This window comes from Heterodontus francisci, chromosome 2 (assembly GCF_036365525.1).
Source record: "Heterodontus francisci isolate sHetFra1 chromosome 2, sHetFra1.hap1, whole genome shotgun sequence".
Lineage (NCBI taxonomy): Eukaryota > Metazoa > Chordata > Chondrichthyes > Heterodontiformes > Heterodontidae > Heterodontus > Heterodontus francisci.
Genome location: NC_090372.1, coordinates 122,183,367 through 122,255,455, shown reverse-complemented (window position 1 = coordinate 122,255,455; position 72,089 = coordinate 122,183,367).

The following is a 72,089-nucleotide window of genomic DNA, read 5'->3' as shown; positions in this document are numbered from 1 at the left end:
TTTTTGGGGCCTATATCACAAAACTAACTTTATTCCCAACCCGAACTTCCCCTCCAATCTCATAACATTTGCCCTTCAATCCCTTCCCACCATCCCCACAGCCAATACAAAGTGTTTTTCCCACTCCCTCACCTCCCGTCCTGATAATTTCACTCCTCATCCCTCCCCACCAGTGTCACACCTCAGAACTCCGAATGCAGTTCCAAAGGTATGAAAGTTCCAGCCGGCGGCCGGAATATCGGCTTGGGACGGCTGCCGGGACAAGGTGAGTTCATCTGCATTCATTAATCTTTATTAACATAGTGAAATGAAGGCCCCACCGCTCGGTGGTGGGGGGCCGCACCAAGGAGGCCTCACCGCTGCCGGAAAAATGCGGTGCGGCCCTCTCGGCGTCGGGTGTCATGGCAGGCCTCTCTCGGAAGAATTTTCTGGGACCCCCGCCATGAACCCCGATGCCGGAGAGCTAGTAAACTTCAGCCCTTTATGTCCTCTTCACAACTTACTCTCCTACTTATCTTTGTGTCATCAGCAAATTTAGCAAACATACATTCTGTCCTTTCATCCAAGTTATTGATATAGATTAGAAATAGTTGAGGCTCCAGCACTGATCCCTGTGGCACTCCACTAGTTACAGCTTGCCAACCTGAAAACAACCCATTTATGCTTACTGTCTGTTTTCTGTTAGATAACCAATCCTCTATCCATGCCAATATGTTACCCCCTATACCATGGGGTCTTATTTTGTTTAGCAAACTTTGATGTAGCAACTTGTCAAATGCCTTCTGGAAATCCAAGTACACCACATCCACAGGCTCCCCTTTATCCACGTTGCTTGTTACTTCCTCAAAGAACTCTGATAAACTCCCTTTCACAAAACCATGTTGACTCTGCCTGATTGCATTGAGATCTTCTAAATGACCTGTTATAACCTCCTTAATAATAGATTCCAGCATTTCCCCTGTGACAGATGTTAAGATAACTGGCCAAAACAAGAAATGCTGGATTCACTCAGCAGGTCTGGCAGCATCTGTGGAAAGAGAAGCAGAGTTAACGTTTCGGGTCAGTGACCCTTCTTCGGAACTCAGATAACTGGAAGATATCTGGCCTGTAGTTTCCTGCTTTCTGTCTTCCTCCTTTCTTGAATATTGGAGTTACATTTGCTGTCTTCCAATCTGATGGGAACTTTCCAGAATCCAGGGAATTTTGGAAAATTAAAACCAATGCATCCACTATCTCAGCAGTCACTTCTTTTAAGACCCTGTGGTGAAGTCCATCAGAACCTGGGAACCTCTCAGCTTTTAGTTCTAATAATTTTCTTAGTACCCTTTCCCTGGTGATGGCACTTCTCTTGATTCACAATTATTTCTGGGATATTATTTGTATCCTCTACAGTTGAGCTGAAACAGGCACAATGTGCGTACATGTTCTTTCTGTCTGCAAACAACAGCGCCCTGTGTATTGATATATGTAGCTTCCAGTATGTGCAAAAGCGCCACACTGTAAGCCCAACTGACAATCTTAAATTGGTCACGTCAGCATATGTTTTTTACTGTTTGAAAGATCGTGAATGAAAACCTGAAATTGACTGCTGAGGAATTTGAAGATTACGCTGCATCTAATCATGCTTGCACAATGACAGCAGGATATTTAAGAACAGTTCTCTAGCATCTTGAAAAGCTGGCAAAAGCTTTTTAAAATAGCTTTGTGCTGTTTGAAAAAATGGAAAAAAACACAGAATAAATAGGTCCAAAAAATCAGTGGGGTTAGTATCCTAATTGCTGGAACATACAGACCAAGAACCTCTGGGATTAGGAAGAGGTTCCAATTTAATTTTCTAGATTAGTGGATAAACTACTCGGGGTGGATGTCAGACACCCATCAATTTGGGGAGGCTGTAAATTATGGCAGAGGTTGCCCACTCCGTGGTAGTGCTGTCCCCTCTGTCTCCCCAGAAACATGCGCTAGTGACAGATAACCCTTACAGTTTCAGCTAAGTCCCAGGTTGGCCTCACTTCCGTCTCTGGCCAGACTGGCTGACAGTGGGCTCCAAGGCTAGAATCAAGTCAAATCCTGGTCCCAAATGTCCCCTCACCCCAACCATACCCCTTCTGATGTGAGTGACCCTATTTGGAAAGTCAAGGGAGTGCACTAGGGGACTTTGCCTTTTTGGTCCTTAATATTTAGATGCATGACCATTTGGGGGCTGCAATAACTCTTAGTGACCAGATAGCAGCTCATTGAAAGCAAAACTATTCTCTCTTTACCAATCCACATAGAGGAAGCACATAATTTTACTTTGTACAACCACAGAGTACTGGAGATGCTGGAAATTTGAACAGAAACAGCTAGAAAATGCTCTGCACGTCAGGCAGCACCTGTGGAGAGTTAATGACCTGGATTTTAGCTCAGAGCGATGTTCCATCTGGCGGTGTGGGGTGGGGGGGAGAGGGTGCGGGGGTTGTTCTGAGGTCAGAAAACCATGCTTCCGAGTTTCCCAAACGACATCTTTAAATTTTTTTCTGTACATTTCCCATCCACAGCCAGCATGATTGAAAGGCTAAAGGGCTGTCAATCCAACAGCACAATGCCACAGCCAAACTGGCCTGAGGGCAGATATACTGTAGTGTTTATTTATTGTTCATTTGATATGTAGTGTATTGTTCATTTGAGGCCACCATACATGCTTGATGTAGCATGCACAGTCTGTCACTTGAGGGAGTCGATAATAAAGTTTCAGTTTACAGCAGCAATCCAGAAGATAGTGCCCTGTGTTTCTTCCAGATATTTACAATAGCAGATCTACAATGTGAGATCTTACAGGAGGTCGGTTTAGTCCCCGCCACCTTCCTGACTCCGCCAAAATTAAGTCTGGGATGGGAAGGCCTGTGAATGGCTTTCACAACACCACCAATTGAGGCCCTTAACTGGGCAATTAATGTCCAATTAAGGGCCTCATTCCGCTGCTGCTGCAATTAGCCATGTAGCGGGCAGCATTGTTGCCGCATGGGAAGCCTGGCATGAAAAGTCGTGTGGGCTGCTTCCCAGCTCGGAGGGGGATTTGGGGGGGGGGGTGGGTGTGGGGTCCTAATTAAAAAGCATTTACTGCATGAATGAGTGACCCAGCATCAGGAAGGGGGTGGCCTGCTGAGAGCCACAACCATGCCCTTGCGAATGACTGCCCTATACCCCCTCTCCCCCATGGTCTCCCAACCCCGTGAGACCCCTCCCACCATGACCTACCTGTGGCCTGGGTACAACAAGGCTCCTAGGCCTCGGGTAGGTGCTCCACCAGCAGCAGCCACTGCCTCCAAGGTGGCGCTGCTCAGTGGAACAGCTACCGACCCCTGATTGGTCTTCAGGTCTCCGAGGGAGAGACTTCCACCACTGGGGTCCTTGATCCCCTGGAAGGCCTGCCACTGTCCATATAAGTGCCTAATTGGCACTGGATTTGGTGGACATACCACAGAAGAAGCAAGACATACCTCAGCGTCGCTCTTACCAGACATCAAGACCCCCGTCGCCAGCACAAAATCCTGGCCCAGGAGTCAACATAGGTCAGTGAGCACAGAGGTGATGGGTGGATCGCACTTGTTGATGTTGGAACGCAGGTAGCAGAGTTTTAGATGGGCTTCAGTTTATGAAAGGCCGGCCAAGAGTCCATTGGAATATTCAGGTCTGGCGGTAATAGAGGCTTCGATAAGGGATTCAACAGGTCGAGGCAGAGTTGTACTATATTATAGCCTGGTTCAGCCTCAAACAGTTGCAGGGCGAGTAATAGAGCCAGTGGCCAGGGAACAGAGTTTTTGATGGGGACTGAAGGCAATGGCTTTGACGTTCCCAATATTTAGCTGGAGGAAATTAACGCTCAACCAATTTTGGATAAGCAGTGTAACACTTTAGAGATAGTGAAAGGTGTAAGTAGGCTTGGGGAGCTGGAATATACTTTAATTTGATCAATTTCACACTGTATCCTCTGTAATAACTAACAAGGACAAAGAGGCCATTTTAATACTAACACATGACCAAAGAAGCCACTTTATGTCTTGTATTAATGACTGTATTAATCAAATTAATGCATTAAGCAGTAACCCGTCAAGAAACAATGATTACAAAGCAATGGACCTTGACTGAGTTGTAGTTAATGAATTAATAATCATGCTAGAAAGAGCGGGCTTCAATTTAAAAGTTTATTAAGATTAAAACTAAGTCTTAAGCTGGTAAGAAAGTTCAGCGTCAGTAGAATTTTGTAACTTTCTCTAATACAATTTCACCAGAAAAAATATTGTGACTCTGATAACATTCAATAGTTTGGCTAACAAAGAATCAATTTCTATACAAATTCATACTGTCCAAGGAAATAACTGCTGTAATGAATAGTATTCTTCATAGTCTTATTTTGTAAATATTGCCAAATGTTTTATCGATTAAGCCCCAATTAGAGTAGGGTAGTAACTGACATCACAGGGCCTGGACCAGCCATCAGGCAAATCACATGGTGGTCTGATGGCCAAAAAGAGATAAAAACCAGGGTCCACAATGCTTCATCATCGCAGAAACAGTAGAGGTCCTCAGAGGTAGAAGCTCAGACCAACAGACAAGTTCTCTACCTGATGAGGGACCAAGATTGAAAAGAGAGGACCAGCGTCACCTTGCAGTATTCATCCAGGAAGCACACTTGAGAAAGCTGTAAAGTTACATTCCCAAGTTTGTTCAGTATATTCTACTTCCAATGCTAAGTATTATTTTACTTTCAATAAACTTTCCAAGTTTATTAATCAAATATCCTGTTGTCTTAATTGGTTAATTCTTGCCTGAATTAAGTAGGATTTGGATCTGCAAGGGACTCTCATTGGCGACCGTGGCTAGGACTAGACTTAACAGGACTACTCGATTCAAAAGAAGGATCTTAATGTATGTTGTCAGGACAACAATCGCACAAGGAGGAGTCGTACATTCACTAAGAACATACAATAACTATGATCTTAATATCCTCTCAGTATGAGAAACGGTTGGACAAAATGTTCAACCTCGATCTCATTCAGATGCTCCAGATGGAATGTTTGACAAAAGGAGAATGAGAGGACAGAGTGGGGTCTCAGGTGCATGGAGGAGCAGGGGAGGAGGAGGGCAGCGTCCAGGGTGTGTAGAGGCTGATTTTGACAATGAGGCTGGCTGTGTATAAAACTGATGATCATGAGAGGCATGAAAGGAGGGAGGATCGCTGGTGACGTCAGAGTCCTATGTGTCCACATCAGGGTACTGGCTGGCAGAAGGTATAGTCACAGTCACAGGGGGTAACTGTATATGGTGGGGGGGAAGGTCGAGACTTAGGGATGGGTATTTGTGGTCACCATAGGGAGGGAATTGGGAATCTGTAACTATATCAAGGTGGATTCTTGGAGATTCAAGGGTGAGAGTTGGCAGTTGGATGGTGATGGGAGGAGGGACGAGGGGAGGGATAACATGTATAAATTGATGAGCTGGTCCACGGTAATGGGGAAAAGATGAAGGTTAAGTTGGGTGGGTCAAGGGTGATGGGAGTATGCTGGAAGGTATTCGGAGGAATTTGGAAGGTGGGCAAACTTGCCTGGTCTCACAGATGCAACATTTTCTGGAAGAAGAATGCAAACCACGTGTCCAATCAAGGAATGCAAGTTGATGGGAAGGAAACAAATGATGGTAGGTGGTATCTCCTGCTGCATACAAATATAAGGCACATAACAGTGAACATACACACAATTTGTGCAAACAATTGCAGTGGGAGAGACTAAGGAGGGATCTTGGCGAGCAATGGAAGATGCCTCAACAGGAGCAGCAGGCAGCACAAGAGGGTGAGGCTGCTCATAATGAAGCCATCCAGGAAAGGCATTATTGAAGATGGGCGCTGGTGTGTCATCACATCCTCAGGACAAGGGGCTGAATTTTACAGACCACCCCCGATGTCAGGGGTCATGGCAAGGGGGTGGGGGTGGGGGGGGGGCTGGAAAATGCCTCCGGGAGAGGCCCGCCACTGACCATCTGTAAAGAAGCAAAACATTACTGAGAGTGGATCAAATTTTGCAAGAAATAAAAACATTTTAATGCATCGTTGCATTCGTTAACATTTTTACATCACCCATGCCATATTCATGCTCAAACCTCTTTCAATTTTCTTTTTCTCCCATTATGTCTAGGTGCTACCCCGACATTAGCAGCTGAGGTGGAGGCAGTCTGCTCAGTGCGCTTCCCCGTTGCTGTGGATGACCATGGCGGGTGTCTTCTGGAGGAACGGGGCCCTAATGGCTCCATCCAACTGGGGGTCTTTTCAGTGGTGCTTGAGTATTCTGTTTGTGCTCGCAGTTGGTGAGGGGGGGAGGGGGGGGGGGGGGGGGGGGGAGAGGATGAGACGCTGCTTTATCTGGGGTTGTCCTGAGATGAAGGCTCTGCGGTAGCTGGCACATGCTCCTCCTCCACCTGGGTGCATGATGGCACCTGCCTGTCTCCCTGAGGGAAGGAGCACATGTAGGGAGGTCCAGGTTGCTCATCTCCCTCTTGCTTAGACTCTGCTGCATGGAGCCCACAGCAACAGCGATGGAGTGCAGGTCGGATTGCATATGGCTCAAGTGATCAACCAAGCTCGCCATGGAGCTTGCCAAACTCTCGACTGCGGAAACCATAAGCTGAAATACCTGGGTCATGGCAGACATCATGGCTTGCATAGACTCCTCCTTGGCACACGCAAAGCCACACATGACCTCAAGCATCTCCAACATATTTTCCACATGACTTTGCTGCATATCCAGCAGATTTCTCATAGCAACAAACAGAGGATCATCATGAGCGTGGGGCTGAGCAGGGGACTCGGCTGGAACATACTCTTTCTGCTGCTGGGATGTGTCCTGTGACCCATATTCTAATCTTAACCCCCCCCACCACCCCGCGGACTGTGTGGATGTATCTGTACCAGGGGAGGTGAAAGAAGAGGCAGGTGATGGTGCACCCTCTGGGGCAATAGCTTCTTCTTGCTTCCCAGAGGAGGATTCTTGGTCCACGCGGCATTCTGCAACTCGAGTGTGGGCACCTACAGTAGAGACACAAACAGAGGCACTTTAAACTTGTGCTTCATATGAATTCACACAATCTCCTTCAGTTTCCACATATGGCTGCAAGAGCAGAGATGACACTTCATCCTTACACCTTGTGGCTCCTGCCTCACCATTTCCACTCGCCCTGCTTCCCTCCTCTCTCATGATCGCAGAGGCCTCCTCCTCAGCTGTGGTCAGCAGCCTGATGTCAGGGACCCCTCCTCCCATCTTAGTATCCTCGTGATGTTAGTGGCTTCATTTCTCCTGCAACAGACAGTGCAGATTTAATGACATGGCAGATGATGCATCAGAACCATTGTATATATGCATCAACATCACTCATTCTGCATTGGCTTTTTCATGACACATCCAATCACATAAATATGCCAATCTTCATCATTTAGTAAATGGCACAAAGGTTGCTCACACATTCGACTGCATTCCTTGCGTACTCTCTGCCTTAAAGACACAGAACTATGGAAGAAATCAATGGAGCAGCCTCACCAGGACCACTTACCCTCGCTGATCTGAGCAAGTCATTAATTCGCTTGCAGCACTGCACCGATGTTCTTCCAGTTGCCCCATAGTTCGAGACCTCCTCCACTACCTCCATCCAGCTCGCTTTGGTGAGGTAAGAAGGTCTTCACACTCTATCTTCAGGGAAGAGGTCCTCCTGCTTTTCCCTGACGGCCGAGGAGAACCTGCAGGGAGGCATCACTGAACCGTGGGGTGGGACGCTGCCTGCTGGCTGCCAATGATTTACTTTGGCTGTAGGGAAAATAAATGATGTGATGTTGGTGGTAAGTTTCACAAAATAAGGGAGGAAAAAACATTTTGATTTCAGTGAAAGCTTCAACTAAGCTATTCTGAACATACTTACATGAAAAGAAGGCTCCTTGAGGCTGCAAGCACAGAATGTTTTATATCTGTGGCGATCATGGTGCTTGAGGTAGTGACGGTGGGCTCCACCAATGAAAGGCAGTCCCTGCTGCATGACCCCATGTGTTCCCCGTGCCCGTCACCGCATTGCTAATTTAAATACAAAATTGTGTGAAAAATGGGATTTGCGGCAGGGGTGGAAGTTACGTCAAGTTGGGAACACTACGGCACTCATAAGATCCCACCTATTGCTTCCGCTGGTCGAGGAATCTAAAACACGGGGGCACAGTCTCAGGATAAGGAGCTGATCATTTAGGACTGAGATGAGGAGAAATTACTTCACTCAAAGGGTCGTGAATTTTTGGAATTCTCTACTCCAGAGGGTTGTGGATGCTTCATGTTGAATACATTTAAGGCTGGGGTAGATAGACATTTTGGTCTCTTAGGAGATCAAGGGATATAGCGAGCAGGCAGGAAAGTGGCGTTAGAGCCATAGAAAAATTATTGCACGGAAGGAGGCCATTCAGTCCATCATGTCCATGCTGGCTGAAAAAACTAGCCGCCCAATCTAATCCCACCTACCAGCACTTGGACCATAGCCTTGCAGGTTACAGCACTTTAGCTGCCTTTAAAGGTACCTTTAAAAGAACTGAGAGTTTCTGCTTCCACCACCCTTCCTGGCAGTGAATTCCAGACACCAACCACCCCCTGGGTGAAAAAAGTTTTTCCTCATGTCCCTTCTAATCCTTCTACCAATCACCTTAAATCCGGATATCCAGGCTCTTGATTTGGCAGTACCACCCTTTATCTTTTGGGGACATGCCTACACTGTGTCTGTAGTATCTCGCTTTTGAATGCCTCCCACTGCTTTGCCACTGATTTTCCTTCAAGTATCCAGTCTACATTTACCAGGTCTCCTCTCAGTTTCGTAAAATTTGCCTTCCCCCAATTTAGAACTTTTACTCCTGTTTTATCTTTGTTCTTTTCCATGATTATGCTAAAACTAACTGTATTATGGTCACACTCTCCAAAATGGTCACCCACTGTTACTTCATCCACTTGCCCAGCTTCATTTCCCAAGACTAAATCTAGAACTGCACCCCCTCTTGTTGGGCTTGTTATGTGCTGGCTAAAAAAGTTCTCTTCAATGCAGTTCAAGAGTTGAAGCTGAGGATCAGCCATGAACGTATTGAATGGTTGCGCAGGCTTGATGGGCCATATTGTCTATTCCTGCTCCTATTTCTTGTGTTCTTGTCTTCTTGTGGTTTGCCTTGTAACAGAAGTCTGGCAGAAATCCAATTTGAACTTTTTAAAACAATCAAAAAATCAAATTAAAGACTGTTTCAAGTAATGCTAAATAACAAACATCAGAAACTGAAATTTAGTGTATGGGAGAAAGAAGGATAAATAAAGGAGACATGGGAAAATTCTGTCCCATTTTTCTGCTGTAACAAGTTGAAGGTTTTGTTTAACTGTGAAAGCTAACTTTTTCTTCAGTTTTGTTTCTTGTCTATAGTTTTATCACAGTTATTTGAAAAGGTGCTTGAAGGACAACAGGAGAATTACATAAATTATCTTTTCTTAGAATATGTGCTATTTAATTAATAAGTGTCAGTTTGAATGAAATTGGGAGTATTAAGGTTAACTGATCTGTTAAGGTGTGAAAACTAGAATTTCATTCGTGGCCATGGTGACATTCTAGTTATCATGTCGATGTGTATGTGGGAGTCTTTAATTCCGGACATTAGGCTCGCTCATATAACATTGGCAGTTTTGAATTTTAAATGTTTATTGCTGTAAATTGGAATTTGGAATTGTCCTGGCTATATCAAAAACATATCCTTTGGTTAGAAACCTGTTACAAAAAGATGTTAACAAGTTTGGAAACAATCTGAAGTTAATCTAAAATGCTGCCTCCCCTGATAGAAATGTTTTCCTTTGAAGTTCATAATGTTACGAATGATTTTTGTCGTTTTCAATCCTTAAGGAATGAATTTGGGCAAAGTTGAAAAAAAAAAAGAATAGAAAAAAAAGCAGTTTAAAATGGAATTTGGTTTGGAGTTTGGTTCTATTCAATTGGGAAAGTTTTTTTTTAAAGTTACATAAAGTGACACATCTGGGAATGTTTTGCTCCACCCCTTTAAACAAGGAGAGATGTTAACCCTTTGTGCTGACTGCTGTTTATTTTCCTTTACTTCACCACACAACTTTTGTATTGCTGAGCGTAAATTAATATACCGGACATTATTAAGTTTAAATTTCTAAATTGGCAGATATGGTTACCCAAATTAACCCATTGAGCACTGGGGAAGAGCCACAATGGATTCTTTCTGGGTTTTTTTTTTTTAAAACAGGCGTCGATGGTTCCCAAGGCCACAAGAGTGCTGATGCCAAAGCAAGAGATCAAGGAGGCTTTTGTTTTAAAGAATTGAAGAACATATCTGCAGACATCAAATTTGGGCTAACGGCTTTACTAACGACTCTGGACCCCATGAAGTCTCATGGCATCAGATCTAACATGGACAAGAAAACCTCCTGCTGATTACCACCTACCGCCCTCCCTCAGCTGATGAGTCAGTACTCCTCCATGTTGAACAGCACTTGAAGGAAGCACTGAGGGTGGCAAGGGCACAGAATGTACTCTGGGTGGGGGACTTCAATGTCCATCACCAAGAGTGGCTCGGTAGCACCACTACTGACCGGGCTGGCCGAGTCCTAAAGGACATATCTGCGAGACTGGGTATGCGGCAGTTGGTGAGGGAACCAACAAGAGGGGAAAACACATTTGAAAAATGTGAGGTAACGCATTTTGGAAGGTCTAATGCAGGTGGGAAGTATACAGTAAATGGCAGAACCCTTAGGAGTATTGACAGGCAGAGAGATCTGGGCGTACAGGTCCACAGGTCACTGAAAGTGGCAACGCAGGTGGATACAGTAGTCAAGAAGACATACGGCATGCTTGCCTTCATTGGTCGAGGCATAGAGTATAAAAATTGGCAAGTCATGCTGCAGCTGTACAGAACTTTAGTTACCCCACACTTAGAATATTGCTTGCAATTCTGGTCGCCACACTACCAGAAGGACGTGGAGGCTTTGGAGAGGGTACAGAAGAGGTTTACCAGGATGTTGCCTGGTCTGGAGGGCATTAGCTATGAGGAGAGGTTGGATAAACTCGGATTGTTTTCACTGGAACGACGGAGGTGGAGGGGCGACATGATAGAGGTTTACAAAGTTATGAGCGGCATGGACAGAGTGGATAGTCAGAAGCTTTTTCCCAGGGTGGAAGAGTCATTTGCTAGAGGACATAGGTTTAAGGTGAGAGGGGCAAAGTTTAGAGGCAAGTTCTTTACACAGAGGGTGGCGAGTGCCTGGAAGTTGCTACCGGGGGAGGTGGTGGAAGCAGGTATGATAGCGACGTTTAAGAGGCATCTTGACAAAGACATGAATAGGATGGGAATAGAGGGATACGGTCCCCGGAGGTGCAGAAGGTTTTAGTTTAGGCAGGCATCAAGATCGGCACAGGCTTGGAGGGCCGAATGGCCTGTTCCTGTGCTGTACTGTTAATTGTTCTTAGTTCTTTGACCTCGTCCTCACCAATCTACCTGCTGCAGATGCATCTGTCCATGACCGTATCGGTAGGAGGTACAGTTGTTGTGGAGATGAAGACCCGCCTTCACATTGAGGATACCCTCTTTCGTGTTGTGTGGCACTACCACCGTGCTAAATGGGATAGATTTTGAACAGATCTATCAATGAAAAACTAGGCATCCATGAGGCGCTGTGGGCCATCAGCAGCAGCAGAATTGTACTCAACCATAATTTGTAACCTCATGGCCCGACATATCCCCCACTCTACCATTACCATCAAGCCAGGAGACCAACCCTGGTTCAATGAAGAGTGCAGGAGGGCATGCCAGGAGCAGCACCAGCCATACCTCAAAATGAGGTGTCAACCTGGTGAAGCTACAACACAGGACTATCTGCACACCAAACTGCGTAAGCAGCATGCGATGGACAGAGCTAAGCGATCCCATAACCAACAAATCAGATCTAAGCTCTGCAGTCCTGCCACATCCAGCTGTGAATGGTGGTGGACAATTAAACAACTAACTGGAGGAGGTGGCTCCACAAATATCCCCATCCTCAATGATGGGGGAGCCCTGCACATCAGTGCAAAAGATAAGGCTGAAGTATTTGCAACAATCTTCAGCCAGAAGTGCCGAGTTGATGATCTATCTCGCCCTCCTTATGAAGTCCCCAGCATCACAGATGCCAGATTTCAACCAATTTGATTCACTCCACGTGATATCAAGAAACAACTGAAGACACTGAATACTGCAAAAGCTATGGGCCCTGACAATATTCCAGCAATAGTACTGAAGACCTCTGCTCCAGAACTTGCCGCGCCCCTAGCCAAGCTGTTCCAGTACAGCGACAACACTGGCATCTACCCTGCAATGTGGAAAATTGCTCAGGTATGTCCTGTACAGAAAAAGCACGACATGTCCAACCCGGCCAATTACCGCCCCATCAGCCTACTCTCAAGCATCAGTAAAGTGATGGAAGGTGTCATCAACAGTGCCATCAAGCGGCACTTGCTTAGCAATAACCTGCTCAGTGACGCTCTGTTTGGATTCCGCCAGGGCCACTTAGCTCCTGACCTCATTACAGCCTTGGTTCAAACATGGACAAAAGAGCTGAACTCAAGAGGTGAGGTGAGAGTGACTGCCCTTGACATCAAGGCAGCATTTGACTGAGTATGGCATCAAGGAACACTAGCAAAACTGAGGTCAGTGGGAATCAGGGGGAAAACACTCCGCTGGCTGGAGTCATACCTAGTGCAAAGGAAGATGGTTGTGGTTGTTGGAGGTCAATCATCTGAGCTCCAGGACATCACTGCAGGAGTTCCTCAGGGTAGTGTCCGAGGTCCAACCATCTTCAGCTGCTTCATCAATGACCTTCCTTCAATCATAAGGTCAGAAGTGGGGATGTTCGCTGATGATTGCACAATGTTTAGCACCATTCGTGACTCCTCAGATACTGAAGCAGTGTAGAAATGCAGCAAGACCTGGACAATATCCAGGCTTGGGCTGATAAGTGACAAGTAACATTCACACCACACAAGTGCCAGGCAATGACCATCTTCGACGAGAGAATCTAATCATCTCCCCTTGACATTCAATGGCATTACCATCGCTGAATCCCCCACTATCAACATCCTGGGGGCTACCATTGACCAGAAACTGAACTGGAGTAGCCATATAAATACCATGGTTACAAGAGCAGGTCAGAGGCTAGGAATCCTGTGGCGAGTAACTCATCTCCTGACTCCCCAAAGCCTGCCCACCATCTACAAGGCATAAGTCAGGATTGTGTAGGAATACTCTCCGCTTGCCTGGATGGGTGCAGCTCCAACAACACTCAAGAAGCTCGACACCATCCAGGACAAAGCAGCCCGCTTGATTGGCACCCTATCTCCAAACATTCACTCCCTCCACCACCCACGCACAGTGGGCAGCAGTGTGTTCCATCTACAAGATGCACTGCAGCAATGCACCATGGCTCCTTAGACAGCACCTTCCAAACCCGCGACCTCTACCAACTAGAAGGACAAGGGCAGCAAATGCATGGGAACACCACCACCTACAAGTTCCCCTCCAAGTCACACATCATCCTGACCTGGAACTATATCGCCGTTCCTTCACTGTCACTGGGTCAAAATCCTGGAACTCCCTTCCTAATCGCACTGTGGGTGTACCTATCCAACATGGACTGCAGCGGTTCAAGAAGGCAGCTCACCACCACCTTCTCAAGGGCAATTAGGGATGGGCAATAAATGCTGGCCTGGCCAGCGACATCCACATCCCATGAATGAATAAAAAAAAACCTTTTCAAAGACTTTTGCTATTTGTTATCTTCCAAGACAAAGTGCACGAGAATAAGGTTCTTTTGGGGCAAAATAAATTAAGCATTAACAAAGCCAGACACCCCAACAACACTGTTATTTGAATTTGGTGACGCAAAAAGTCCAGCATAATTTAGCAAGTTACTTTGAAGAAACTAAAATGTCATCAAAGATAAAGAACAAACAACCAAACAGCAGGTCTGGCAGCATCTACGGAGAGAGAAACAGAGTTAACGTTTCAGGTCTGTGACCTTTCATCAGAACTGGCAAAGGTTAGAAATGTAATAGACTTTGAGCAAGTGAAAGGGAAGGGGGCGGGCAAGACAAACAAAGGGGAAGGTGTGTGATAGGGCAGAGGGCAGGAGAGATTAAATGACAAAGATATCATGGAATAAAAGGCAAAGGGTGTAGTAATAGCCTTAGTAAAAGACAAAGCATTAGCCCAGAGAGAATGTTAATGACAGAATAATGAACAGCTGTGTCCAAAAGCAAAAACATGAAAACCAATTTAAGACTGGTACATCGTAAAAGGCAATCACTAGGCGGTCATTGTCTGAAGTTGTTGAAATCAATCTTGAGTCCAGAGCGCTGTAAAGTGCCTAATTGGAAGATGAGGTGCTGTTCTTCGAGCTTGCATTGGGCTTCACTGGAACACTGCAACAGGCCAAGGACAGAAATCTGGGCATGAAAGCAGGGTGTTGAATTAAAATGGCAAACAACCGGAAGCCTGGGCTCATGCTTGTGGACTGAGCGGAAGTGTTCTGAAAAGTGGTCACCCAACCTGCATGTGGTCTCCCCAGTTTAGAGGAAACCGCTTTGTAAGCCGTGAATACAGTGGTAGGGAAATTATTAGAGAGGATTCTTCGGGACAGGATTTACTCCCATTTGGAAACAAATGGACTTATTAGCAAGAGGCAGCATGGTTTTGTGAATGGGAGGTCGTGTCTCACTAGCTTGATAGGGTTTTTTGAGGAAGTGACGAAGATGATTGATGAAGGAAGGGCAGTGGATGTTATCTATATGGACATCAGTGAAGCCTTTGACGAGGTCCCTCATGGCAGACTGGTACAAAAGGTGAAGTCACATGGGATCAGAGGGGAGCTGGCAAGATGGATACAGAACTAGCTCGGTCATAGAAGACAGAGGGTAGCAGTGGAAGGGTGCTTTTCTGAATGGAGGGCTGTGACTAGTGGTGTTCCGCAGGGATCAGTGCTGGGACCTTTGCTGTTTGTAGTATATATAAATGATTTGGAGGAAAATGTAGCTGGTCTGATTAGTAAGTTTGCGGACGACACAAAGGTTGGTGGAGTTGCGGATGATGATGAGGATTGTCAGAGGATACAGCGGGATATAGATCAGTTGGAGACTTGGGCGGAGAAATGGCAGATGGAGTTTAATCCGGACAAATGTGAGGTAATGCATTTTGGAAGGTCTAATGCAGGTGGGAGGTATACAGTAAATGGCAGAACCCTTGGGAGTATTGACAGGCAGAGAGATCTGGGCGTACAGGTCCACAGGTCACTGAAAGTGGCCACGCAGGTGGATAAGGTCGTCAAGAAGGCATAGGGCATGCTTGCCTTCATCGGTCGGGGTATAGAATATAAAAATTGGCAAGTCATGCTGCAGCTGTACAGAACTTTAGTTACCCCACACTTAGAATCTTGTGTGCAATTCTGGTCGCCACACTACCAGAAGGACGTGGAGGCTTTGGAGAGGGTACAGAAGAGGTTTACCAGGATGTTGCCTGGTCTGGAGGGCATTAGCTATGAGGAGAGGTTGGATAAACTCAGATTGTTTTCACTGGAACGACGGAGGTGGAGGGGCGACATGATAGAGCTTTACAAAGTTATGAGCGGTGTAGACAGAGTGGATAGTCAGAAGCTTTTTCCCAGGGTGGAAGAGTCAGTTACTAGGGGGCATAGGTTTAAGGTGAGAGGGGCAAAATATAGAGGGGATGTGCGAGGCAAGTTCTTTACACAGACGGTGATGAGTGCCTGGAACTTGTTGCTGGGGAGGTGGTGGAAGCAGGTACCATAGAGACGTTTAAGAGGCATCTTGACAAATACATGAATAGGATGGGAATAGAGGGATACGGTCCCCGGAAATGCAGAAGGTTTTAGTTTAGGCAGGCATCAAGATTGGCGCAGGCTTGGAGGGCCGAATGGCCTGTTCCTGTGCTGTTCTGTTCTTTGTTCTTTGTACAGTAAAGTCTAAATTGAAAGAAGTACTAGTATATTGCTGCTTCACCCAGAAAGAGTGTTTGGCTAATGAGGAGGTTAATATTCATTATAAGCCCACCGTCTCCCACAGCTACCTCAACTATGGTTCGTCACACTCTGCCTCCTGTAAGGACTCCATTCCATTCTCCCAGTCTGTCCATCTCCATCACATCTGCTCTGGCATTGCTACCATCCACATCAACACTTCTGATCTGTCTTCTTTTTTCCTCAACCAAGGAATACTGTGGTTGACAGGGCCTTCAACCATATCCCACCCATTTCAGACACCTCTCCCCTCACCCCTTCCCCTCCCTCCCAGAACCATGGCAGGGTTCTCCTTGTCCTCACTTTCCATCCCACCAGCCCCCATATCCAAAAGATCGTCCTTCACCTTTTCCGCCATCTCTCGCGTGATGCCACCACCAAACACATTTTCTCTTCCCCTCCCCGTGAGCATTCCAAAGGGATCATTCCCTCCGCGACACCCTGGTCCACTCCTCCATCACACCTGATACCTCTTTCCCTTCCCACAGCACCTTCCCATGCAATTGCAGAAGATGTAACACCTGCCCTTTCACCTCCTCTCTCCTCCCTATCTAAGGTCCCAAACACTCTTTCCAGGTGAAGCAGTTCTGATGAAGGGTCACTGACCCGAAACGTTAACTCTGCTTCTCTTTTCACAGATGCTGCCAGACCTGCTGAGTGGTTCCAGCATTTCTTGTTTTTATTTCAGATTTCCAGCATCCGCAGGATTTTGCTTTTATTTTAGTGATTTACTTGTACTTCTTTCAATTTAGCATACTGTATTCGCTGCTCACAAAGTGGTCTCCTCTTCATTGGGGAGACCAAATGCAGCTGGGGAGATTGCTTTGAGGAACACCTCCGCTCAGTTTGTGAGCATGGCCATGAGCTTCCGGTTGCTTGCCATTTTAATTCACCACCCTACTCTCATGCTCACATTTCTGCCCTCAGCATGCTGCAGTGTTCCAGTGAAGCTCAATGCAAGCTCAAAAAACATCACTTTGTCTTCTGATTAGGCACAGCCCTCTGAACTCAACATTGAGTTCAACAGCTTCAGACCATGACTGCCATTTTAATTGTTTTTTACCGTGCACCAGTCTTCAACTGGTTTTTCATGTTTTTGCTTTCAGATAAAACTTTTTATTGTTCTGCCATTAACACACTCTCCAGACAAATGCTTTGTCTTTTACTATGGCTATTCCTACTCCCTTTGCCTTTTATTCCATGACATATTTGTCATTTAATTTCTCCTGCCTCCACCCGATCACAAACCTTCCCTATTGTTCTTCTTCCCCCATCCCCCTTTCACTTGCTCAAAGCCTTTATTACCTTTATAACCTTTGCCAGTTCTGATGAAAGGTCACAGACCTGAAATGTTAACTCTTTTTCCTCTCCACAGATGCTGCCAGACCTGTTGAATATTTCCAGCACTTTCTGGTTTTATTTCAGATTTCCAACATCTACAGTATTTTGCTTTTAATTTGATGAACAAACAAAATCTACTAATACCTGGAGTCAAATGGGAATGTTTAATTCTCAGTTTTAAAGATATTATGATAATATTGTATTGGGCTGTGAAGTTCCTCCAGGCCCAAAAACCTGAAATAGAATGATAAATAACGGGATGCCCCACTTAGAATATAAGATAGAGACAGGAAAAACACAGCACCAAATAGAAATTGGAATAACCTACCTTGGATGCAATTCAATGGAATATATCAATTTGGTATTGATGTGCTTTCCAATGGAAGCCAGGAAAGTATTGTTAAGAATTGTAATTGATAGCTTTCACTTGGAGATATTTTTTACCTCACCTACAAACTTTTTTTTGGGAAGTAAAACACATTTAGAGACCACAACCACAGTCCGCTCACTACCCGAGGTATCGGTACCAGATGAGAGGAGACAAAGGTTTTGTGAGAGATACCCTCCTTTTTGATCTTTTTATGAGATCACCCAAGAGTCAAGAATGTGTGGCATGATATTGGGATACCGGTGTCAGAGTGCAGACATGACTTGTTACATGTGAAGTAACTAGCACACAGAAATATTTGGTGAAATGCACTGAAGAATGAGTTTCAGACATGTGCAACTACTTGACAGACAGCAGGGCATGAAATAGTTAATGTGGCCAGTCGTGTGAGACAACATTTTAAATCATCAAGGCATAATCCATAGAGAAATAGAAATAACCCGGATAGAATGGTACCTCTCAAGAGGGAGTAAAATTAACATAAAGAGGGAAATGGAATCTGGATTAAGACAATTAAGGGGCAGGTCTAGTATTTAGTAAGAATTATCCAAAAGTTGGACACAAGTAAAAAGAGAGCTGGAGAATCTTTTAAGTCCATGCATGATTGATTGCATGTATTTCTGTGCTAATAGTTTGGAACATTATTGCGTGAGGTAACAATTCTATGATTCAGAGGTGATCTGGAGGTAGGAAGTTCAAAACAATCAATGGTATGCAGGAATCAGGATCACATTTGAAAATTTTTCAACCAGGTACAGGGAATCATGGGAATCAGGCATACTTCTCATCATCCACAATCCTCAGGGCTAGTGGAAAGGGGAAATGGGACACTGAAAACAATGCTCAGAAAGTTATATACAGATCACTCCGTTCAATGGGCAAAAAGAAAGTCAAAAAGTATTTGATGCAAAAGTAAGACCTAGCAAAGAAAGTCAAAAAGTATTTGATGCAAAAGTAAGACCTAGCCATGATACTCAATTATGATAGAAGAGAAAATGTATTTAAGTCGAAATGAAAGGGACTATTTCCAATTATAAACAAGTTAAATCCAGCTGTATATCTTGTACAGATTTGGAAAAAGAAATCAGGAAGGGGAGAAGAGAAAGAAACAGCTAAGGCCATCGCATGTACAGTTTACAGAAGTTGCATGTTGTCAGGTAGGAATAGTGCTGCATAACATAGTAAATAATTATATCCCAGCATTCATTAATGACACTATGTTTAAGAAATGGATTGGAGATAGAAGTAACAGAGAGAGTTTGGCAGTATGGGCTAGCCTACCTTGTAAAGGGAGATGGAGACTACCAAGATAAGACCATAGTACTGGGGTGGTCTTATGGTTGCCCCATCTAGAAGAGGGTAGAGAATGGGAAGTCTTTAAAGTAAAATCTATAGGGAGCCTGGAGCAAAATGTCCATGTCCACATCCCACCCAAAATTTTTAATTTATCGAGATTATATTTGTGTTCAGTCCAAATCTTGAGTGTTGCACAGAGAAAGAAGTAGTATACGGCAGTTCTCATGAAGGGTCACTGACCTGAAACGTGAATTCTGCTTCTCTCTCCACAGATGCTGCCAGACCTGCTGAGTATTTCCAGCATTTCTTGTTTTTATTTCAGATTTCCAGCATCTGCAGTATTTTGCCTTTATTATAGCAGATGAGATATGTTATGTTCCAAAACTTCCATACAGTCTGGCCTCTAAGTACACACAGATGGGTCACTGGGATCTTCTAGAGCAATTCTTTTCAGGCGGCTTTGAGAATTAATTTAGCAGGCTTTTCTTCAAAGACAGGAGGCGAGATGAGTTGACACAATGGACTTCAGGGCCTTTTAGACATGTGCTAGAAAGCTGACCTGGGTAGTGGTCTTCTCTCTTTCCTTGAGAATTTTCTTCTGTCCTTGGAAGTTCTCTCCCTTTTTATACTGTTTAACCCTAACTCAAAACAATTCAAAAACAAAACTGACAACAGGAGGTCAACCTTTTGACCTCCATCAATCTTGACCTGTCACTTCTTTGTAAACAACTTCTCCAGGTGTCCAAAGTTCTCTGTTGTTTTTTGAGCTGGAAGTCAGGTGGTTTCCTGAAAAGGCTTGTTTTTCTCAAAAGACCTCAGTGCCCCTTTCAAAAACATTTCCAGGGACTCTCTTTTCAAAGTCAAGTGGCTTTTACTTGATCCCTTTGAAAACCCCGAAGTTTAACATATCTTCAATCTTTCAAAAATGTATCCTCAAAAAATATATTTAACAAAACATAGAGGCACTTTCGTAACACTACCCATAGCATCACTGAGATCAGTGTTGACTTTGGAATGGAGGAGGAAGGCAATAATTCAGATCAGACACCCCATACCTGCTTCATACTTAGATTTAAAATACATAATAAAAAGTACTACAATAGCCCAAAAGCACTTGGTTATGATGAAACAAGATAATGAACGAAGAGAGAAAGGAATTGAAAATCTGGGAAATAGAAATTTGTGGGAAACAGCTGTGTATGCAAGACAATATCCCTGGCTCAGAATTATTTTTTCTCTATTCATGTTGGTACAAATGGCAGTCACAATTGTAATAATAGACATCTTCTGATACTTGACAAATTGTACCTCAAAACTGCAGGAGTGCACTGAGATAAGCTGGAACCCAGATCTTATGTCGAAAAGGAAGGAATCATCAATAAAAAGTAGTGAGGGATCAATATATTTCACCCTCAGACTGGGGAGTTGTAAGTAGGTTTGGGTAGCTAGATTTTGTAATATTCTGATAACTATCAAGGCTTAGTACAGAATATATAACAGTCAGATGGTTAAAATAACGGGAGTTTATTCTACATGTGTTGCATCTAAGGTTTCATCTACAACTCGCCATGAAGTTCTGTAAAGATTACATCACTTCCTGTGGTGATTCACGCATAATCTGCCTAGTAACAATCTAATGTCCACAATATTACATTGTACTACAGATTTTTAGCTTAACTTGAACATTTTTACACTGTATCCTCTGTAATAGCTAATATGGTCAAGGAAGCCATTTTAATACTAGCACGTGATTGAAGAAGCCAACTTATGTCTTGTATTAATGCCTATTAATCAGATTAATGTATTAAGCAGTAACCCGTCAAGAAACAATGATTACAAAGCAATGGACCTTGACTGAGTTGCAGTTAATGAATTAATAATCATGCTAGAAAGAGCAGGCTTCAATTTAAAAGTACAAATTAAGACCAATGAACCTTCCAACTGTAGTGGGGAAAATGCTAGAGTCTATTATAAAGAGATGTGATAGCAGAGCACCTAGAAAGCATAAATCGGATTGGGCAAAATCAGCATGAGTTTAGGAAACGGAAGTCATGCTTAACAAATCTACTGGAGTTTTTTGAGGATGTAACTAGTAGAATAGATAAGGGAGAAACAGTGGATGTGGTGTATTTGGATTTTCAGAAGGTTTTTGATAAAGTCCCACATAAGAGGTTAATGTGCAAAATTAAAGCACATGGGATTAGGGGTAATATACTGACATGGATTGAGAATTTTTTTGACAGACAGGAAACAGAGATTAGGAACAAATGGGTCTTTTTCCGGGTGGCAGGCAGTGACTAGTGGGGTACCGCAGGGATCAGTGCTTGGGCCCCAGCTATTCACAATATGTATTAATGACTTGGGTGAGGGAACTAAATGTAACATTTCCAAGTTTGCAGACGACACAAATCTGGGGGGGGAATGTGAGCTGTGAGGAGGATGCAACGAGGCTCCAATGTGATTTGGACAAGTTGGGTGAGTGCACAAATGCATGGCAGTATAACGTGGATAAATGTGAGGTTATCCACTTTGGTTGTAAAAAGAGAAAGGCAGATTATTTAAAGATACAACGCTGAAACAGGCCCCTCGAGTCTGTGCCGACCAACAACCACTAATTTATACTAATCCTACATTCCCACCTTCCCCTACTACCTACCTACACTAGGGGCAATTTACAATGGCCAATTTACCTATCACCCTGCACGACTTTAGCTGTGGGAGGAAACCAGAGCGCCCGGCAGAAACCCACACAGTCACAGGGAGAACTTGCAAACTCCGCACAGGCAGTACCCAGAATGGGCAGCACAGTGGCGCAGAGGTTAGCACCGCAGCCTCACAGCTCCAGCAACCCGGGTTCAATTCTGGGTACTGCCTGTGTGGAGTTTGCAAGTTCTCCCTGTGTCTGCATGGGTTTTCTCCGGGTGCTCCGGTTTCCTCCCACAAGACAAAAGACTTGCAGGTTGGTAGGTAAATTGGCCATTATAAATTGCCACTAGTATAGGTAGGTGGTAGGGAAATATAGGGACAGGTGGGGATGTGGTAGGAATATGGGATTAGTGTAGGATTAGCATAAATGGGTGGTTGATGGTCGGCACAGAGTTGGTGGGCCAAAGGGCCTGTTTCAGTGCTGTATCTCTAAACTAAACTAAACTGAACCCGGGTCGCTGGAGCTGTGAGGCTGCGGTGCTAACCACTGTGCCGCCCTGTGACTGGTGATAGACTGGGAAAGGGGGAGATGCAACAAGACCTGGGTGTCCTTGTACACCAGTCGCTGAAAGCAAGCATTCAGATGCAGCAAGCAATTATATAAAGGCGAATGGTATGTTGGCCTTCATTGCAAGAGGATTTGAGTACAGGAGCAAGGATGTCTTACTGCAGTTATACAGGGCCTTGGCAAGACCACATCTGGAGTATTGTGTACAGTTTTGGTCTCCTTATCTGAGGAAGGATGTTCTTGCCTTGGAGGGAGTGCAAAAAAGATTTACTAGGCTGATTCCTGGGATGGCAGGATTGATGTATGAGGAGAGATTGGGTCGACGAGGCCTATATTCACTCGAGTTCAGAAGAATGAGAGGGGATCTCATAGAAACTTATAAAATTCTAACAGGACTGGACAGGCTAGATGCAGGGAGGATGTTCCCGCTGGTTGAGGAGTTCAGAACCAGGGGTCGCAGTCCCAGGAGACGGGGTATGCCATTTAGAACCGAGATGAGGAGAAATTTCTTCACTCAGAGGTTGGTGAAGCTGTGGAATGCTTACCGCAGAAGGCAGTGGAGGCCAAATCATTAAATATATTCAAAAAGGAGATAGATATATCTCCCAAAGCCAAAGGGACCAATGGATATGGGAAATAAGCAGGAACAGGATACTGAATTAGACGATCAGCCATGATCTTTTTTTGAATGGCAGAGCAGGGCCAAATGGCCTACTTCTGCTCCTAGTTTCTATGTTTCTATATTAAGATTAAAACCAAGTCTTAAGCTGGTAAGAAAGTTCAGTGTCAGTAGAATTTTGTAACTTTCTGTAATACAAAGTCTGCAGAAAAAAATATTGTGACTCTGATAACATTCAATAGTTTGGCTAACAAAGAATCAATTTCTATACAAATTCATACTGTCCAATGAAATAAAAACTGTAATAAATAGTATTCTTCATAGTCTTATTTCATAATTATTGCCAAATGTTTTATCGATTATGCCCCAATTAGAGTAGGGTAGTAACTGACATCACAGGGCCTGGACCAACCATCAGGCAAATCACATGGTGGTCTGATAGTCAAAAAGAGATAAAAACCAGGGTCCACAATGCTTCATCATCGCAGAAACAATAGAAGTCCTCAGAGGTAGAAGCTCAGACCAACAGACAAGTTTTCCACTCGATTAGGGACCAAGATTGAAAAGGGAGGACCAGGGTCACCCTGCAGTACTCATCCAGGAAGCACACCTGCAAAAGCTGTAAAGTTACATTCCCAAGTTTGTTAAGTATATTTTACTTTCAATGCTGAGTATTATTTTACTTTCAATAAACTGTCTGACTTTACTAATCAAGTGATGCATTTTGGTTAGCACCGCAGCCTCACAGCTCCAGTGACCCGGGTTCAATTCTGGGTACTGCCTGTGCGGAGTTTGCAAGTTCTCCCTGTGACCGTGTGATTTTCCGCCGGGTGCTCCTGTTTCCTCCCACAGCCAAAGACTTGCAGGTTGATAGGTAAATTGGCCACTGTAAATTGCCCCTAGTGTAGCTAGGTGGTAGGAAAATTGAGGGAAGATGGGGATGTGGTAGGGAAAATGGGATTAATGTAGGATTAGTATAAATGGGTGGTTGATGGTCGGCACAGACTCAGTGGGCCGAAGGGCCTGTTTCAGTGCTGCATCTCTCTGTGACACTCTGACTCTAAGTATCCTCTTGCCTTAACTGGTTAAGTCTTGACTGAATTAAGTAGAATTTGGGTCTGCAAGGGACTCTTACTGGCGACTGCGGCTAGGACTAGACTGAACAGGACTACTGGATTCATAAAGAAGGATCTTAGTGTGTGTTGTCTGGCCAATAATCACACAAGGAGGAGTCGTTCATTCATTAAGAAAATACAATAACTATGACCTTAATATCCTTTCAGTAAGAGAAGCGGTTGGACAAAATCTTCAACCTTGATCTCAGTCAGAGGCTCCAGACGGAGTGTCTGACAAAAGGAGATCGAATTCTGTTTAAAGAGTGATCACTTCATTCAGGAATGTGTCCACTGTAAGAAGTTTAAAGCCACAAAGGCAACGAACCTTCTGGCATATAGTGCATATTTTTGCGCTGTGGAGAAAGGTAAAGAACTTGGAGTTAAAACACCTGCTTGAGGGAGAGAAAGAGCAGAAGGTCCAGCATTTAGAGGCCTTAAAAAAACCCCCATAAGTCAGCAGACCCAGGTTTACGACCTGGAAAGAATGCCAATTGGACAGCAGGCATGATACCACAGCAGAGCTATTCTGGTGCTACTGCTGCAGTCATGGCCGCTGAAACACAACAATTAAAACAAGAGCTCACCGAGTACAAGGGAGAAAATAAAAAACTAGAGTTAGATTTGGAAAGTGCAAGAGAAACCCATAGGGAATATATTTACCAGCAGCAACTTTTTGTTCTGGAATGAAAGTTAGGCAGACAGGAAGCCGTGGCCGCTGCCATTACACGGGGAGGCACACTTCCTGAGGTACGACAATGACCTAGAGGCAGGCGTGTTACACTGGGAATGGCCAGATCCACCACCGTCGGCAGAAATGATTTATCTTTCACTGGTTGAAATAAGGGACCCCTGTGGCACCATCATATGCTGCTCCAATATCCTCACTGATTGAAACAAGGGCCCCTCCAGAAGTACCCCACCCTGGATTAGAGAGAAGGGTTAAGAGGAAAAGAAATAAGCTAAAAAGCCCACAGCAAGATTTTAGAACTGCAATTGTTTTATCGATTAAGCCCCAATTAGAGTAGGGTCATAACTGACATCACAGGGCCTGGACCAACCATTGGGCAAATCACAAGGTGGTCCAATGGCTAAAAAGGGATAAAAAAAACAGGGTCCACAATACTTCATCATTGCAGAAACAGCAAGTATTTATGTATGCCTGTGCTCTGGTTTGCAGAACTTAAAGTCTTTAACCCTTTGTCATCTAGTTTTTAATGTTGAAAGTATAAGTTTGTCACTGATCCTATCTACATATCTATGCATGTGTATATCTTTGTGGGAAGCAGTATGAATTCGATCGTTGAGTCGGTCAAAATATTAAAATCGAATCGCACCAGCATTTTTAATTTAAAATGTGAGTATTGTCCTTTTAAGGAGTTAAATTTTGTAAAAGCACTGGTTTGTGAGGGATCAAATATCAGTCTTGAGTCAGAAGTCTGGCAGAAATCCAATTTGAACTTTGTAAAACGCTGCTAGAAAAATCAAATTAAAGACATATTACTGACAGTTTCTTTCAAGCAATGCTAAAATAGCAATCGTCAGAAATTGAAATTTAAGAGAAAAGGAAGGATAAATAAAGGAGACATGGGAAGATTCTGTCCTCTTTTTCTGCTGTAACAAGTTGAAGGTTTTGTCGAACTGAAAGCTAACTTTATTTTTAATTTTGTTTCTTGTCTAGTTTTATCACAGTTATTTGAAAAGCTGCATGATGGACAACAGGAGAATGACATAATTTATATTTTCTTAGAATATGTGCTATTTAGTTAATAAGTGTTAGTTTGAATGAAACTGGGAGTATTAAGGTTAACTAACCTATTAAGGTGTGAAAACTAGAATTTCATTAGTGGCCATGATGACATTCTAGTTATTATGTCAATGTGTATGTGGGAGTCTTTAATTCCGGACATTAGGCTCGCTCATATAACATTGACAGTTTTGAATTTTAAATGTTTATTGCTGTAAATTGGAATTTGGAATCATCCTGGTTGTATCAAAAAAAATCCTTGGGTTAGAAACCTCTTGCAAAAAGATGTGAAAAAGTTTTGCAACAATCAAAAATTGGGGCAGTACAGTGGTTCAGTGGTTAGCACCGCAGCCTCACAGCTCCAGCGACCCGGGTTCAATTCTGGGTACTGCCTGTGTGGAGTTTGCAAGTTCTCCCTGTGTCTGCGTGGGTTTCCTCCGGGTGCTCCGGTTTCCTCCCACATGCCAAAGACTTGCAGGTTGATAGGTTAATTGGCCATTATAAATTGCCATAGTATAGGTAGGTGGCAGGGAAATATAGGGACAGGTGGGGATGTGGTAGGAATATGGGATTAGTGTAGGATTAGTATAAATGGGTGGTTGATGGTCGGTACAGACTCGGTGGGCCGAAGGGCCTGTTTCAGTGCTGTATCTCTAAACTAAACTATCGGAGATGACCCTCTGCCTATAGACCCTGTCCTTCCAGTTTGATCTCTGTCATCCCCTCGGCTCTGTGGAGGGGTATGTGGATGAGGAGAAGGCAACTGGTGCTGCTGCTGATATTGGTGCTGTTGCTTCTGCTCTTGACCCTCAGCAGAGGTGCAAGGGGCAACTGCACAAGCTGCTGCCATGCCATGGTGAAGGCTGGTAGCAGGGAAGAGCAACTGAAGGTGAGTGAAGTGCGAGACAGATGAAGTGCCTTCCAAGAAGTTGGCAATCAAATGTCAAGCAGTGATAGCACTCCGAGAGAAGAATGTAAGTGATTGGTTGGCGAGTATTTTTCTCCTTTCTTTCTCTAAACTAAGGTATTAGTTCAAATTAGGAGCTGGGAAATTAAAAATATTCAGTCGGGGTTAGTATAATAGTGATTTAATAAGAGTATAAGCACAGAGCAGGCCTAGAGGTAGAATTAAAATTGAAGATGAAACAGGATACTAACTAGATTGTTAAAGAGAGCATAGAGGCTTTTTTTTACATCATGGATGGATAACTGCGACCTGTTGCTAGGGAACTTCAGAACACGTCATGTGCCTTGGTGGACCATGTGTGTAGGAAGTGTCTCCAGCTACTTCAGCTCGAGGTCAGGATTTCCAAGCTTGATGGGTAGCTGGAGTCACTGCAGAGCATCCGGGAGTAGGAAAGTTTCTTAGATTGTTCATTCCAGGATGTGGTCACCCCCCAGGCAGTAGGAGGTCAGGATAGTAGGTGGGTGGCCATCTGGAAGACTAGGAAGAGGCAGGATGTGCAGGAGTCTTAGGGGTGTGTGCCACTCTCAAACAGGTCCTCTGCATTGTAGACAGCTGGGAGTGATGATACCCAGAAGGAATCTAGTACAGACCATGGCACCAGAGGAGGCAGGAGGGACTGTCCAGGAGGGAGCAGCAAAGTGTACAAATGCATTTCTTATAGGAGATTCCATAGTCATGGAGACATACAGGCATTTCTGTAACTGTCATTGTGAGTCCCATATGGTGTGTTGCCTCCCTGGTGCCAGGATATAGGACATCATGGAAAGGGTGAAGATATTCTCCAGGGGGAAGGGAGTGAGCTAGTAGTTGTGGTACACGTTGGCACCAATGACATAGCAAGGGCAGGTATTGAGATCGTACAGTCAGATTTTCAGGAGTTAGGGAGGATTTTAAAGAGTAAGGCCTCAGTAGTAATCTCTGGATTACTCCCAGTGCCATGCTCTAGCAAGAGTAGAAATAGGAAGATAGAGAGTATCAATGCATGGCTTGAAACATGGTGCAGGAGAGAGGGCTTCAGATTCTTGGGGTATTGGGACCAGTTCTCGGGCAGAAGACATGTATCAAAAGGGACAGGTTGCATCTCAACAGGACTGGGACCAATGTCCTCACAGGGAGGTTCACTAGTATAGTTGGGGAAGGCTTAAACTAAATTGGCAAGGGGATGGGCACCAGCATATAGAAGTAGAGAAGAAGAATAAGGGGCAAATTGAGAGCATGTTGAACAGTACTAGAAAAGGGACAAGTTCCATATTAGATAGGAGCAGACTGAGAAGGGCCATGAGGAATGCAAAGGCAGAATTATAATGCATGTATGTCAATGCACAAAGTGTGGTGAATAAGATTGGTGAGCTACAAGCACAAATAGCAGTATGGAAATATGATGTAGTGGCAATAAAGGAAGCGTGGCTTAAAAATTGAGAGGATTGGGTGCTTAATATACAAGGATATTAAGTGTTCAGAAAAGATAGCGAAGGCAAAAAAGAGAGATGGGTGGCAGTACTGATTCGGGAATACATTGTAGAGTTGGAAAGACAGGATGTCCTTGAGGGGGCAAGGACAGAATCTATTTGGTTATAGTTGAGAAGCAAAAAAGGGATGATCAAGCTACTAGGGGTATTCTATAGGCCTCCAAATAGTCAGAGATAGAGGATCAAATCTGTAGGGAAATCACAGAGATGTGCAAGAACAATACAGTGGTGATATTGGGGGACTTTAATTATCCAAATATCCATTGTGATAATGTTAGAGTAAAGGATAAGAGAGGGCGAGGAATTTCTGGACTGTGTTCTGGAGAACTTCCTTGATCAGTATGTTATGAGCCTAACCAGAAAAGAGGCATGGCGGGGTCTGGTGCTGGAAAATTACATGGCCAAGTGGATCAAGTGCCTGTGGGGGAGCACTTGGGAAAGAGTGATCATCGTATCATAGGGTTTAGCCTTGTAATGCAGAAAAGCAAGGTTTGATATAAAGTAGAATGGCTAGATTGGATTAAGGCTAATTTCAATGTGATGAGAAGGGATCTGGCCAGGATAAAATGGAACCAAAGACTGACCCGCAAAACTGTAATGGAACAATGGGTTATCTTTAAGGGAGAGATGCTTCAGGTACAGGCGAGGTACATTCCAACAAGGGAAGAAAGTAGAGGAACCATAAACAGGGCTCCTTGGATGACAAGGGAGTTAGAGACAATGATGAAACAAAAAAAAGAGGGTGTATGATGCAGGTCACTTACAAATGCACTTTCAAAATCCCAACTGTCTAGCCTTTGGTCTTCCTTTCGCCACAACATTTCTGCAGCTACCGATTTGCTCAACTGCACCCTCTTCCACCTTTGATGCCCAAGTCCCCAATAAAATCAGGGAGCAGCCGCGAGAGTTTAAGAGCGGCAAGCTTGTGAGGGAGCTGGTCTGTGGGTTCAGAGCTGATTGACAGCATTCTAAAGAAAATGAAGTGTGATGCCAATGGGAAGTAGGTAAGTGATTGGTTGGTGTATATTTTTTCCCTTTATTTTTATTCTCAACTCATGGTATTCATTAGTAATAGCAGGGTTTATTAGTAGTAGCAAGGTTTATTAATAATAGTAGGGTTTACTGGTAGTAGCAGGGTTTATTAGTAGTAGCAGGGCTTACTGGTAATGGCAGGGTTTATTAGTAGTAGCAAGGTGTGTTAGTAGCAGAGTTTATTAACAGTAGGCGGGTTTATTTGTAGTAATAAGGTTTATTAGTACTAGCAGAGTTTATTTGTAGTACCAAGGTTTATAATTTAATATACAGAGGAATGGCAGGGCTGCTCCAACTTCTGCAGTGCACATCCTGTGCTATGTGGGAACTCCAGGATACTTCTCGCATCCTAGATAACCATATGTGGAGGAAATGTCATCAGTTGCAGCAGCTTGAACTCTGGGTTTTGGAACTTGAGCAATAGATGGTGTCACTGTGCAGCATCTGGGAGGATGAGAGCTTCATGGATAGCACATTTATGGATGTGGTCATCCCGCAGCTTAAGAATATGCAGGGAGAAAGAGAGTGGGTTGCCAACAGTCAGTCAAGTAGAAACAGGCAGGTAGTGCATCTCACTCTCCAAATGGTATTCAGTTGTGAATACTGATGAGAGTGATGGTTCATCTGGCAAATGCAGCCAGAGCCAAGTCCATAGCACCATGGCTGGCTCAGCTGTACAGTGGGGTACAAGGAAGTCTGGAAGAGTCATAGTGATGGGTGATTTGATAGTTAGGGGAATTGACAGGCATTCCTCTGGCCACAGACATGAATCCAGGATGGTGCATTGCCTCTCTGGTGCCAGGGTCAAGGATGTCACTAAATGGCTGCAGTGTACCCTGATGGGGGAGGGTGCAATCGTGGTCCACATTGGTACCAATGACATAGGTATGAAGAGTGTTGTGGTTCTGCAGAAAGAGTTTAATGAGCTAGGTAAATTAGCAAGCCTCAAAAGTAGTAATCATCAGATTACTCCTAGTACCATGCGCAAGTAAGTATAGAAATAAGAGGATAAAGCAGATGAATGCGTGGCTGGAAAGATGGTGCAGGAGGGAGGGTTTTAGATTCTTGAGACATTGGGACCAGCTCCGGGAGAGATGGGACCTGTACAGGCAAGAAGAGTTGCATCTAAATAGAGCCAGGACTGAGTTCCTTGCAGAGCGATTTGCTAGTGCTATTGGGGAGGGTTTAAACTAACTTGACAAGGGTGTGGGAACCAGGAGGAAATATCAAAGAGGAATACCAAGGTGCAGAGAATACGGGGAGAAATAGATAGCACTAGAGTAAGAAATAGTAAGTTATTAAGTGAGGTCAAAGAAAGGGAGAAATAAAATCTAAATCAGGATTAATGTGCATGTATATGAATGCGGAGGCCAAAGAAGAAGAAGAAGAAGAAGAAGAGTGTGGTTAATAAGATTGGTGAGGTACAGGCATAGATTGCCATGTGGAAATGTGATCTTGTAGCTGTAACAGAGACCTGGCTCAAAGAAGGGCAGGACTGAGTGTTAAATATTCCTGGATACAAGGTGTTCAGGAAAGATAGGAAAGGAGAAAGGGGGAAGGAGTGGCCATATTGATTAAGGACAGCATTACAGTGCTGGACAGAGAGGATATCCTGGAGGGGTCAAGGACAGAATCTATTTGGTGAGAGCTAAGGAACATAAAAGGTGGAAATACATTGCTCGGTGTAGTCTATTGGCGATCAACTTCTGAAATAGATGTAGAGGAACAAATTTGCAAGGAAACTACAGAGAGGTGCAAGAATTATAGAGTCGTTCGAATAGGGAACTTTAATTATCCAAATATAGACTGGGATAGTAGTAGTGTAAAGGACAGAGGGGCAAGACTTCCTAGAGTGTGTTCAGGAAACATTTCTACAGCAGTATGTTTCCAGTGCAATGAGAGGGGAGGCACTGCTGGAGCTGGTTCTTGGGAATGAAGTGGACCAAGTGGATCAAATATCAGTAGGAGAGCAGTTATTGGACAGTGATCTTTGCATCATAAGGTTTAGGTTGGCTATGGAAAAGAACAAAAAACAATCTAGAGTAAGAATAATTAACTAGGGGAAGTCAACTTCAATGGGGTAAGAATGGATCTGGGCCAAATAAATTCTTTTCAAAGGTTGGCAAGAAATAAGGTAGCTGAACAATGCCTACCTTCAAATAAGGGATAGTTTGGGCACAATCAAGGTATATTCCGTCAAAGGGGAAAAGTAGCGAAAACAAATCCAGAGCTCCCTGGATGAGAAAAGAGATAGAGATTAAGATGAAAAAGCAAAAGTGTGCTTATGACAGATGTCAGATGGATAACAATGGACAACCAGGCTGAATATAGAAGATTCAGAAGGGGAATGAAGAGGCAGATAAAAGAAGCAAAGACAGAATGAAAAGAGACTGGCGGCTAACATAAAAGGGAATCCAAAAGTCTTCTATAGGCATATAAATCGTAAAAAGGTGGTAAAAGGAGGAGTAGGGCTGATTTGGGACCAAAAAGGGGATTTACATATGGAGACAGGGGGAACAGTTGAGGTGCTAAACAAATATTTTGCAACTGTCTTTACCAAGGAAGAAGATGCTACCCAGGCCACTGTGAAAGAAGAGGTAGTTAATACATTAGAAGGATTTAAAATTGATAAGGCGGAGATATTAGATAGGCTGTCTATACTTAAAGTGGATAAAGCACCAGGACTGGATTAAATGTATCCAAGGATACTGAGGGAAATGAGAGTGGAAATCGCAGTGGCACTGGCCATAATTTTCCAGTCTTCCTTAGACTCAGGGGTGGTGCCAGAGGACTGGAGAATTGCAAAAGTTACACCCTTGTTCAAAAAAGGGTGTAAAGATAAGCTCAGCAACTGCAGGCCAGTCAGTTTAACTTTGGTGGTGGGAAACTGCTAGAAACAATAATTTGGGACAAAATTAAGAGGCACATGGAAAAATGTGGGTTAATTAAGGAAAGCCAGAATGGATTTGTCAAGGGAAAATTGTGTTTGACTAACTTGCTGGAGTTTTCTGAGGAGGTAGCGGGGGGGGGAGGGGGGGGGGGGCTGATCACAGAATCACAGACTAATACAGTGCAGAAGAGGCCCTTCGACCTATCAAGTCTGCACCGATGCATTAAAACACCTGACCTGTCTACCTAATCCCATTTGTCAGCACTTGGCCCATAGCCTTGAATGTTATGACATGCCAAGTGCTCATCAAGGTACTTTTTAAAGGATGTGAGGCAACCTGCCTCTACCACCCTCCCAGGCAGGGCATTCCAGACCATTACCACCCTCTGGGTAAAGACGTTCTTCCTCAAATCACCCTTAAACCTCCCACCCCTCACCTTAAACTTGTGACCCCTCGTAACTGACCCTTCAACTAAGGGGAACAGCTGCTCCCTATCCACCCTGTCCATGCCCCTCAATCTTGTACACCTCGATCAGGTCACCCCTCAGTCTTCTCTGCTCCAGCGAAAACAACCCAAGCCTATCCAACCTCTCTTCATAGCTTAAATGTTCCATCCCAGGCAACATCCTGGTGAACCGCCTCTGCACCCCCTCCAATGCAATCACATCCTTCCTATAATGTGGCGACCAGAATTGCACACAGTACTCCAGCTGTGGCCTTACCAAAGTTCTATACAACTCCAACATGGCCTCCCTGCTTTTGTAATCTATGCCTCGATTGATAAAGGCAAGTGTCCCATATGCCTTTTTCAACACCTTATTAACCTGCCCTTCTGCCTTCAGAGATCTATGGACAAACACGCCAAGGTCCCTTTGTTCCTTGGAACTTCCCAGTGTCAGGCCATTCATTGAATACTTCCGTGTCACATTACTCCTTCCAAAGTGTATCACCTCACACTTTTCAGTGTTAAATTCCATCTGCCACTTTTCTGTCCATTTGACCATCCCGTCTATATCTTCCTGTAACCCAAGACACTCCACCTCACTGTTAACCACTCGGCTAATCTTTGTGTCATCCGCGAACTTACTGATCCTACCCCCCACATAGTCATCTATGTCGTTTATATAAATGACAAACAATAGGGGACCCAGCACAGATCCCTGTGGTACGCCACTGGACACTGGCTTCCAGTCACTAAAACAGCCGTCTGTCATCACCCTCTGTCTCCTACAGCTGAGCCAATTTTGAATCCACCTTATCAAGTTACCCTGTATCCCATGTGCATTTACTTTCTTGATAAGTCTCCCATGTGGGATCTTGTCAAAGGCTTTGCTGAAATCCATGTAAACTACATCAACTGCACTACCCTCATCTACACACCTGGTCACATGCTCAAAAAATTCAATCAAATTTGTTAGGCATGACCTCCCTCTGACAAAGCCATGCTGACTATTCCTAATCAAATTTTGCCTCTCCAAGTGGAGGTAGATTCTCTCCTTCAGAATTTTCTCCAATAGTTTCCCTACCACTGACGTGAGACTCACTGGTCTGTATTCCCTGGCTTATCTCTACAACCTTTCTTAAATAGTGGGACCACATTAGCTGTTCTCCAGTCCTCTGGCACCTCCCCCGTGGCCAGAGAGGAATTAAAAATTAGGGTCAGAGCCCCTGAAATCTCCACCCTCACCTCCCACAGCATCCTGGGACACAAATCGTCCGGTCCTGGAGATTTGTCCACTTTTAAGCCTTCCAAAACCTCCAATACCTTGTCAATCCCGATGACAATTTGCTCAAGAACCTCACAGTCTCTGAGTTCCATATCTACATCCTCTTTCTCTTGTGTGAAGTATTCATTCAACACCCTACCAATGTCATCTGGCTCCACCCACAAATTTCCCCCTTGGTCCCTAATGGGTCCTACTCTTTCCCTGGTTATCCTCTTCCCATTGATATACTTATAGAATATCTTGGGATTTTCCCCACTTTTACCAGCCAGAGCTTTCGCATATCTCCTCTTTGCTCTCCTACTTGCTTTCTTAAGCTCCATCCTACACTTTCTGTACTCCACTATTGCATCCATTGATTTACTCTCCTTGTATTTGCGAAAAGCCTCTCTTTTCCTTCTCATCGTACCCTGAATGTTTCTGGTCATCCATGGTTCTCTGGGCTTGTTGCTCCTACCTATTACCCTAGAGGGAACATGTTGGGCCTGTACCCACCCCATTTCCTTTTTGAATGCCCCCCCACTGCTCTTCTGTAGATTTCCCGACAAGTAACTCTTTCCAGTCTACCTTGGCCAGATCCTGCCTTATTTTACTAAAATTTGCTCTCCCCCAATCCAAAACCTTTTTTTGCAACTTGTCTAATTCTTTCTCCATAACAAGCTTAACTTGTACCATGTTGTGGTCGCTATCACCAAAATACGCCCCCACCAACACATCAACCACCTGTCCGGCTTCATTCCCCAGAATTAGGTCCAGCACTGCACCCTCCCTTGTTGGATCCTCTACATATTGAGCTAAAAGGGTATCCTGTATACATTTTACGAACTCCACTCCATCTAAGCCCTTAACACGATGACTATCCCAATTAATGTTGGGAAAGTTGAAATCACCTAATATAATTACCCTATTATTTTTACACACCTCTGAAAATTGCACACATATTTGCTCCTCAATTTCCCGCTGACTATCTGGGGTCTATAATAAACACCTTGCAATGTGGCTGTCGCTTTTTTATTCCTAAACTCTATCCATAAAGCTTCATTTGATGCCCCTTCAAGAAATCATCTCTCCTTACTGCAGTAACTGACTCCTTAACTGATATTGCAATGCCCCCTCCTCTTTTACCCCCTCCTCTGTCTCGCCTGAAGATTCTATATCCTGGGATATTGAGCTGCCAATCCTGCCCCTCCCTCAACCATGTCTCCATGATGGCTACTATATCACAATTCCACGTGTCAATCATTGCCCTTAACTCATCCGTTTTACCTGCAATACTCCTGGCATTACTCCCTTGAAACATACTTTCACTGTATTCCTTCTAACTTGTTCACTTTCCTGTGTTTAGCTGTGTCCCTATTCTGCTAGGAGTCTGCATCCCCTCCCCCTGCCAAATTAGTTTAAACTCCTCCCAACAGCACTAGCAAACCTGCCAGTAAGGATGTTAGTCCCCCTCTGGTTCAGATGTAGACCGTCCCGCTTGTACAGGTCCCACCTTCCCCAGAAACGGTCCCAGTGGTCCAGGAATTTAAAACCCTCCCTCCTGCACCAACTCTTAAGCCACGCATTCATTTGTGCTATTCACCTATTTCTATACTCACTAGCACGTGGCACTGGGAGTAATCCAGAGATTACAACCCAACAGGTCCTGCTTTTTAGTCTACTGCCTAACTCCCTGAATTCTTGATGCAAGACCTCATCCCTCTTTCTACCTATGTCATTGGTACCAACATGTACCATGACCTCTGCCTTATCACCCTCCCCCTTCAGGATGCCCTGCAGCTGTTCAGTGACATCCCAGACTCTGGCACCAGGGAGGCAACACACCATCCTGGAGTCACGTTGACAGCCACAGTCACACCTATCTGTTCCCCTGACTATAGAATCCCCTATTACTATTGTTCTTCCTCTCTTTCCCCCTTCCTGTGCAGACAGGCTGCTTGTGGTGCCAGAAGCTTGGCTCTGTCCGCACTCCCTGGAAGAACCAACCTCATCAGCCTCCAAAATGGAATACTGATTTGCAAGCCGGACCCCACCGGACTCCTGAACTACCTGCCTGATTCACTTGAACTCCTGGTGGTCACCCATTCCCTTCCTTCAAGTTCCTTCAGCTGCGGTGTGACCACCTCTCTATATGTGTTATCCACAATGCTCTCAGACACGCGGATGCTACACAGTGTTTCCAGCCGCCGTTCCAGCGCTGAAACCTGAGCTTCCAGGAGCTGCAGCTGGACACACTTCCTGCACACATGCTGGTCCCGGGGACTGGAAATGTTCCCGGATTCCCACATGCAGCAAGAGGAGCAAACCACGGCTTCAAGCTCTCCTGCCATGACTAAACCCTTTAATTTTAAAACTTTAGAAGATTATAATTAAACAAAACAACTAAGTCTTGCTAAAACAATGACTTACAATTCTGGGAGGAAGGTTTTATGAACCATTCCCCAGGCAGGTTCCAAGGAGTGGGGCTTCTCCATTGCCTATACAACCATGGGCTTTTCACATGCCAACGGACATGCTGACATCCAGTGTGACTTTTCCACAACGCGCGCCAAGCCGGGTTCTTCACTGTAGGGTTCGTATAAATGGGTGGTTCTTGGTCAGCACAGACTCGGTGGGCCGAAGGGCCTGTTTCAGTGCTGTATCTCTAAATAAATAAATGAATTCAATCCACTTTGAAAAATACCCACCAGGACCTACTCACCAGTCAGCTGTGCTCTTTGGAAACTCTCGGCTCCCCTCACTCTGAGGACAGGTAGGAAATGAAAGGAGCTCCTCACTCTCTCCTCACCGACCTTCCTCAGTCACCAAACTTCCACTTTAACACTCTAATGCAACCCAAGTCAGCAATCCAGTGCAAACAAGGTCAGCACTGAAAGATGGCCCACTTTTATACTGACTGACTCTAACCCCTGAAAACTGGTTTAAGCCAATTCTCTAATTAACAAGGTGCAGCTGCAAGCAGAGTCTGAGTGAACTCTGTTTAAAGCTGGTCTAAAACTCACCTTCTCCAACCCAAACAGCAACTGTTAAGTTAATCTGCTAAATAAATGACAGACTAGACTTAAGATAAAATTAACCCTTAATTATCCTCAGTCACCAAACTTCCACTTTAACACTCTAATGCAACCCAAGTCAGCACTCCAGTGCATGAGGGCATTGCTGTTGATGTGGTGTATATGGACATCCAGAAGGCATTTGATACAGTGCTGCACAACAGACTTGTGAGCAAAATTATAGCTTATGGAATAAAAGGGACTGTAGCAACATGGATATGAAATTGGCTGTGTGACAGAAAACAGAGAGTAGTGGTTAATGAATGTTTTTCAGGCTGGAGGAAGGTTTGCAGTGGAGTTCCCCAGGGGTCAGTGTTGGGACCTTTGTGTTTCCTGATATATATAAATGACCTAGACCTTTGTGTACAGAGCACAATTTCAAAATTTGCAGATGATACGAAACTTAGAAGCACTGTGATCTGTGAAGAAGTTAGTGTCGAACTTCAAAAGGACATGGACAAGTTGGTGGAATGGGCAGACAAGTGGCAGATGAAGTTCAATGTGAAGAAATGTGAAGTGATTCATTTTGGTAAGAAGAACATGGCGAGACAATATAAAATAAAGGGTGCAATTTGAAACGGGGTGCAAGAGCAGAGGGACCTGGGTGTATAAGTCATTGAAGGTGGCAGGACAGGTTGAGAGAGTGGTTAATAAAGCATACAGTATCCTGGGCTTTATTAATAGGGGCACAGAGAATCGGAGCAAGGAGGTTATATTGAACTTGTATAGTTCGGCCTCAGCTGGAGATATGAAAGCATTGGAGAGAGTGCAGAAAGATTCATAAGAATGGTTCCAGGGAGCTTAAAAGCTTAATAGCTTTTTAATAGCTTAAAAAATCAGAAAAAAAGTTCTTTTTTTTTAGAGAAAAAAATCTCAAATAGCTACCTTGCAAGTGGTAAGGTCGTTACTACTAAGGTTTTAGTTAGGGTAATTTATTAATAATTACTAATTAAAATAGTGCTGTTTGGACAGAGAGTCAGGCAGAATAGAGAGGGAGATAAAAAGGGAGGGGGTGTAGGTTAAGGAATCAATAACAGCTGTGAGGAGGGATGATATGCTAAATGAATCATCAAATGAGGCCATATGGGTGGAGATCAGAAATAAAAAATGGGCAGCCACACTACTAGGAGTGTACTATAGACCACGAAATAGCGAGGGGATAGAGAACAACAAATATGTGGGCACATTTCTGAGTGCAAAAATTATAGAGCAATAATAGTTGGGGATTTCAACTATCCTAATATCAACTGGGATACAAACAGTGTGAAGGGCACAGGGGGCACAAAATGTAACAAGCCCAACAAGATGGGGCGCTAATTCTAGATTTATTCTTCAGTAATGAAGCTGGGCAAGTAGTTGAAGTAACCCGTGGGTGACCATTTTGGAGATAGCGACCATAATACAGTTAGTTTTAGCATAATCATGGAAAAGGACAAAGATAAACAGGAGTAAAAGTTCTAAATTTGGGGGAAGGCAAATTTTACGAAACTGAGAGGTGATCTGGCGAAAGTGAACTGGATACAGCTACTTGAAGGAAAATCAGTGGCAAACCAGTGGGAGGCATTCAAAAGCGAGATACTACAGGCACAGTGTAGGCATGTCGCCACAAAGAAGAAGGTTGGCACAACCAAATCTACAGCCCCCTGGTTATCTAGAAACTTACAGGGTAAGTTAAAGCAGAAAAAGAAAGTGTATGATAATCACAAAAAAATTAATACTTTAGAAAGCCTAGAGGAGTATAGAAAGAGCAGGGGTGAAGTAAAAAAGGAAATTAGGAACGCAAAGAGAGGGCATGAAAAATTATTGACAGGTAAAGTCAAGGAAAACCCAAAGATGTTTTATCAGTACATTAAGAGCAAGAGGATAACTAAACAAAGGGTAGGGCTATCAGAGATGTACAAGGGAACTTATGCATGGATGCAGAAGATGTGGGCAGGGTTCTCTATGAGTTTTTTGTCTCTGTCTTCACAAAGGAGAGGGTGGATGCAGACATTGTAGTTAAAGAGGAGCAGTGTGAAATATTACATATGATAATTTTAATGAGAGTGGAAGTACTTTTTTTTATTCATTCATGGGATGTGGGAGTCGCTGGCTAGGCCAGCATTTATTTCCCATCCCTAAATGCCCTTGAGAAGGGGTTGGTGAGCTGCCTTCCTGAACTGCTGCAGTCCATGTGGGGCCAGTACACCCACAGTGCTGTTAGGAAGGGAGTTCCAGGATTTTCACCCAGCGACAGTGAAAGAACGGCGATATAGTTCCAAGTCAGGATGGTGTGTGACTTGGAGGGGAATTGCAGGTGGTGGTGTTCCCATGCATTTGCTGCCCTTGTCCTTCTAGTTGGTAGAGGTCGCAGGTTTGGAAGGTGCTGTCTAAGGAGTCTTGGTGTGTTGCTGCAATGCATCTTGTAGATGGTACACAATGATGCCATTGTGCGTTGGTGGTGGAGGGAGTGAATGTTTGTAAATGGGGTGCCAATCAAAAGGGCTTCTTTGTCCTGGATGGTGTCGAGCTTCTTGAGTGTTGTTGGAGCTGCACACATCCAGGCAAGTGGAGAGTATACCATCACACTCCTGACTTGTGCCTTATAGATGGTGGACAGGTTTTGGGGAGTCAGGAGGTGAGTTACTCACCACAGGATTCCTAGCCTCTAACCTGCTCTTGTAGCCACGGTATTTAGATGGCTAGTCCAGTCAGTTTCTGGTCAATGGTAGCCCCCAGGATATTGATAGTGGGGGTTTCAGCGATGGTAATGCCATTGAATGTCAAGGGGAGATGGTTAGATTCTCTCTTGTTGGAGATGGTCATTGCCTGGCACTTATGTGGCGTGAATGTCACTTGCCACTTATCAGCCCAAGCCTGGATATCGTCCAGGTCTTGTTGCATCTCTACACAGACTGCTTCAGTATCTGAGGAGTCACGAATGGTGCTGAACATTGTGCAATCATCAGCAAACATCCCCACTTCTGACCTTATGATTGAAGGAAGGTCATTGATGAAGCAGCTGAAGATGGTTGGGCCTAGGACACTACTCTGAGGTACTCCTGCAGTGATGTCGTGGAGCTCAGATGATTGACCCCCAACAACCACAGCCATCTTCCTTTGCGCTAGGTAGGACTGCAACCAGCGGAGAGTTTTCCCCCTGATTCGCATCCAGTTTTGCTAGGGCTCCTTGATGCCATACTCAGTCAAATGCTGCCTTGATGTCAAGGGCAGTCACTCTCACCTCACCAGTTGATTAGAGATACAGCACTGAAACAGGCCCTTCGGCCCACCGAGTCTGTGCCGAACATCAACCACCCATTTATACTAATCCTACACTAATCCCATATTTCTACCAAACATCCCCACCTGTCCCTATATTTCCCTACCATCTACCTATACTAGTGACAATTTATAATGGCCAATTTACCTATCAACCTGCAAGTTCTTTTGGCTTGGTTTGAACCAAGGCTGTGATGAGGTCAGGAGCTAAGTGGCCCTGGCGGAACCCAAACTGAGCATCACTGAGCAGGTTATTGCGAAGCAAGTGCCACTTGATAGCACTGTCAATTACACCTTCCATTACTTTACTGATGATTGATAGTTGGCTGATGGCAGTGGTAATTGGATGGGTTGGACTTGTCCTGCTTTTTGTGTACAGGACATACCCGGGCAATATTCCACATTGCCAGGTAGATGCCAGTGTTGTAGTTGTATTGGAACAGCTCGGCAAGGGGCGCGGCAAATTCTGGAGCACAGGTCTTCAGTATTATTGTCGGAATATTGTCGGGGCCCATAGCCTTTGCAGTATCCAGTGCCTACAGTTGTTTCTTGATATCACGTGGAGTGAATTGAATTGGCTGAAGTCTGGCATCTGTGATGTTGGGGACTTCATAAGGAAGCCGAGTTGGATCATCAACTCAGCACTTCTGGCTGAAAATAGTTGCAAACGCTTCAACCTTATCTTTTGCACTGATGTGCTGGGCTCCCCCATCATTGAGAATGGGGATATTTGTGGAGCCACCTCCTCCAGTTAGTTGTTTAATTGTCCACCACCATTCACGGCTGGATGTGGTAGGACTGCAGAGCTTCGATCTGATTCATTGGGATCGCTTAGTTCTGTCCATCGCATTCTGCTTTCGCAGTTTGGCATGCAAGTAGTCCTGTATTGTAACTTCACAAGTTTGACACCTCATTTTGAGGTATGCCTGGTGCTGCTCCTGGCATGCCCTCCTGCACTCTTCATTGAAACAGGGGTGGTCTCCTGGCTTGACGGTAATGGTAGAGTTTGGAATATGCCGAGCCATGAGGTTACAGATTGTGGTTGAGTACAATTCTGCTGCTGCTGATGGGCAACAGCGCCTCATGGATGCCCAGTTTTGCATTGCTACATCTGTTTGAAATCTATCCCATTTAGTACGGTGGTAGTGCCACACAACACGATGCTGGGTATCCTCAATGTGAAGGCAGGTCTTCGTCTCCACAAGGACTGTGAGGTGGTCACTCTTACCAATACTGTCATGGACAGATGCATCTGCGGCAGGCAGATTGGTGTGGATGAGGTCAAGTATGTTTTTCCCTCTTGTTGGTTCCCTCACCACCTGCCACATACTCAGTCTAGCAGATATGCCCTTTAGGACTCGGCCAGCTTGGTCAGTAGTGGTGCTACCAAGCCACTCTTGGTGATGGACATTGAAGTCCCCCACCCAGAGTACATTCTGTGCACTTGCCACCCTCAGTGCATCCTCCAAGTGGTGTTCAACATGGAGGAGTACTGACTCATCAGCTGAGGGAGGGAGGGAGGTGGTAATCAGCAGGAGGTTTCCTTGCCCATATTTGACCTGTTGCCATGAGACTCAATGGGGTCCAGAGTCGATGTTAAGGACTCCAAGGGCAACTTCCTCCCGCCTGTATACCACTGCGCTGCCACCTCTGCTGGATCTGTCCTGCTGGTGGGACAGGACATACCAGGGGATGGTGATGGCAGTGTCTGGGACATTGTTTGTAAGGTATGATTCCATGAGTATGACTATGTCAGGCTGTTGCTTGACTAGTCTGTGGCTCTCCCAACTTTGGCACAAGCTGCCAGATGTTAGTAAGGAGGACTTTGGCTGGTCGACAGGCTGGGTTTGCCGTTGTCATTTCCGATGCCTAGGCCTGTGCTGGGTAGTCCGTCTGGTTTCGTTCTTTTTTATTGACTTTGTAGCGGTTACATAGAACTGAGTGGCTTGCTAGGCCATTTCAGAGGGCATGTAAGAGTCAACCACATTGTTGTGGGTCTGGAGTCACATGTAGACCAGACCAGGTAAGGACAGCAGATTTCCTTACCTAAAGGACATTAGTGAACCAGATGGGTTTTGACAACAATTGACAATGGTTTCATGGCCATCATTAGACTAGCTTTTTAATTCCAGATTTATTAAATTGAATTCAAGTTCTACTTTCTGCTGTGGTGGGATTCAAACCCATGTCCCCAGAGCAATACCCTGGGTTTCTGGGTTACTAGTCCAGTGACAATAGCACTACACCACCGCCTCTCCTTTGAAGGTCTGGCTTCCTTGAAAGTGGGTAAATCCCCCAGGCTGGATGGATTGCATCCCAGGTTGTTAAAGGAAGCCAGGGAGGAAATAGCGGAGGTGCTGAGGATCATCTTCAAATCATCACTGGATACCAGCGAGGTGTCAGATGATTGGAGGTCTGCGAACATTATACCATTGTTCAAAAAGGGTGTGAGGGATAGGCCAAATAATTATAGGCTGGTCATTCTGACCACAGTGGTAGGTAAATTATTAGAATCAATTCTGAGGGACAGGATAAACTGCCATTTAGAAAGGCATAGATTAATCAGGGATAGTCAGCATGGATTTATTCAGGGAAGGTCATGTGTTACTAACTTGATTGAGTTTTTTGTGAAAGTAACAAGGAAGATTGATGAGGGTAGTGCAGTGGATGTGGTCTACCTGGATTTCAGTAGGGCATTTGACAAGATCCCACATGGCAGACTGGTCAGTAAAATGAAAGCCCATGGGATACTGGGAAATGTGGCAGGATGGATCCAAAATTAGCTCAGTGACAGGAAACAAAGGGTAGTAGTCGATGGATGTCTTTGCGAATGGAAAGCGGTTTCCTGTGGTGTTGCACAGGGTTCAGCGCTGAGACTCTTGCTGTTTGTGGTATATATTAATGATTTGGACTTAAATATGGGAGGCATGCTTGGGAAATTCGCTGATAACACAAAAATTGCCGTGTAGTTGATAGTGAAGAGGATAGCTATAGACTCCAGAATGATATCAATGGTTTGGTTGATTGGATGGGAAAGTGGCAAATGGAATTCAATCCAGAGAAGTGTGAGGTAATGCATTTGGGGAGAGCATACAAAGCGAGGGAATACACAATAAATGGGAGGATATATTTTGGCAGTGTAAAATATCTTACCTTTTGTGCAGCAGCTTTTTCAGAAGCAGAGGCATTGCGAGCGAGTGAACAGCTGGGAAGTCAGTTTCAGCTAAAGTAGATTACCGTTAGTTTCGGTGGAACAGGGGGCTGCTGGGTAAGTACAAACTTATATATTTGGGCAGTGGCTGAACACGAGATACTACACATGTAGTGTCTCCCACCCGCCCTCCTCCTCTAATGAAAAAAAAGGACTCTGGTGTGTTGATAAGGTAAGCTTTTTTATTTCTACTGTATCCTGTGATTGGTTAAAAATTTACTTTCTTTTTTACTTACTTTTTTTGATTTATCTATTGGTTATTTGAAAAAGACCATAGCAGAGAAGTATCAAAGTATTTAACTCATAAATTTATATAAAGTAATAAAGTAATTAACTAAGTAGAGATGGCTGGGCAGGTGATGTGCTGTAGCTGTATGATGTGGGAGCTGGCTGTCCCCATTGTGAACGGCAGGGACCACATCTGCAGCAAGTGTTGGTTGCTGGAAGAGCTCCGGCTCAGAGTTGATGATCTGGAATCTGAGCTTCAAACACTGCGGCACATCCGGGAGGGGGAGAGTTACCTGGACGTTTTGTTTCAGGAGGCAGTCACACCTGGTAGATTAAGTAATTCAAATTCAGTTAGTGATCAGGGACAACAGGGTGTGATTGCAAGTGAGGTAGGTAGGGGGATCCTGAGTTAAGGAGTGGAGGAGCCTCAGCCTTTGACCTTATCCAACAGGTATGAGATACTTGCTTCCTGTGTGGATGAGGAAAAGGGCTGCGGGGACGATGAGCCATCTGACCATGGCACCATGGTGCAGAAGGCCGTTCAAGAGGGGGGAGCAAAAAGACAAGTGGTAGTTATAGGGGATTCTATAATTAGGGGGATAGATAGTATCCTTTGCAAGCCGGATCGGGAGTCCCGCATGGTGTGTTGCCTGCCCGGTGCCAGGGTGCAGGACATCTCTGACCGGCTTGAAAGGATATTGGAGCGGGAGGGGGAGGATCCAGTTGTTGTGGTCCACGTTGGGACTAACAACATAGGCAAGGCTAGGATGGAGAACCTGTTTGGGGATTATAAAGCACCAGGAACGAAATTAAGGAACAGGTCCTCGAGGGTCATAATCTCCGGATTACTGCCCGAGCCACGTGTAAATTGGCTTAGGGATAAGAATATTAGGGAAGTAAACACGTGGCTAAGGGAGTGGTGTGGGAAAGAGGGGTTCCATTTCATGGGGCATTGGCATCAGTTTTGGAACCGGGGGGATCTGTACCGATTGGACGGTCTCTACCTGAACCGATCTGGAACCAGTGTTCCAGCGAAACGGATCAATAGGGTGGTCTCTAGGACTTTAAACTAGTGACTCGGGGGGAAGGGAAAGGGAAAACGACAGGGAGTATGATAAATAAAAAAGTAAGCAGCAGGCTAACATGTGTGCAGGAGGGTTTAAGTTCAAGGCAGACGATGAAAGAAGCAGAAAGGAAGGATAACTCAAGAGTTATTATTAGAGATGTTGGGAATCATGAGGGTAAGAAAGCTAGCATAAAGGCACTTTACCTGAATGCTCATAGCATGCGTAACAAGGTTGATGAGTTAACAGCACAAATCATCGCGAATAAATATGATTTGGTAGCCATTACGGAGACATGGTTGCAGGTTGGTCACGACTGGGAGTTAAATATCCAGGGGTACCAGACTATTCGGAAGGACAGACAGGAAGGTAAGGGAGGTGGTGTAGCTCTGATACTCAAGGACGACATCAGGGCGGTGCTGAGAGATGATATGGGTTCTATGGAGAATGAGGTTGAATCCATTTGGGTGGAAATTAGAAACTCTAAGAAGAAAAAGTCATTGATAGGCGTAGTCTATAGGCCACCAAATAATAACATCACATTGGGGCGGGCAATAAACAAAGAAATAACTAATGCCTGTAAAAATGGTACGGCAATTATCATGGGGGATTTTAATCTACATGTAGATTGGTCGAACCAGCTCAGTCAGGGTAGCCTTGAGGAGGAATTCGTTGAGTGTATCCGTGATAGTTTTCTTGAACAGTATGTAATGGAACCGACGAGGGAGCAAGCTATCCTAGATCTAGTACTGTGTAATGAGACAGGAATAATTAATGACCTCATGGTTAGGGATCCTCTTGGAAGGAGTGATCACAGTATGGTTGAATTTAGAATACAGATGGAGAGTGTGAAGATAAAATCCAATACCAGGGTCCTGTGCTTGAACAAGGGGGACTACAATAGAATGAGGGAGGACTTGGCTAAAGTGGATTGGAAACAAAGATTTTATGGTAGGACAGTTGACGAGCAGTGGAAGACTTTCAAAGCAATTTTTCAAAGTGCTCAGCAAAAGTATATTCCAGTGAAAAGGAAGGACTGGAAGAAAAGGGGTAATCTGCCATGGGTGTCGAAGGAAATAAGGGAGGCTATCAATTTGAAAAAGAAGGCATTCAAAGTGGCCAAAAGCAGCATGAAACTAGAAGATTGCGAAAACTTTAAAGGTCAACAGAAAGCTACAAAAAGAGCTATAAAGAAAAGTAAGATGGAACATGAGAAAAAACTAGCACAGAATATAAAGACAGATAGCAAAAGTTTCTATAAATATATAAAATGAAAAAGAGTGGCTAAAGTAAACGTTGGTCCTTTAGAGGATGAGAAGGGGAATTTAGTTATGGGATATGATGAAATGGCCGAGGCATTGAACAGGTATTTTGTATCGGTCTTCTCAGTGGAGGACATTAATAACATGCCAGTAATTGACAAAGAGACGAACGTAGGTGAGGACCTGGGAACAATCATTATTACGGAAGAGGTAGTGTTGGGCAAGCTAATGGAGCTAAGGATTGAAAAGTCTCCTGGCCCTGATGGAATGCATCCCAGGGTACTAAAAGAGATGGTGGGAGAAATAGCAGGTGCACTGACGGTAATTTTCCAAAATTCACTGGACTCTGGGGTAGTCCCAGTTGATTGGAAAACAGCAGATGTGACGCCACTGTTTAAAAAGGGAGGTAGACAAAAGATGGGGAATTATAGACCAATTAGCTTAACCTCTGTAGTGGGGAAGATGCTTGAGTCTATTATCAAGGAAGAAATAGCAAGGCATCTCGATAGAAATTGTCCCGTTGGGCAGACACAGCATGGGTTCATGAAGGGCAGGTCATGCTTGACAAATCTTTTGGAATTCTATGATGACATTACGAGCAAGGTGGACAATGGGGACCCAGTGGATGTGGTGTACCTAGATTTCCAAAAGGCCTTCGACAAGGTGCCGCACAAGAGGCTGCTGCATAAGATAAGGATGCATGGCGTCAGGGGTAAAGTATTAGCATGGATAGAGGATTGGTTGACTAACAGGAAGCAGAGAGTGGGGATAAAGGAGTGCTATTCTGGTTGGCAATCAGTCACTAGTGGTGTGCCTCAGGGATCGGTGTTGGGACCGCAATTATTTACAATTTATATAGATGATTTGGAGTTGGGGACCACGTGTAGGGTGTCAAAGTTTGCAGATGACACTAAGATGAGTGGCAGAGCAAAGTGTGCAGATGACTGTAAAACTTTGCAGAGGAACATGGATACATTAAGTGAGTGGGCAAAGGTCTGGCAGATGGAATACAATGTTAATAAATGTGAAGTTATTCATTTCGGTAGGAGTAACAGGAAAAAGGATTATTACTTGAATGGTAAAAAGTTGCAGCATGCTGCTATGCAGAGGGACCTAGGTGTCCTTGTGCATGAATCGCAGAAGGTTGGTCTGCAGGTACAGCAAGTAATTCGGAAGGCAAATGGAATTTTGTCCTTCATTGCTAAAGGGATTGAGTTTAAAAGCAGAGAGGTTATGTTGCAGCTGTATAAGGTACTGGTGAGGCCGCACCTGGAGTACTGTGTGCAGTTTTGGTCTCCTTACTTGAGAAAGGATATACTGGCACTGGAGAGGGTGCAGAGGAGGTTCACTAGGTTGATTCTGGAGTTGAGGGGGTTGGCTTATGAGGAGAGACTGAGTAGATTGGGATTATATTCATTGGAGTTCAGAAGAATGAGGGGGGATCTTCTAGAAGCATATAAAATCATGAAGGGAATAGATAAGATACAAATTGAGAGGATGTTTCCACTGGCAGGTGAAGCTAGAACAAGAGGGCATAGCCTCAAGATTAGAGGGAGCAGATTTAGGACTGAATTAAGAAGGAACTTCTTCACCCAGAGGGTTGTTAATCTATGGAATTCCTTGCCCAGTGAAGTAGTTGACGCTTCTTCAGTAAACGTCTTTAAAGCTAAGGTAGATATCTTTTTGAACAATAAATGAATTAAGGGATACGGTGAGAGCGCGGGTAAGTGGATCTGAGTCCACGAAAAGATCAGCCATGATCTTATTGAATGGCGGAGCAGGCTCGAGGGGCCAGACGGCCTACTCCTGCTCCTAGTTCTTATGATCTTATGATCTATGATATTGTGAGGGGTGGAAGAAGTGAGAGATCTTGGAGTGCATGTCCACAGGTCGCTGTAGGTGGCAGGACAGGTGAAGAAGGCATATGGAATATTCTCCTTTATTGGCCGAGGTATAGAACACAAAAACAGGGATGTAATGCCGGAACTGTATAAAACGCTGGCTAGGCCACAGCTGGAGTACTGCATATAGTTCTGGTCACCACATTATAGAAAGGACATAATTGCTTTGGAGACAGTACAGAGGAGATTTACAAGAATGTTGCCAGGGCTTGAAAGCAGCAGCTATAAGAAACGATTTGATAGGCTAGAGTTGTTTTCCTTGGAACTGAGGAGGCTGAGGGGTGACTTAATTGAGGTGCACAAAATTTTGAGGAGCCTATATAGAGTAGACAGGAAGGCCCTGTTTCCCCTAGCAGAGAGGTCAGTTACCAGGGGCCACAGATTTAAGGTGATTGGTAGAAGGATTAGAGGTGACATGAGGAAAAACTTTTTCACCCAGAGGATGGTGGGTGTCTGGAATTCACTGCCTTCACTGGTGGAGGCAGCAACCCTCAACTCATTGAAAAGGTACCTGATCATGCACCTACAGTGCTGTAACCTGCAAGGCTACAGACCAGCTGCTGGAAGGTGGGATTAGTTTGGGCGGCTAGATTTTCTGGCTGGCGCAGACACGAGCAGCTGAATGGCCTCCTTCCGTGCTGTAACTTTTCTATGGTTCTGTGGTTCTATGGATGAGGAACTTCACTTATGAAGATAGACTGGAGAACTTGGGACTGTTTTTCTTCGAGAAGGCTAAGAGGTAATTTGGTGGAGGTATTCAAAATCATGAGGGGTCTGGACAGATAGATAGAGAGAAACTGTTCCCACTCATAAAAGGATTGAGAACGAGAGGGCACAGATTTAAAGTAATTGGCAAAGGAAGCAAAAGTGACATGAGCAAGAACTTTTCATGCAGCAAGTGGTTAAGAGCTGGAATGCACTGCCTGAGAGTGTGGTGCAGGCAGGTTCAACCGAGGCATTCAAAAGGGAATTGGGTAGTTGTCTGAAAAGAAAGAATGTGCAGGGTTATGGGGAGAAGGCAGGGGAATGGCACCAGGTGAACTGCTGATTCAGAGAGCTGGTGCAGACACGATGAGCCGAATGTCCTCCTTCTGTGCTGTGTAACAATTCTGTGATTTTGTGAAGATAACCCATGGTTTCTTTTCTCTACTACAAACTGTCTTCTTAAACGCCTCTCCCCTGTCTCCTCCACTGTCACCTCCAGCAGTAAGTGCGAGGAGCTCATGGACTTCTTTGTCACTGAGATTGAGACCATCCAATCAGCTGCCTCTGCTGCTTCCCTCAGGCAAAACTTCCTCTAAAGCTCCCCCCTTCCCTAGAAGTTGCTTCTTTCTCTAGTTTCTCTCTTATCTCCCCTCATGCCCTATCCAAGCTCATTCTGTTCATGAGACCCAACTGCTGATCACCCAACTTCCCCTCCTGGTCCCCGTGTTAGCTAATATTGTTACCAGTTCTCACTCTTCAGGTGTTGTCCCTCTCTCCTTTAATTCTGACATCATCACCTCTCTCCTCAAAAAACAAACCTTTCGCCCCACCGTTCTTGCAAACTACTGCTCCATCTCCAGCATCCCTTTCCTCTCCAAAGTCCTTAAACATGCTGTCGCCTCCCAAATCCATGCCCATCTTTCCCGGAACTCCATGTTTGAATTCCTCCAATCAGGTTTCTGCTCCTACCACAGGATAGAAACAGCTCTTATCAAAGACACAAATTACATTCTATGTGACTGTGACCAAGATAAACGATCCCTCCTCATCCTTCTCAATCTGTCTGCAGTCTTTGACACGGTTGACCACCCATCCTCCTCCAACGCCTCTCCACTGTCATCCAGCTGGGTGGGACTGCTCTCAGGTGGTTCCATTCTTATTTATCTAATCGTATCCAGAGTATCACTTGCAATGGCTTCTCTTCCTGCTCCTGCACCGTTACCTCTGGTGTACCCCAAGAATTGATCCTTGGGCCCCTTCTCTTTCTCATCTGCATGCTGCCCCTCAGCGACATCATCCAAAGGCACAGTGTCAATTTTCACATGTACGCTGACAACACACAGCTCTACCTCACCACCTCCTCTTTTGACTCCTCCACTGTTCCTAAATCATTAGATTGCTTATCCAGCAGCCAGTACTGGGTGATCAGAAATTTCCTCTGATTAAATATTGGCAAAACTGAAGCCATTGTTTTCAGTCCCCGCTCCAAACTTTGTTCCTTCTCTCTGGAGCTGAAACCAGACTGTTCGCAACCTTGGTGTCATATTTGGCCCTGATGAGCTTCCAACCACATATTCACACCATCACTAAGACCATCTATTTCCACCTCCACATATTTATTTGTTTAGAGATACAGCACTGAAACAGGCCCTTCGGCCCACCGAGTCTGTGCTGACTATCAACCACCTATTTATACTAATCCTACACTAATCTCATATTCCTACCACATCCCCACCTTCCCTATATTCCCCTACCAATACTAGGGGCAATTTATAATGGCCAATTTACCTATCAACCTGCAAGTCTTTGGCTGTGGGAGGAAACCGGAGCACCTGGCGAAAACCCACGCGGTCACAGCGAGAACTTGCAAACTCCGCACAGGCAGTACCCAGAATTGAACCCGGGTCGCTGGAGCTGTGAGGCTAACCACTGTGCCACTGTGTCATAATGTCCAACTTTATCCTTGCCTCACCTCTTCTGCTGCTGAAACTCTCATTCGTGCCTTTGTTACCTCTAGACATCTACATGTGCTCATTATGTGCCTTTTCAATTTACTACAATATACCTGAACCCAAAGGACAGCAAACTAGACCCTCTATGTCACAAGCCTCAATTCAACGTTTATCATCATTACAACTTGAAGCAGACAGCACAGGTAAAAAGCTATGCTCCGGACAGTATTGCATGTTGTTTAGCCTTCAGGCTCCAAGATGAACGTAATCCTTTCAAAGTACAGCTCAAAGATTAACCATCACATTTTAAGACGTTTGATTTATTTTTTCTTCAGAGAAAGGCTTTGGGGATTGAGTTATGCCTACAGGTTGTGAATAAATGTGAAGTGAATTCACACAGATTTAAAAGGAGAGTCCACATGCTGTAGGCATTGAAGTCAGATGAGCCACTCTGGGGATGCCACAATTCATTGTGGTGCGGCTACAGATCTCCTTACACCTTTGATGCCTTAACTGAGGACCATTGCTGGGGACAGTGGCCTGAAATTAAAAAGTCTCTTTGCCAGTGCACTGCCTGGGGATTCCCAGCAGGTGTCTGCAGCTTGGTGAACACATTTAAAAGAGAGCCAAGGACCACTATTGGGTGCACCTCAGGCCCACCAGTTCAAGCACAAGGATTGCTCCCTGCATTCAGTTTGCATCTGTCAGCACAAGAAAATTTCTAGGTCTAGATTTCCCCAAAAACCAAGGTCCTGCAAAAACTCCAAATGCACATTCTATGCCTAAAGTTCCACAGTTACAAGATATTTCTGTAATGAAAAATAACAGAATTATCATTACCTTGCATGTAAACTAAACATTGCAAATGATCCGTCAGTATCCTTGAATGTACATTAATTACAGTATATGGATTATTGCCTGCACATACATAAATCTCAGTGTATGTCGTTATCTATGTATCTATGTCATGAATATTGAAAATTTATCCTATCATGTGGTTTTATATTTTTAAACTCTTAAGTAACTGAGACTAAAATAGATGCTGTCACTTTTGTTAAACATACAAGATGGTTTCAGGCAACAACCTGTCTACTAGGTTGTCAAGTTTGGTTTCAGATGGTGCTTTGATCTGGTAATCATTTAAGATGATGGACTACAACATAGATTTGTGTATTGCAGGGGAGACAGCTGCTGAGCACTTGCGATTGTGGGCTGTTGCAACCGCACAAATAGACGTACAAAAGCAAAATACTGCAGCTGTTGGAAATCCGAAATAACAATAGAAAGTACTAGAAATACTCCACAGGTCAGACAGCCTCTGTGGAGAGAGAAACAGAGTTAATGTATCAGGTAGGTGACCTTTCATCAGATCTGGACAAAGTTGTAACAGGTTTTAAGACAGTACAAAGAAAATTGGGGGTGGTGTGTGGGGCTCAGTGGGTGAAGAGCAAAAGAGAAGGTCTGTGATGGGGTGTGTAATGTTCTCGGGACTACAGTGAGGTTTAGTTGAGTTTAGTAAGAAATATGAGGCAGAGACGGAGACAAAGGCAGCATGCAGTTGAACATATGGACTCTTTATTCTGTTTTCCTTTCACTTCTCTTTCATGTCCCTCTGCTGGCTCATGTGTGCTTGCTAACCTCAAGTGAACAATATGTAAAATGCAATTCTCAAAACACTAAGGGTGGAAGATAGGAGAAATTAAATGACAAAAGGGATGATGGTGCAAGGTAAAAGGATATGCTAATGGGATAAGGACAGGAGCAAAAAAAGTGTAAATGTCAAAAGCAGAATCATCACCAACAGCTGCTATCCAAAAACAAAAAGGAAAAATGGGGGCAGAAGTTATTATCAGAAATCATTAAACTCAATATTGAGTCCAGAAGGCTGTAAAGTGCCTAATCAAAAGATGAGATGCTGTTCCCTAAGCGTACATTGAGCTACATTGGAACAGTGCAGGTGGCCGATGACAGAGAGGTCAGGGTGGGATTGGGATGGAGAATTAAAATGACACATAACAGATGCTCAGGGCCATGACTGAAGATTGAACAGAACTGTTCTGCAAAATGGCCAGTGAATCTATGTTTGGTTTCCTAAATGTAGAGGAGACTGCATCATGGGCAGCGAATACATTATCCTAAAATGACAGAAGTACAAGCAAATCAATGTTTCACCTGGAAGGAATGTTTGGGGACTTTGATTGATGAGAAGGGAGGAGGTAAAAGGGCAGGTGTTGCATCTCCTGCAGTTGCATGGAGAAATGCCATGGGAAGGGGAAGGAAGACAGAAAGTAGGAAACTAAAGGCCAGTTAGCTTAACATCTGTCATAGAGAAAATGCTTAGACTCACTCTTCTCTGCCGCAAACTGAATGTAAAATTCAATCATATTATGATCGGTGCTACCTAGGGGTGCTTTAACTATGAGGTCATTAATTAATAAGATCGCATTGCACAATACCAGGTCGAGTATAGCCTGCTCTCCGGTTGGCTCCAGAATGTATTGTTCCAAGAAATTATCCAGAAAACTTTCAATGTGCTCCTCATCTAGGCTAACTCTGCCCATCTGATTTTTCCAGTCTATATATAGGTTAAAATCCCCCATAATTATCGCTGTACCTTTCTGACAAGCTGCCATTATTTCTTCCTTTATACCCCGTCCTACAGCGTGGTTAATGTTAGGTGGCCTGCACACCACTCCCAGAAGTGACTTCTTGCATTTATGATTCCTCATCTCTACCCAAACTGCTTCTACATCATGCTCTCCTGAACTTAGGTCATCCCTCTCTACTGTACTAATACCATCATTAATTAACAGAGTTACCCCTCCACCTTTTCCTAGCTTCCTGTCCTTCCTAAATGCCATGGACCCTTCAATATTCAGGTCCCAGTCTATGTCGTCCTGCAGCCACGTCTCTGTAATGGCTATCAGATTGTATTTATTGATTTCTATTTGTGCTCTCAGTTCATCTGTTTTGTTTCAAATGCTACATGCATTCAGATACAAAGCCTTTAGTTTTGTCCTTTTATTATTTTTGTAACCTCTAGCCTTATCTGTTGATTTACTCTTAGATTTGTACGCTTTGTTCCTTCCTGTCACAGTCTGCTTATCATTTCCCATATTAATACCTTTCTCTCTTGCCTTGCCTCTACTCCTTGATTTACCATATCTTCCCAAATGTGATCCCTTGCCCCCACTATTCAGTTCAAAACCTTCTCTACTTCCCTTGTTATGTGGCTCGCTAGAACACCGGCCCCAGCATGGTTCAGGTGTAGACCATCCCAATGGTACAGCCATCACTTTCCCCAGTACTGGTGCCAGTGTCCCACAAAATGGAACCTACTTCTACCACACCAGTCTTTGAGCCATGCATTAATTTCTCTAATTTTATTTACCCTATGCCAATTTGCATGTGACTTATTATCTCTGGATTATTACCTTTGAGGTTCTGCTTCTTAATTTGGTGCCTAGTTCCTCATACTGACTATGCAGAACCTCTTTCCTTGTCCTGCCAATGTCGTTGGTACCTACACGGACCACGATGACTGGATCCTCCCCCTCCCACTGTAAGTTCCTCTCCAGCCCTGAACAGATGTCCCAAACCCTGGCAGGCAACACAGCCATCTGGACTCTTGCTCTTTGCTGCAGAGAACAGTGTCAATCCCCAAAACTATACTGTCCCCTACTACCACTACATTCCTTTTTTTCTCCCCCCACTTGAATAGCTTCCTGTACCATGGTGCCATGGTGCCATGGTCAGGTTGCTCATCCACCCTGCAGCCCCCACTCTCATCCAAACAAGCTGAAAGAACCTCAAACCTGTTGGGCAATCGCAAAGGCTGAGGCTCCTACACTCCTACCCTCTGGGTCCCCTTACTTGCCTCAGCTGCAGCCACACTCTCCTGTCCCTGACCACTGACCGAATCAGAAGACCCTATCCTAAGGGGTGTGATTGTCTTCTGGTATATAATGTTCAGGTAACTTACCCCTCCCTGATGTGTCGCAGTGTCTGCAGCTCGGACTCCAGTTCAATGACTCTGAGCCGAAGCTCTTCGAGCCACAAACACTTACTGCAGACGTGCTTGCTCTGGATCACACTGGCATCAAGGAGCTCCCGCATGCTGCAGCCGTGACACATCACCTGTCCTACCATCCTTAATGTGTTTTAATTAACTACTTAATTATTTAATTCAGTTATTTATTTTCTTTTTCTTTTTTTATATATATTTTATTAAGCTTGCCACTAGTTCCTTTACTATTTTAAAGTTCGGATTAAAATGAACCTTAATCACTTACCAGATACTCGCCAAACAGGAAGTTTCTTCCCAAACCAATCGCCTACCTGCTTGCCTGTGATGTTTGATGCTATGTTTAATTTAAATTAAATCAAAAGCTTACCTGTATACTCACCCCGGCGGCTTTCTGTTTCCCTGCTCTCCCTGTTGATTGTGATATCACTCTGATGTCACTTTTCGATTTTGCCGCGCTTTTAAAACCGCCGCTCCCGCTGTGCTCCTCTCTCTCTCTCCGCTCCTGCCATGCACCTCTGTCTCTCGCTCTGTCTCCAGTTTCCGACTCTGGGCTTTTGGCGTGCTTTTTAAAGCTCCGCTCCCGCCGTGCTCCTTTCTCTCTCACTCTGTCTCCAGTCTCCTCTGTCTCTGGTCGGTTGGTCAATGTTGTCGTTTATTGCAAGGGGAATGGAATTTTTTTTTTATTCATTCATGGGACGTGGGTATCACTGGCCAGGCCAGCATTTATTGCTATCTCTAATTGCCCTTCAGAAGGCGGTGGTGAGCTGTCTTCTTGAACCACTGCAGTCCATGTGGTGTAGGTATACCCACAGTGCTGTTAGGAAGGGAGTTCCAGGATTTTGACCCAGCTACAGTGGACGAACAGCGATATAGTTCCAAGTCAGGATGGTGTGTGACTTGGAGGGGAGCTTGCAGGTGGTGATGTTCCCATGTATTTGCTGCCCTTGTCCTTCTAGTTGGTAGAGGTCGCGTGTTTGGAAGGTGCTGTTTAAGGAGCCTTGGTGCATTGCTGCAGTGCAACTTGTTGCCACACATTGATGCCACTGTGCATCGGTGGTGGAGGGAGTGAATGTTTGTGGATGGGGTGCCATTCAAGTGGACTGCTTTGTCCTGGATGGTGTCGAGCTTCTTGAGTGTTGTTGGAGCTGCACGCATCCAGTAAAGTGGAGAGTATTCCATCACACTCCTGACTTGTGCCTTGTAGATGGTGGACTGACTTTGGGGAGTCAGGAGGTGAGTTACTCACCGCAGGATTCCCAGCCTCTGACCTGCTCTTGTCGCCGTGGTATTTATATGGCTACTCCAGTACAGTTTCTGGTCAATGGTAACCCCTAGGATGTTGATATAAAAGTAGAGATGTTTTGCTACAGTTGGACAGGGTATTGGTGACACCACATCTAGAGTATTGTGTACAGTTTTGGTCTCCTTATGTAAGAAAGGATATTATTGCATTGGAAGCAGTTCAGAGAAGGTTGACTGAATTGATTCCTGAGAAGAGAGGGTTACCTTATGAGGAAAGGTTGAACAGGTTGGATCTGTATTCATTGGAGTTTAGAAGGATGAGAGGTGATCTTATTGAAACATATAAGATCCTGAAGAGACTTGACAGGGTGAATGTTGAAAGGATGCTTCCCCTTGTGGGAGAGACTAAAACTAGGGTGCACAGTTTAAAAATAAGGGGTCATTTAAGACAGAGAGGAATAATTTTTTTTTTCTCTTTGAAGGTTGTGAGTCTGTGGGACTCTCTTCCTGGAGAGCGGTGGAGGCATGGTCATTTAAGTTTTTTAGGGCGGAGGTAGACTGATTCTTGACCAACAAGGGAGTCAAAGGGTATCGGAGTAAACAGGACAGTGGTGTTGTGTCCACATACAGATCAGCGGTGATCTTATAGAATGGCAGAGCAGGCTCAAGGGTCCGAATTGCCTACTCCTACTCCTTGTTTGAATGAAGGTTCAGAGGGGAAGAGTGAAAACAAATAAGAGAAGCAAAGAGAGAATATGCGAAGAGACTGGCAACTAACATTAAAAGGAATCCAGATGTCTTCTATATGCATTTAATAGTAAACGAGTGGTAAAAGGAGGAGTGGGGCCAATTATGGACCTAAAAGGGGATATATGCACGGAGGCAGAGGGTATGGTTGAGGTACTAAATGAGTACTTTGCATCTGTCTTTACCAAGGAAGGAGATGCTGTCCAAGTCATAGTGAGAGAGCAGATGGTTGAGACGTTGGATGGGCTAAAGTTGATAACGAGGAGGTATTAGATAGGCTGGCTGTACTTAAAGTTGATAAGTCACCAGGAACAGATCAGATGCATCCAAGGAGATTGAGGGAAGTAAGGGTGGAAATTGCAGAAGCACTGGCCATAATCTTCCAATCCTCCTTTGATAGAGGGGTGATGCCAGAAGACTGGAGAATTGCATATTTTACACCCTTGTTCAAGAAAGGGTCTAAGGATAAGCCCAGCAACTACAGGCCAGTGAGTTTAACTTTGGTGGTGGGAATGCTTTTAGAAATGATAATTTGGGACAAAATTAATAGTCGCTTGGCCAAATGTGGATTAATTAAGGAAAGTCAGCGTGGATTTGTTAAGGACAAATCATGTTTAAATAAATTGCTTGAGTTTTTTGACAAGGTAACAGAGAGGGTTGATGAGGTTAATGCAGTTGGATTTGGTGTACATGGACTTCCAAAAGGCATTTGATAAAGTGCCACATAACAGGCTTATCAGCAAAGTTAGAGCTCATGGAATAAAAGGGACAGTAGAAGCATGGATACGAAATTGGCTGAGTGACAGGAAACAGAGAGTAGTGGTGAATGGTTGTTTTTCGGACTGGAGGAAGGTATCCAGTGGGGTTCTCCAGGGGTCGGTGTTGAGACCACTGCTTTTCTTGAAATATATTAATGACCTAGACTTGGGTGAACAGGGTAAAATTTCAAAATTTAAGGATAATGCAAAACTTGGAAGCATTGTGAACTGTGAGGAGCATAGTGATAAACTTCAAAAGACATAGATAGGCTTGTGCAATGGGTGGACAAGTGGCAAATGAAATTTAACGTAGGGAAAATGTGAAGTGATTCAATTTGATTGAAAGAATGAGGAGAGGCAATATAAAATAAAGGGTAAAACATGCAGGGGGTGCAGAAGCAGAGGGACCTGGGGGTATATATCCACAAATCATTGAAGGTGGCAGGGCAGATTGAGAAAGCATACGGGATCCTAGGCTTTATAAATAGGGGTGTAGAGTACAAAAGCAAGGAAGTTGATAAACCTGTATAAAATACTGGTTCAGCCTCAACTGGAGTATTTTGTCCAGTTCTGGGCATCACAGTTTGGGACAGATGTGAAGGGGTTAGAGAGGGTGCAGAAAAGAGACATGAGAATGGTTCCAGGGATGAGAAACTTCAGTCACGTGGATAAATTGGAGAAGCTGGAGTTGTTCTCCTTGGAGAAGAGAATATTAAGAGGAGATTTGATAGAGGTATTCAATATCATGAGGGGTCTGGATAGAGTAGATAGGGAAAAACTGCTCCTCTTGGCAGAAGGGTCGAGAACCAGAGGACACCGACTTAAGATGATTGGCAAAAGAAGCAATGATGACATGAGGAAAAATATTTTTTACAAAGCGAGTGGATATGATCTGGAATGCACTGCCTGAGAGGGTAGTGGAGACAGATTCAATCGTGGCCTTCAAAAGAGAATTGGATAATTATCTGAAGAGAAAGATTTGCAGGATTACGGGGAAAAGGCAGGGGAATGGGACCAGGTGAGTTGCTCTTGCAGAGTGCTGGCACGGATATGACAGACAGAATAGCCTCCTTCTGTGCTGTAACCATTCTATGATTCTATTGTAATGTAAGAAGTCCCATAAACAGCAATGAAACATTAAATGCACAGAAACAGGTCATTTGGCACAATTAGTCTGTGGCGTTGTTTATACTCCACACAAGTCTCCTCCCGTTCCATGTACCTCATCTTGACCTTTCAGCATTTCTTTCTTTCCTTTTTCTCTTATATACTGTTCTACTTTCCTATTGATAGCATCTTAGCTTCAGCTGTAATATCTGGGTTACTATACTCTTTGTACTGAATAAAGATAGGAGTCTGTGGATCAAGGTAACTGGAGTTTATATATAAACATCTATCATCTATGGCTGCCACTACAACACTCCTCACATGAGGCTCTGTACAATGCATGATATCACATCCTGTAATGATGCTTACAGTCTACTTACATATCTACCTAGAAACAACCTACATCACATTATACTATATAATCCCCCCAGTCGCTGACTTCATTCATCAGGTTAAGTAACGTTGTGGCGTTTTCACGACTCTGCCTTTCACTTGTTTGGGATTTCGAATCTTTTAGTTCTTCCCCTTCACTTTCTTGCATTTGAGTGGAACTATTTGATGACTCCAGTTCTCTATTTCAGTCGCCCTCTGGGTTATTTGCTGATTGTTGTATCACCGGTTCATCAATTGTCTCTGATGATTGATTCTCTTGCATTTCTTCCATTTGTTTCTTCTATGGAACTGGTACCAATGATCTTCTGTTCCTTCTTTTTATCCCCTGGTCATGTGGACAACGTATGATCTTGGATATGGTGATTTCTCTATTACTTCTTCGTATCTATTCTGGTCTTTAACCCAAATATATTCTCTGGGTTGGATGTCTGACAGATTTCTCACTCTGTAGCGTCTATCATAATGCTCAGCTTGAATTGACCACTCTCTATCATTTCTCTCCTTCACTTTTTCAAGTCTTCCGAACTAATTTGTGGCTTTAGTGTACTTGGGAAAATAGGAAGTTGTGTCTTCAATCTTCTTGCCATTAATAATTCACATGGGGCTAAATGATACTGAAGTAATGTGGATCGATAGCTTAACAGTGTCAGTTGAAAATTTTCATTTTTCTTCAACATCTTCACAGCTTGTATACCTCTCTCTGCTTCGCCATTGGCCTGAGGGTACCTTGGTGAACTGGTGACATGAACAAATCCGTATATTTCAGTAAACTCTTTGAAACTTTTGTTCACAAATTGTGGCCCATTGTCAGAATGCCATGTGTAGAAAAATTTCTCTTGAAGATTTGATCACAGCCTCTAAACTCTGGCCATGTAGTAGTTTTAATTTTAACCCATCCCGAGTAATAGTCAATGACAATAAGGACCATCTTCCCTTTATGCTCAAACATATCCATTCTTAGTGCTCCCATGGTCAGGATGGAAACAACAATGATATAAGTGGCTCTCTCACCTCCTGTCTGGTAGTAGCACATATGATGCATCTGGATATCATTTCTTCGATATCTTTTGATATCCTGGGCCACTGAGTTGCTCACTCTTGCTCAACATTTGGTGATTCCTAAATGACCTTGGTGTAATTTCTCCAAGATATCCAATCTTAAAGCTTTTGGTATGACCAATCTTTTGTTGTAGTCTAGCAAATCATCCACAATACTGAGATGACTTCTCTGTTTATGATATTTCCCTAAAACCGGATTATGTAGCATATATGTTGGCCACCCATTTTGACAATATTCTCTTATACTTTCGCATACCTCGTCTTCAGTCTGACCTCGGTGGTGGGTAAATTGTTAGAATCAATTCTGAGGGAAAGGATAAAGTGCCACTGAGAAAGGCACAGATTAATCAGGGATAGTCAGCATAGATTTGTTAAGGGAAGGTCATGTGTTACGAACTTGATTGAGTTTTTTGAGTAAGTGATGGCGAGGATTGATGAGGGTAGTGCAGTGGATGTGGTCGACGTGGATTTTAGTAAGGCATTTGACAAGGTCTCACATGGCAGATTGGTCAGTAAAATGAAAGTCCATGGGATACAGGGGAATGTGGCAGATTGGATCCAGAATTGGCTCAGGGACAGGAAACAAAGGGTATAGTCGATGCGAATGGAAAGCAGTTTCCAGTGGCATCCCACAGGGCGAAGTGTTGGGACCCTTGCTGTTTGTGGTATATATTAATGATTTGGACTTAACTGTGGGAGGCATGATTGGAAAATTTGCTGATGACACAAAAATTGCCGTGCAGTTGATAGTGAAGAGGATAGCCGTAGACTCCAGAAAGATATCAATGGATTGGCTGAGTGGGCAGGAAAGTGGCAAATGGAATTCAATCCAGAGAAATGTGAGGGAATGCATTTGGGGAGGGCAAATAAAGCAGGGGAATACACAACAAACGGGAGGATATTGAGAGGTGTAGAAGAAGTGAGAGACCTTGGAGTGCATGTCCACAGGTCCCTGAAGGAGACAGGACAGGTGGATAGAGTGGTGAAGAAGACATATGGATTGTTTTCCTTTATTGGCCGAGGTATAGAATTCAAAAGCAGGGATGTGATGCTGGAGCTGTATAAAATGCTGGTTAGACCACAGCTGGAGTATTGCATACAGTTCTGGTCACATTACAGGAAAGTCGTAATTGCTCTGGAGAGAGTACAGAAGAGATTTACAAGAATGTTGCCAGGGCTTGAAAGTAGCAGCTATGAGGAAAGATTAGATCGGCAAGGGTTATTTTTCCTGGAACTGAGGACGATGAGGGGTGACTTAATTGAGGTGTACAAAATTATGAGGGGCCTAGATAGAGTGGACAGGAAGGACCTGTTTCCCCTAGCGGAGAGGTCAGTTACTGGGGGCACAGATTTAAGGTGATTGGTAGAAGGATTAGAGGGAACATGAGGAAAAACGTTTTCACCCAGAGGGTGGTGGGTGTCTGGAATTCGCTGGCAGGATCGGTGGTGGAGGCAGAAACACTCAATTCTTTTAAAAGGCCTCCTCCTGTGCTGTAGTGTGATAGGTCAAACCATCTTCAGCTGCACCATCAATGACCTTCCTTCAATCATTAGGTCATAAGTGGGGATGTTTGCTGATGATTGCACAATGTTCAGCACCATTCGTGATTCCTCAGATACTGAAGCAGTCCGTGTAGAAATGCAGCAAGACCGAGACAATATCCAGGCTTGTGTTGATAAGTGGCAAGTAACATTTGCACCACACAAGTGCCAGGCAATGGCCATCTCCAACAGGAGAGAATCTAACCATCTCCCCTTGACAATCAATGGCATTACCATCGCTGAATCCCCCATTATCAACATCCTGGGTGCTACCACTAAAGACGGGGCTAAAGAGTGGCGAGTCAAAGAGACGTAGCAGTTGGCAGGGAAAAAAACAGAAGTGCAAGGAGAGAGCCATTGACCAGAAACTGAACTGGAGTAACCCTATAACCATATAAATACGAGAGCAGGTCACTCCCTCCACCACCGACACACAGTGGCAGCAGTGTGTACCATCTACAAGATGCACTGCAACAACACACCAAGGCTCCTTAGACAGCACCTCCCAAACCCGCGACCTCTACCAACTAGAAGGACAAGGGCAGCAAATGCATGGGAACACCACCACCTGCAAGTTCCCCTCCAAGTCACACACCATCCTGATTTAGAACTATATCACCGTTCCTTCACTGTCACTGGGTCAAAATCCTGGAATTCCCTTCCTAACAGCACTGGGTTGTACCTACCTCACATGGACTGCAGCGGTTCAAGAAGGCAGCTCACCACCACCTTCTCAAGGGCAATTAGGGATGGGCAATAAATGCTGGCCTGGCCAGCGATGCCCACATCCCATGAATGAATAAAAATAAATAAATAAATTTGTTCTGTGGTTCTACGGGTTCTGATTTCACTCAATTTTGAACTGTTGCCATTAAAGTTTTGGTTATTGTCAAAGCAAAGACTTCTACTTCCTCCAGAAGTAAGTCATCTCTTTCTCCAGATCTTCCAATTGTTGCTCTTGATAACATATCTGCTGTTATTTGTTGTTTACCTGGAGCTGCATGGAAGATGGCAGGATCCCCAAGGACGCATTGTACAGCGAACTTGTCACTGGTATCAGACCCATCAGCCGTCCATGTCTCCGCTTTAAAGACGTCTGCAAACGCAACATGAAGCCCTGTGACATTGACCACAAGTTGTGGGAGTCAGTTGCCAGTGATCGCCAGAGCTGGCGGCCAGCCATAAAGGCGGGGCTAAAGAGTGGCGAGTTGAAGAGGCTTCGCAGTTGGCAGGAAAAAAGACAGAAGCGCAAGGAGAGAGCCAACTGTGTAACAGCTCCGACAACCAATTTTATCTGCAGTGCCTGCGGAGGAGTCTGTCACTCTAGAATTGGCCTTTATATCCACTCCAGGCGCTGCTCCACAAACCACTGACCACCTCTAGGCGCTTACCCATTGTCTCTCGAGACAAGGAGGCCAAAGAAGAAGACCTGGAACATATTCGGTCATCAAATTAAATCTCATTAGCCTTAGTCAAAATCTTTGTACCCTTGGAGGTAACTTTGCTTCCTCTTTGAAATTCAACAACATCATGAGTGGTTTGTGGTCGGTTTGAATCTTTAACTTAAGGCCCAATACATAGTCGGAACATTTTCCCTTGCCCACATTCCTGCCCACACTCTTCCTTCTCAATAACTGCATATCTCTGTTCAGTTTCAGTTACCGAATGAGAAGTGAAATACACAGGTCTCTGTCTTCCATCCTTCAGGAGTTGGAACAAATCTGCACCTAATCCTGTTGCTGATTCATCTGCCACTATTATGATCGTTAGCCCTGGATCATAGTGCATTAACACCTCTGATGAAGTTCACATCTCTTTAATTCTCTCAAAGGATTTTTTTCTGGCTTCTCCCACTACCACATGTTACTGCTCTTTAGCAATTGTCACAAGGCTTATTTATCAAAGCTAAATTTGGTTAGAAGCTGGAAACACTGTGGAGCATCCGCGAGTCTGAGAGCATTGTGGATAGCACGTATAGAGAGGTGGTCACACCGCAGCTGAAGGGACTTGAGAAAGGAAGGGAATGGGTGACCACCAGGCAGTCCAAGAGAATCAGGCAGGTAGTTCAGGAGCCCTCTGGGGTCCCGCTTGCAAATCTGCATTTGATTTTGGAGGCTGATGAGGATGGTTCCTCCAGGGAGTGCGGACAGAGCCAAGTTTCTGGCACCGCAAGCAGCCTGTCTGCACAGGAAGGGGGAAAGAGAGGAAGAGCAATAGTAATAGGGGATTCTATTGTCAGGGGAACAGATAGGTGCTACTGTGGCCGTCAACGTGACTCCAGGATGGTGTGTTGCCTCCCTGGTGCCAGGGTTTGAGATGCCACTGAATGGCTACAGGGCATCCTGAAGGGGGAGGGTGATAAGGCAGAGGTCATGGCACATGTTGGTACCAATGACATAGGTAGAAAGAGGGATAAGGTCTTGCATCAAGAATTCAGGAAGTAAGGCAGGAGACGAAAAAGCAGGACCTCTCGGGCTGTAATCTCTGGATTACTCCCAGTGCCACGTGCTAGAGAGTATAGAAATAGGAGAATAGCACAGATGAATGCGTGGCTTAAGAGTTGGTGCAGGAGGGAGGGTTTTAGATTCCTGGCCCACTGGTACCGTTTCTGGGGACGGTGGGACCTGTACAAGCGGGACGGTCTACATCTGAACCAGAGGGGGACTAACATCCTTGCTGGCAGGTTTGCGAGTGCTGTTGGGAGGAGTTTAAACGAATTTGGCAGGGGGAGGGGATGCAGACTCCCAGCAGAATAGGGACACAGCTAAACACAGGAAAGCGAACAAGTCAGAGGGAATACAGCGGAAGTAAGTTTCAAGGGAGTAAGACCAGGATGGAAGGCCTCTACTTCAATGCCAGGAGTATTGCAGGTGAAACGGATGAGTTAAGGGCAATGATTGACACGTGGAATTGTGATATAGTAGCCATCATGGAGACATGGTTGAGGGAGGGGCAGGATTGGCAGCTCAATATCCCAGGATATAGAATCTTCAGGCGAGACAGAGGAGGGGGTAAAAGAGGAGGGGGCATTGCAATATCAGTTAAGGAGTCAGTTACTGCAGTAAGGAGAGATGATTTCTTGAAGGGGCATCAAATGAAGCTTTATGGATAGAGTTTAGGAATAAAAAAGGGACAGCCACATTGCTAGGTGTTTATTATAGACCCCCAGATAGTCAGCGGGAAATTGAGGAGCAAATATGTGCGCAATTTTTAGAGGTGTGTAAAAATAATAGGGTAATTATATTAGGTGATTTCAACTTTCCCAACATTAGTTGGGATAGTCATCGTGTTAAGGGCTTAGATGGAGTGGAGTTCTTAAAATGTATACAGGATACCCTTTTAGCTCAATATGTAGAGGATCCAACAAGGGAGAACAAATAACAAAGAACAAAGAAAATTACAGCACAGGAACAGGCCCTTCGGCCCTCCAAGCCTGCGCCGATCCAGATCCTCTATCTAAACATGACGCCTATTTTCTAAGGGTCTGTATCTCTTTGCTTCCTGCCCATTCATGTATCTGTCTAGATACATCTTAAAAGACGCTATCGTGCCCGCGTCTACCACCTCCACTGGCAACGCGTTCCAGGCACCCACCACCCTCTGCGTAAAGAACTTTCCACGCATATCCCCCCTAAACTTTCCCCTCTCACTTTGAACTCGTGACCCCTAGTAATTGAATCCCCCACTCTGGGAAAAAGCTTCTTGCTATCCACCCTGTCTATACCTCTCATGATTTTGTACACCTCAATCAGGTCCCCCCTCAACCTCCGTCTTTCTAATGAAAATAATCCTAATCTACTCAACCTCTCTTCATAGCTAGCACCCTCCATACCAGGCAACATCCTGGTGAACCTCCTCTGCACCCTTTCCAAAGCATCTACATCCTTTTGGTAATGTGGCGACCAGAACTGCACACAGTATTCCAAATGTGGCCGAACCAAAGTCTTATACAACTGTAACATGACCTGCCAACCCTTGTACTCAATACCCCGTCCGATGAAGGAAAGCATGCCGTATGCCTTCTTGACCGCTCTATTGACCTGCGTTGCCACCTTCAGGGAACAATAGACCTGAACACCCAAATCTCTCTGTACATCAATTTTCCCCAGGACTTTTCCATTTACTGTATAGTTCACTCTTGAATTGGATCTTCCAAAATGCATCACCTCGCATTTGCCCTGATTGAACTCCATCTGCCATTTCTCTGCCCAACTCTCCAATCTATCTATATTCTGCTGTATTCTCTGACAGTCCTCTTCACTATCTGCTACTCCACCAATCTTAGTGTCGTCTGCAAACTTGCTAATCAGACCACCTACACTTTCCTCCAAATCATTTATGTATATCACAAACAACAGTGGTCCCAGCACGGATCCCTGTGGAACACCACTGGTCACACGTCTCCATTTTGAGAAACTCCCTTCCACTACTACTCTCTGTCTCCTGTTGCCCAGCCAGTTCTTTATCCATCTAGCTAGTACACCCTGGACCCCATGCAACTTCACTTTCTCCATCAGCCTACCATGGGGAACCTTATCAAACGCCTTACTGAAGTCCATGTATATGACATCTACAGCCCTTCCCTCATCAATCAACTTTGTCACTTCCTCAAAGAATTCTATTAAGTTGGTAAGACATGACCTTCCCTGCACAAAACCATGTTGCCTATCACTGATAAGCCCATTTTCTTCCAAATGGGAATAGATCCTATCCCTCAGTATCTTCTCCAGCAGCTTCCCTACCACTGACATCAGGCTCACCGGTCTATAATTACCTGGATTTTCCCTACTACCCTTCTTAAACAAGGGGACAACATTAGCAATTCTCCAGTCCTCCGGGACCTCACCTGTGTTTAAGGATGCTGCAAAGATATCTGTTAAGGCCCCAACTATTTCCTCTCTCGCTTCCCTCAGTAACCTGGGATAGATCCCATCCGGACCTGGGGACTTGTCCACCTTAATGCCTTTTAGAATACCCAACACTTCCTCCCTCCTTATGCCGACTTGACCTAGAGTAATCAAACATCTGTCCCTAACCTCAACATCCGTCATGTCCCTCTCCTCGGTGAATACCGATGCAAAGTACTCGTTTAGAATCTCACCCATTTTCTCTGACTCCACGCATAACTTTCCTCCTTTGTCCTTGAGTGGGCCAATCCTTTCTCTAGTTACCCTCTTGCTCCTTATATCTGAATAAAAGGCTTTGGGATTTTCCTTAACCCTGTTTGCTAAAGATATTTCATGACCCCTTTTAGCCCTCTTGATTCCTCGTTTCAGATTGGTCCTACATTCCCGATATTCTTTCAAAGCTTCGTCTTTCTTCAGCCTCCTAGACCTTATGTATGCTTCCTTTTTCCTCTAAGCTAGTCTCACAATTTCACCTGTCATCCATGGTTCCCTAATCTTGCCATTTCTATCCCTCATTTTCACCGGAACATGTCTCTCCTGCACGCTAATCAACCTCTCTTTAAAAGCCTCCCACATATCAAATGTGGATTTATCTTCAAACAGCTGCTCCCAATCTACATTCCCCAGCTCCTGCCGAATTTTGGTATAGTTGGCCTTCCCCCAATTTAGCACTCTTCCTTTAGGACCACTCTCATCTTTGTCCATGAGTATTCTAAAACTTACGGAATTGTGATCACTATTCCCAAAGTAGTCCCCTACTGAAACTTCAACCACCTGGCCGGGCTCATTCCCCAACACCAGGTCCAGTATGGCCCCTTCCCGAGTTGGACTATTTACATATTACTCTAGAAAACCCTCCTGGATGCTCCTTACAAATTCTGCTCCATCTAGACCTCTAACACTAAGTGAATCCCAGTCAATGTTGGGAAAATTAAAATCTCCTATCACCACCACCCTGTTGCTCCTACATCTTTCCATAATCTGTTTACATATTTGTACCTCTATCTCACGCTCGCTGTTGGGAGGCCTGTAGTACAGCCCCAACATTGTTACCGCACCCTTCCTATTTCTGAGTTCTGCCCATATTGCCTCACTGCTCGAGTCCTCCATAGTGCCCTCCTTCAGCACAGCTGTGATATCCTCTTTGACCAGTAATGCAACTCCTCCACCCCTTTTACCTCCCTCTCTATCCCGCCTGAAGCATCGATATCCTGGGATATTTAGTTGCCAATCGTGCCCTTCCCTCAACCAAGTCTCAGTAATAGCAATAACATCATACTCCCAGGTACTAATCCAAGCCCCAAGTTCATCTGCCTTACCTACTACACTCCTTGCATTAAAACAAATGCACCTCAGACCACCAGTCCCTTTGCGTACATCATCTGCTCCCTGCCTACTCTTTCCCTTAGTCACGCTGACTTCATTATCCAGTTCCTTACAGGCTTTAGTTACTACCTCCTTACTGTCCACTGACCTCCTCATTTGGTTCCCATCCCCCTGCCACATTAGTTTAAACCCTCCCCAACTGCGTTAGCAAAAGCACCCCCAGGGTGCAGTGCTGGACCTAATTCTGGGGAATGAAGCCGGACAGGTGGTAGATGTGTTGGTGGGGGAGCATTTTGGTGATAGTGACCACAACATGGTACAAGTTAAGCTTGTTATGGAGAAAGAATTAGACAAGTTGCAAAAAAAGGTTTTGGATTGGGGGAGAGCGAATTTTAGTAAAATAAGGCAGGATCTGGCCAAGGTTGACTGGAAAGAGTTACTTGTCGGGAAATCTACAGAAGAGCAGTGGGGGGCATTCAAAAAGGAAATGGGGAGGGTTCAGGCCCAACATGTAATAGGTAGGAGCAACAAGCCCAGAGTAGCATGGATGAGCAGAAACATTCAGGGTACGATGAGAAGGAAAAGAGAGGCTTTTAGCAAATACAAGGAGAGTAAATCAATGGATGCAATAGTGGAGTACAGAAAGTGTAGGATGGAGCTTAAGAAAGCAATTAGGAGAGCAAAGAGGAGATATGTGAAAACTCAGGCTGGTAAAAGTAGGGAAAATCCCAAGATATTCTATAAGTATATCAATGGGAAGAGGATAACCAGGGAAAGAGTAGGACCCATTAGGGACCAAGGGGGAAATTTGTGGGTGGAGCCAGAGGACATTGGTAGGGTGTTGAACGAATACTTCATATCTGTCTTCACCCAAGAGAAAGGGGATGTTGATATGGAACTTAGAGAGAGAGACTGTGAGGTTCTCGAGCAAATTGTCATCGGGAGTGACAAGGTATTGGAGGTTTTGGAAGGCTTAAAAGTGGACAAATCTCCAGGACCGGATGATTTGTGTCCCAGGATGCTGTGGGAGGCGAGGGTGGAGATTGCAGGGGCTCTGACCCTAATTTTTAATTCCTCTCTGGCCACAGGGGAGGTGTCAGAGAACTGGAGAACAGCTAATGTGGTCCCACTATTTAAGAAAGGTTGAAGAGATAAGCCAGGGAACTGCAGACCAGTGAGTCTCACGTCAGTGGTAGGGAAACTATTGGAGAAAATTCTGAAGGAGAGAATCTATCACCACTTGGAGAGGCAAAATTTGATTAGGAATAGTCAGCATGGCTTTGTCAGAGAGAGGTCATGCCTAACAAATTTGATTGAATTTTTTGAGCATGTGACCAGCTATGTAGCTGAGGGTAGTGCAGTTGATGTAGTTTACATGGATTTCAGCAAAGCCTTTGACAAGGTCCCACATGGGAGACTTATCAAGAAAGCAAATGCACATAGGATACAAGGTAACTTGATAAGGTGGATTCAAAATTCGCTTAGCTGTCGGAGACAGAGGGTGATGACAGACGGCTGTTTTAGTGACTGGAAGCCAGTGTCCAGTGGCGTACCACAGGGATCTGTGCTGGGCCCCCTATTGTTTGTCATTTATATAAACAACATAGATGACTATGTGGGGGGTAGGATCAGTAAGTTCGCGGAGTGGTTCACAATGAGGTGGAGTGTCTCAGGTTACAGGAAGATATAGATGGGATGGTCAAATGGGCAGAAAAGTGGCAGATGGAATTTAATGCTGAAAAGTGTGAGGTGATACACTTTGGAAGGAGTAATGTGACACGGAATTATTCAATGAATGGCCTGACACTGGGAAGTTCCGAGGAACAAAGGGACCTTGGCGTGTTTGTCCATAGATCTCTGAAGGCAGAAGGGCAGGTTAATAAGGTGTTGAAAAAGGCATATGGGACACTTGCCTTTATCAATCGAGGCATAGATTACAAAAGCAGGGAGGTCATTTTGGAGTTGTACAGAACTTTGGTAAGGCCACAGCTGGAGTACTGTGTGCAATTCTGGTCGCCACATTATGGGAAGGATGTGATTGCATTGGAGGAGGTGCAGAGGCGATTCACCAGGATGTTGCCTGGGATGGATCATTTAAGCTATGAAGAGAGGTTGGATAGGCTTGGGTTGTTTTCGCTGGAGCAGAGAAGACTGAGGGGTGACCTGATCGAGGTGTACAAGATTATGAGGGGCATGGACAGGGTGGTTAGGGAGCAGCTGTTCCCCTTAGTTGAAGGGTCAGTTACGAGGGGTCACAAGTTTAAGGTGAGGGGCGGGAGGTTTAAGGGGGATTTGAGGAAGAACTTTTTTACCCAGAGGGTGGTGACGGTCTGGAATGCCCTGCCTGGGAGGGTGATAGAGGCAGGTTGCCTCACATCCTTTAAAAAGTATCTGGATGAGCACTTGGCACGTCATAACATTCAAGGTTATGGGCCAAGTGCTGGCAAATGGGATTAGGTAGACAGGTCAGGTGTTTTAATGCAGCGGTGCAGACTCGATTGGCCGAAGGGCCTCTTCTGCACTGTATTATTCTGTGATTCTGTGATTTCATTACCTGATTCACCACTTCCATAAGTCTTTGTAGTTCTATTAAGTTCTTTCGTTCTGGGGAATCTTTTATTGCCTTCATCTTCTGTGGATCTGCCTTGATGTCTGACCCATCAATAATGTGACCAAGGAACTTCGCTGTTATCTGCAAAAATACACACTTTTCATTTAACTTGAGACCTGCTTCTTCTAGTCTTTGTAATACAGCTCTTACCCTGGTGTTGTGTTCTTTCTGGTTTGCTCTGTGAATGAGGATGTCGTCCATGTGACAGATTATACCTTCTAAACCTTCCAGGATTCTTGAAATCATTCTCTGAAAGATCTCCGGTGCCGATGTTATACCTGTTGAAAAAAAAGGGAACAGCAAGGGAACTCAGTTACCTGTTGAAACAAAATCTCCCAAACAGTGTTAAAAATGTTGTCAACAATTTTGACTCTTCATCCAACGGTAACTGTCAGAATCCACTGTTTGCATCTAATTTCTTAAATATGTAGCTTTTTCCAAGTTTTGCTAAACTTTCATCCACTGATGCTGGGTGGATCTTTCTCTCTCTACTGTTTTGTTAAGTTGAGTGAGGTCTACACAAATTCTTGTTAATCCATTTGGTTTCTATTCTGGAACCATACCAGAACACCATCCAATTGGTTTAGTTACTGCTGATATCACTCCTTGGTTCTCCATTGCTTCAATTTCTTTTTTAACTTTTTCCAGTAGTGGGTGTGGGACCTTACTTGGTGCAAATAAACACACAGACTCAATCTCTTTTCTCAGATTTATGTGATATTCTGCCTTCAATTTTCCCAATTCTCTAAATAGCTTCGGGAATTCAGCCCTAAAATCTTTTGGTGGCTTCTTTTGTCTCTTAATTTCTTCTACCCTACATCTCATTTGTAGTTCAACACATGCCTCCCTGTGGAGTAATGAACAACTCTGATTCTTAACAATATACAGCATTTTGGGAATCTCTTTATTCTTGTATCTTAAAGTCATTCTCAGTTCCCTTATAACTTTCAGCTCTATGCCTCCAGGCCCAGATAGCTTCTCAATTGTTGTTCTAAAGCTTTGCTTCTTTAGCCATGGTTCCTTATTGGATGGAACAGAAACCACTGCTCCTGGGTCTAACTTAAAGCTTGTTTTATTTTCTCCTACCATGATATCTGCTGCCCAGCAATTTTCAGTTGCTCCTTGTATTTCTCTGAAGAAAGGAGTTTCAATCGTTTGTTCATCTTGTACCTCATTTATTCTCTTGTTTAAACGATTTGTCCTTTTCCTGATCTGCAGCATTTGCTTCTTGCTGCGACACATTGACTGGAAATGTCCCTTTTTTTTACACAGGAAACATTCCGCCTCCCTGGCTGGGCAGTTTTTCTGCCAATGTCTCCCTCGGCCACACCTGCTACAGTTCAGAGCTCCCGCCTCTGGATGCCTTTCCCATATTTTGGGCTTTTTGGCGCCATTCCATTCTGTTTTTTCCACAAACTCCACAGAGTCTAATGTGTTTGCGAATGGTCTCTCCCCGTCCCCTTGAACTACGTGTCGGTTACATTTTCTAACCCCCCACACTGTCTGCTTAGCTGAATTTCTTTTTGTAAATTCAAGTCTTCCCTCGACTGTAGTTGATCTGACAGTGCATTGTCAATAAATCCGACTACGATTCTATCTTGAATCAATTCCTCACGCAAGCTTCCATACTCGCAATCTTCACATACCCTTCTATAGCTTTCATGACTTCAGCATAAGTAGTTTGCTTCTCATTGATTCTTTGTGTTATGAGAATGTCATCTGCACACTCCCCCATGGCGTATAACAATGTACTGACCTACTCTTTGTCAGGTCTCTGTGCTAAAACCGATGCAGAATGGTACCTCTCGAACCTCTGGACCC